Here is a 72,089-nt window from a genome sequence, read left to right as displayed (position 1 = left end):
ATAACAATTACTGTATTTGAAATAAAACCGGTGTGGTGGGAACACAAATGGGTCTGGGTATTTGGTAAATATGTTGAATGATATGTATAGGACATGTGGCGCTTTCAGCTCCGGTGAAATGAATAAATCTGTAATTACATAAGCTCCTGTTAATAGAACTTACAATGACTTATTCTGACTTTATATAGATGACGTATCCCTATTAACAAAGCCTTTCAGTAGCCAGGCTGAAGGGACACTACACTTGATGCTGCCGTGCTGTAATATTCTTAAGTGCATTAATCATTTAGCAAGCAATGAATACCAGTACCCCCTTTACGGACTTTCTTCTATAGAAAGCCGAGTAACTCAAGTGTATCAGGAACAAGATGCTGTCTTCATGTCAAAAGCAAGAGGGAAAGTGATGTTATTGTGAAAAGTAACGTGTGATATGTCTGAGCCATAAGTGAAGCATGTAAACTGGGAAGAGGATGAACTTAAAAAATGAAATTGAATAAGTCCTTAAAATGAACATAAAACAAAGTTACTCAGTTTTTAAGAAATGATAGAAAACTTTAAAAACTTGAATAATGAAGACACATGGTTCATACATGGTTCACTTCCACCCAATGAATGGAAGAGGCCTTTTAGCTTATGCTTGACCTTTCACCTTAACTGTGCGTAATAATTAAATACCCCATAAGAGAACGTTAAAAGTAGCAGTCAACTGAGCAAGGCTGGATTTTGGGTTAGGCGAGTACAGCAGGTGGAAAGTAAGCGAATATTGTCAAATTTGGCCAGTATTGGTGGGCAAATATGGTTTAAGGTTCCCAGGGAACTGTTAGAATTAGTTAGTCTCATCCTCACTGTTTTTTGTTCTTTATGAGACCACCCAATGGGTCTTTAGCTAACAGTTTATAGAATTATTTCTTGCCTGAATCTTAACACACAAAACGCAAGTTCTTAATTACTTTAATGGAGCAGCCACATAAACATACGGGTAATGTAAGTTCAATATAAAATCATTTTACAGTAAATGTTTGGTCCCTAGTTTCTTCCACTTCCACCTAATATCTTTAATTAAGCAATCTCTCGGTGGGTATTGCCTTTTCATAAATAGTTGTCAGTTCTGGGCTTCAGTACCTAGAAATATTATGGACCCGGATGACACAAAAGCCAGCTTATTTGCTCATATTACATCCGTAAAGCTATTTTGTTTAACTCTGTCATTGTAGTGGGAGACAGACTAAAGGAACACTAAGGGGGAATTCAATTAGCCGTGAAGTGTCTACGGAATGTCCGTGAGACACTTCACGGCAGAGATTTGATAGAAATCCCCACTCAATTTTCTTCTTTTTCCCCATAGAGGTGCGAGGAAAAATGAGTGGAGGTTTTTATTGTAATTTCCTGCAATGTTCGTGGCGTGATGTCCGCGCACCACATTGACGGCAATTGAATTCTTCCCCTAAGAGGTATATTTAGCAACACTCTCTTCTCACTCTAACTCTTCAAGAAAATATTTCCTGGTCAACTGAGCGATACTGGAGGGGAAGAGTAAGGGTTAAATAACCACTTTGCCAGGCGATTAGCCAGCTCGCACATGTGCAGTGGAACGTAAAGCCCATATCCAGGGTCGGACTGGCCTGCCGGGGGACCGGTCTATCCACCGGTAGGCCCCGACCCTGATCGCTCCCCTCTTCGTTGGTGGGGGGAGCGAGTAACTGAAGGAAAATAAAAAACAAAAGCCTCGCGTGACTGCAGCGCCGGCTCTGTTTGCACTGAATGCCGGGCGTGATGTCTTCTGTCTGCGGGAGCTCCTCAGGAGCGCCGCAGACAGAAGACAGAAGAGAAGAAAGTAGCAGATAGAAAAGGTAAGTGAGGGAATGGAAGAAAGAAGGGAGCATGATGGCAGAGTGAATGGGGACATGAAGGCAGAGTTAAGGGGGAGCATGATGGCAGAGTGAAGGGGGAGCATGATGGCAGACTGAAGGGGGAGCATGAAGGCAGACTGAAGGGGGAGCATGAAGGCAGACTGAAGGGGGAGCATGAAGGCAGACTGAAGGGGGGAGCATGAAGGCAGACTGAAGGGGGAGCATGAAGGCAGACTGAAGGGGGAGCATGAAGGCAGACTGAAGGGGGAGCATGAAGGCAGACTGAAGGGGGAGCATGAAGGCAGACTGAAGGGGGAGCATGAAGGCAGACTGAAGGGGGACATGAAGGCAGAGTGAAGGGGGAGCATGATGGCAGAGTGAGGGGCTAAGCATGATGGCAGAGTGAAGGGCTAAGCATGATGGCAGAGAGAAGGGGGGCCAGGAGAAGGGGGGAACAAAAGCAGCATGGCACAGGGTGATGAAGGGGGGCAAAAGCAGCATGGAGGATGCAGTGTGATCATAAGGAGACCCAATATGGTGATTAAAAGGCACAGTAATGTGTGTGTGTGTGTGTGTGTGTGTGATGGCACAGCGGGCTTGTGGCAATGTAATGTGTGTGTGGTAGGTGGTGGCTAAATAATGGGTGCTATTTTCTTTGTAGGGTGAAGGTGGGACAATTTAATTTAAGATGGGGTGGTTTGGGGGCTATTGAATGTGGGGCTGAGTTTGAGGAGCATGAGGTCTATTTATTAAATGTGAATATGAATTATTTAATGGCAGTAACGGTTGCGGGAAATAGTTATATTTATTATACGTATTATACATAAATGTGATTAATTTACTGTAGGGGATGTCTGGAGGGAGGGAAATAGGTTTATTAAATGGGATACTATAACTTTAATGTTGATGCTGGAGGAAGGCCTAAGTATTAATTGTTGGTCCTATTGATTTAATGACAGGGCTGGTTGGAATCTTCTAAATGTACTCATAATAGGGCCCAAATAGGGCCCTCAACATTCCAGGATCCAGACAAGCCGCAACTAAAGAAACCTGCAGCTACAGGTGGTAAAAGTGACAACAGGTAGGACAGTCTGTCAAATATTCTGAGTCTAGTGCAGGCTTAGCTAACCTGTGGCACTCCAGGTGTTGTGAAACTACAAGTCTGAGCACACCCTTCCAGCAAAAATATGCTATATATTGGCAAAGCATGCTGGGGCTTGTAGTTTCACAACACCTGGAGTGCCACAGGTTAGCCAAGCCTGGTCTAGTGGGACAATCCCGATTTATGGTGACTGTTCTGCCCAATCTAATGGGCAGGTCAGACTGTGTACTCTTTATACACAAACTGCATTCTTTATATACTACACTATGATGCTAGCTGTCCTTCGTGGGCTGACCACTCCCCCTCTAGCGTCTAGTCTCGCCTCTATGATGGCTGGCCACATCCCCTCTGGTGGGCCCCTAGCGTTGCAGTCCCCCGGTGTGCCCTTCATGCCCCAGTCCGACACTGCCCATATCTGAGATTTCAGTTTCACTAACAAATAAATTCATTGTAAAAATAGTAAAAAATCGATGGAAAACAAAAGTAACTATTTAAAAGCCACTACAGACTGAAAAAATGCTTTGTTCAGTAATAAAGTATTTTTTTCATTAATTTTTCTCTATAACCGCCACCCTGAAATGATGATGCCTTGGAGGGTAGTCACCAGTATTGACCGGTACCCCTCACCTCAGGGTTTTGTCCCAGCGGTCGGAATGTTGGGGCGTATGTCCTGTTCATCGCTGCTCTACAGACAGGTTGGACAGACATACATTCAGTTGCACGCAGGACAAGTTGATCTGAATATCCCTTTCACTGCTGGAAAATTAGAACCTACGTCCCAGCACTAAAAGGGATTTTGAGAGATGGGTAAGCGGGTTATTTGAGTGTCCATAGAGGAAGGGGTTTGGAAATCATCTCCTCTAAACAAAAAGTACAGATCCACCCCTGCACTCATTACACATATACTTCTAAAGTGTTGTGAAGTATTCTGGTGCTATATTTGTAAATGTTAATAATAATAATAGTAATAATAATAATAATACTTATAATACAACTAGTAATAATAATGATCATATTATATTTCCCTCCTGTTTATCACAAAAATGTCAATTAAGATCTGTACTACCTAAAACATTACACAGCGGCATAGAGCTTAAGCAACCCATGGCTCGTCAGTCTGCTGGGATTTGTAGTTTCACAATAGCTACCGACCTACAGGACGCTTGCTGTAACCTTGGCTAGGATAATCATCGTGGTGTCACTTTGATGATTGGTGAATCCACGTCAGAGGGTCATGATGGGAGGGAGACGGGGAAGCCCAATATGTCTGGGTGTGTTTCCATCACGTCCCTCAGTATGGATACGTTGCTTTAGGTCATTTGGGGCGTGTTCCATTTCAGCCCTCTCCCACGTGGTTGGGACAGTGTCATAATGGGATCTGCTACTGTGACTTCATTGGCCCCGCCCATTTGTATGAATCAAACATTCCACAAAGTGTATAAAAGTAAGAGGAGCCTATATTTGAAAGTTTTCAGATATTCGCATGGTGGAAACAGTAAAATGGTCACTGCAAAATCCAACTTTCTTCCTCTTCAGGGTCACTCTCTTCATTAAATTAAACTTTTTGCAACTTTTATCTTACAATGCTGCTCAATTTACCCTAATTTGTGTCTTAAATTAATCGGTGTAGTGAGTGGATATCTGAAATATCATTATTACGTTTGTTGTGTTTGCGTGGTTGAAGGTTAGGATGACAAAGATAGATGTGCACCTAGAAATTAGTTTTTCCACAAAGTGCACAATGTGTCCCATTAAAAGTAGATGAGGTTTTACAAGGGATGCGTTTGGGTTTCCACCACCTCTGTCTGGAAATTCAAGTCCTTGTCCGGAGAGGAAAATGCTCTTCACCCCTAAAATGTGGATCATCTCGATAGGGAGATCCACTCCATCCCAACTAGCTCATCAAAATGAAAATTTTGCTCTACTTTAGTGCAAAATAGGTTCAAGGAATCCAACCCATCTCATAGCCAGCTGATGGTGCAAATATATTGCAACTGCGCAGACTCCATCATCTGCGCCTATTTCTGGGAAAAGTAGGAGCATAATGTCACAAAGCAGACTTTGCACAATGCCTTTCTACTTTCACATAAGTGAACCTTATTGTTTAATTTGCACTAGCCAAGAAAACAACTAATTGATGATTGTTTGCTATGGTTCAGTGCAATGTTTGCATCTAAATACAATGTTACTAAATAATCCATCCTGTGTTCATAAACAGTGACCTAAAAGCCAAGCAATATGTAAACTGTGAATAAACAAAATATGTTCTTTAATTAATTTTAACAAATGTTTCTAGTTTCTTATTCTAGTATTGGAAGAGGCAGGAAAAGCTATTTTTCCATAACTCAGAGTTTGGCCTGCTATAGCATTTCTTAAAATCAGGTCATTAGGGTATGTATGACATTACCGAAAACCGCGTGTTTAGTTTTTTTGTGTTTATTTTTATTTCATTACCAATGGCTTAAGTCCATGCTTATTATACATAAGGTAAACGTACTCTGCTTTTGGACATAACGCTCTGCAATATTGGCCAACTACAATTTTCTCAGCGCATCGTATGGGAATATTATTTCATTTGTTTGATTTCATATTAACAGAGGACAGTGGATAAACACTAATATTTTGCCAGTTTAAAAAGAGTTTAAAGCCCTAACTCATAACTGTTCCAATTTTGACAGGACAGACCCAAATCGCGGATGTCGAATGGTGAAAGGGGAGGAGCTTGTGCAGAGAAGATTGGAGCTTCATCCAAAAGTGGCTTCTCGAGGGGCCAATCGGGGCAGGACTTGGGCAGATTGGGGCGGGGCTAATTTTGACCTGATTCTACATTTATAAGTGTTTAAAGGTATGGTTTAAAGGGTAACAACTCAAAAACTATTTTTTTATTAAGATTGTTTCTAAAGTGACCCAGTCATTACTCAATATATCATTGTATAAAAAGAGTCTGAGCTGCCAGCTCAGCGGGTCCCAATATTTGTGCTGCCACCTGGAAGTCTTTTGTTATTTTAATTAGCTTGCCCAGGAAAGCAACCAATCAGGAATCCACCGGTGTCACTTTGCATCTCCCTAATTGGTTTCTTCCTTCGCCAGGAACCCCGTGCTGTAGGAGAACATGTGTCTGCACAGTTGTATACCCATCAAGCAGCTGCTGCAAAAACATACTGACATGATATTTTTGCAGGCCACAGGCACACATGACCTGCCCAGAGTGAGTGAAATTAAAGCCTACGTCTACATGGATTGATATATTTATATGTGCAGCATATATATTATTTCTGACTATAATACCTTAATATCATAGTTGCCTACTTTCCTGAATGTCTGGGAGACTCACAAAATTTTGGGAGCTCTCCTGAGACTCCCAGGAAAGCAGGGCAACATCATGAATCCTCCCCGCTTAGTTGGCAAAGTGGATGGGTGCGGAGCTAAGCTTGTCATCCTGGCCCCTCCCCCTATTATAATATGCCAATATTGGTATTGTATAGCAGGGGGTGGGCCCAGGGTGACGTGATTAGCATGGCCACGCCCCCAAAACACGGACAACTTTGAAGATCTCCTGGAGGGGTGGTCTCCAAAATTGGCTAATATGCTTGATATACTCTCTCAATTTAATCAAATTTGTTTTTTTTATTAAAAAAAATATAGCCTTTAGCCGTATTATAAAACTAAATGTTGTCCGTATCTTTATATTTTTAATAAAAATTCCCTTTTGATTAAATTAATATAATATATTAAGGAAAAAAATGTAATATTTATATTATATTAGGCTTATAAGCACAATAATATCAACATATTGATTGTTATCAAAATTATGATCAGTATATAATAAATATACTAAAAGCATAGGCAATAGACTGATTATAAAACACATTAGATATGCACTACATATTAGCAAAACATTTATCGTTATAGTCCATATTGAATAAATGTTAGCAAACTGCAAATAAATGCTGGTGGGATATTGTGAGGAAGTGGTGGGGGGGGGGGGTGTAGTGTTAACTTGAGCACCCCCAATAATTTTGAAAAGTTAGCTTCTATGAAATGTGAAGCCACATATTTGCATACAATGTTACTATGTGAACTGAAGATGATAAATGATGTACAATCTTGAAAAAAGAAGGACTAGAGATTGCACGTTTTCTGTCCTGTCGATTTTTTAACCAATGATCAGACTGACGATTGTCTAGACCAGGGGTAGGCAACCTGCGGCTCTCCAGGTGTTGTGAAACTACGAATCCCAGCATGCCTTGCCACCTATCTGCTGGTTATCTACTGGCAAAGCATGCTGGGACTTGTGGTTTCACAACACCTGGAGAGCCGCAGGTAGGCGATAGAAAATCACCTATCGTTTATTAATACAATCTTGCTGAGGCAGCTATGCAATTGTACATGCATGCAAAGTAAAGCTGGAGGCCTAGGCATTGCAGTTTAAGCATTTTTGCAAAGTAACCATTTATTGCAGGAAATGTTGGACTTACAATATCACACCATGAAAAAAATTCAAGCTGGCTAATGTTCAGACATCCATTATTAGGGGTGGGGACCAAATACCCAAATCTGCATTTTAAATATGCCAACAATACATGTTCTTTTGCTCCCAAATATAAGTAACAATTATTTATTGGCCTGAGAACAGTAAAATGCCCAACTTACAAATCCAGTTTACTATATATTTATCTGGCGCTGTAACAGTTGTAGCCTGGAGCCACGTAGGTGTTAATGTCAGTGAAACAGGCTGACATGAATAAGGATAGGCGGGTGATCAACATGAATCAACTTAAGCATTTCTGATTAATCTTTAGCTTCCTGCTTTGTTGCTACAAGTTGTTCTTTATCCTCAGTAAACACATCACAATGCGTATTCAGTAAACATTTCCCAGTTACTATGGAAGCACAGTCACCAGCTTACTGCAAGTTACTACCAGTGTCCCTTTCATTTGGGGCACTGCAATATTTTTTTTTACCATTTACAGTTCACTTGTTATAGGATTAGATAATGATGTCTGGTTAATGGAAAACTCTGTCTCGGGTAGTGTTCCAAAATATCCCAGAATGCCTGATTGGGTTGAGATCTTGACATCTGGGCATGACCTATAGATAACACCACTGTAGTTCTCATAACAACATTGGACAACACATATTCTCTGTGGATGAGGCAGTGTCATCCTGGAACACCCCTCCTACAACTTGGGGTACATATGATCGCTCATATCATTAAGTAGCGATGAGCATTGACTGGTTGCATTGAAAATGAATGCATAAGATCCTGGAGTTTGCACTTATGCCCACTATTGTCCTTTGCTAATGTTGTCTTTCCCTCTGAGTTTCATGGTGAGATCACTTTAGAATACATTAGCAAGATGAGCTGTTTGCTATACCACACCCTTGTTAGTTATTTCATGAGCTCAATACTAAATGGCTTCAATGCCAATACAGTGATACAGTGTGCGGCGTACCTCTAGTGTCATGCTTGTATGCAGTGTTCCTCCAGTGAACCTCTAGTGTTATAACTGTATGCAGTGTTTTTCCAGAGTCACTGGGCCTGAGACATTAAGGAGAGCAAAACATAAAAAAGGAGTAACTCTGCACATGGGCAAAAGCATGTTGCATTGGAGGGGGAGGTACATTTGAAATGTGGGGACAGATTTATATGTGGGGTTGGGCATGTCCTAGAAAAACTTTACATTTCAGTGTAACAAATAAAGCTATCAAGTATTTGTGTGCTACATAAAAAAACAGCCAGTATTTCTGCTTATGTGCAGAATAATAAACTCATTTGCACCCAGGGCCGGTGCTAGGGTCCTCGGCGCCCTAGGCACAATTTCAACCCCCCCCCCCCCTGAGTCTCAATGCGCCCCCTATTCCCCCCTGGGTCTAAATGTTCCCCTCCCCTCCTTTTCCTTACCTTAAAGGTGCTCCTCGCTGCTGAGTTCCGTCCCACACTGACACTGTCGGGCCGTGATGATGATGTCACGCACGACAGTCAGTGAGGGGAGGGAGGAGAGGAGGAGAGGAATTGGAGGGAAGGTCCGCCCCATCAGCTGTTGGAGGGGAGGAAGGTGGTCGCGATCCATGGCCCCTCGCCCCTCCCTGTGGATTCATCGGAAGCTGTGCTGCGGCCGCGGAAGGTATGCTCAGCGGTCGCCGCACAGTATTAAAGTACAACGGTAATTAAATACCCTACTTCTGTGGCGCCCTCCAGAGCCCGGCAACTGCCTAACCTTGCCTGGCGCCGGGCCTGTTTGCATCCCTTGCATTGTTTATCCAGAAGAAGTTTTACTCCTTTTTTGCCTTGCTCTCCTTAATGACTCAGGAACACTGTGCGGTGTACCTCTAGTGTCATGCCTGTATGCCTCTGTTCCTCCAGAGTCACTGTGCGTTGTACCTCTAGTGTCATGCCTGTATGCCTCTGTTCCTCCAGAGTCACTGTGCGTTGTACCTCTAGTGTCATACCTGTATGCCTCTGTTCCTCCAGAGTCACTGTGCGTTGTACCTCTAGTGTCATGCCTGTATGCCTCTGTTCCTCCAGAGTCACTGTGCGTTGTACCTCTAGTGTCATACCTGTATGCCTCTGTTCCTCCAGAGTCACTGTGCGGTGTACCTCTAGTGTCGTACCTGTATGCCTCTGTTCCTCCAGAGTCACTGTGCGGTGTACCTCTAGTGTCGTACCTGTATGCCTCTGTTCCTCCAGAGTCACTGTGCGGTGTACCTCTAGTGTCATACCTGTATGCCTCTGTTCCTCCAGAGTCACTGTGCGGTGTACCTCTAGTGTCATACCTGTATGCAGTGTTCCTCCATAGTCACTGTGCGGTGTACCTCTAGTGTCATACCTGTATGCAGTGTTCCTCCAGTGTCACTGTGCGGTGTACCTCTAGTGTCATACCTGTATGCAGTGTTCCTCCATAGTCACTGTGCGGTGTACCACTAGTATCATACCTATATGCAGTGTTCCTCCAGAGTCACTGTGCGGTGTACCTCTAGTGTCATACCTGTATGCAGTGTTCTTCCAGTGTCACTGTGCGGTGTACAACTAGTGTCATACCTGTATGCAGTGTTCCTCCATAGTCACTGTGCAGTGTACCACTAGTATCATACCTGTATGCAGTGTTACTCCAGAGTCACTGTGCGGTGTACCTCTAGTGTCATACCTGTATGCAGTGTTGCTCCATAGTCACTGTGCAGTGTACCACTAGTATCATACCTGTATGCAGTGTTCCTCCAGAGTCACTGTGCGCCATACCTCTAGTGTCATTCCTGTATGCAGTGTTCCTCCAGTGTCACTGTGCGGTGTACCTCTAGTGTCATACCTGTATGCAGTGTTCCTCCATAGTCACTGTGCAGTGTACCACTAGTATCATACCTGTATGCAGTGTTCCTCCAGAGTCACTGTGCGCCATACCTCTAGTGTCATTCCTGTATGCAGTGTTCCTCCAGAGTCACTGTGCGGCGCACCTCTAGTGTCATACCTGTATGCAGTGTTCCTCCATAGTCACTGTGCAGTGTACCTCTAGTGTCATACCTGTATGCAGTGTTCCTCCAGTGTCACTGTGCGGTGTACCTCTAGTGTCATACCTGTATGCAGTGTTCCTCCATAGTCACTGTGCAGTGTACCACTAGTATCATACCTGTATGCAGTGTTCCTCCAGTGTCACTGTGCGGTGTACCACTAGTATCATACCTGTATGCAGTGTTCCTCCAGAGTCACTGTGCGGTGTACCTCTAGTGTCATACCTGTATGCAGTGTTCCTCCAGTGTCACTGTGCGGTGTACCTCTAGTGTCATACCTGTATGCAGTGTTCCTCCAGAGTCACTGTGCAGGGTACCACTAGTATCATACCTGTATGCAGTGTTCCTCCAGAGTCACTGTGCGGTGTACCTCTAGTGTCATACCTGTATGCAGTGTTCCTCCATAGTCACTGTGCAGTGTACCACTAGTATCATACCTGTATGCAGTGTTCCTCCAGAGTCACTGTGCGCCATACCTCTAGTGTCATTCCTGTATGCAGTGTTCCTCCAGTGTCACTGTGCGGTGTACCTCTAGTGTCATACCTGTATGCAGTGTTCCTCCATAGTCACTGTGCAGTGTACCACTAGTATCATACCTGTATGCAGTGTTCCTCCAGAGTCACTGTGCGCCATACCTCTAGTGTCATTCCTGTATGCAGTGTTCCTCCAGAGTCACTGTGCGGCGCACCTCTAGTGTCATACCTGTATGCAGTGTTCCTCTATAGTCACTGTGCAGTGTACCACTAGTATCATACCTGTATGCAGTGTTCCTCCAGAGTCACTGTGCGCCATACCTCTAGTGTCATTCCTGTATGCAGTGTTCCTCCAGAGTCACTGTGCGGCGCACCTCTAGTGTCATACCTGTATGCAGTGTTCCTCCAGAGTCACTGTGCGGTGTACCACTAGTATCATACCTGTATGCAGTGTTCCTCCAGAGTCACTGTGCGGTGTACCTCTAGTATCATACCTGTATGCAGTGTTCCTCCAGTGTCACTGTGCGGTGTACCTCTAGTGTCATACCTGTATGCAGTGTTCCTCCAGAGTCACTGTGCAGGGTAGCACTAGTATCATACCTGTATGCAGTGTTCCTCCAGAGTCACTGTGCGGTGTACCTCTAGTATCATACCTGTATGCAGTGTTGCTCCATAGTCACTGTGCAGTGTACCACTAGTATCATACCTGTATGCAGTGTTCCTCCAGTGTCACTGTGCGGCATACCTCTAGTGTCATTCCTGTATGCAGTGTTCCTCCAGTGTCACTGTGCGGCGCACCTCTAGTGTCATACCTGTATGCAGTGTTCCTCCAGTGTCACTGTGCGGTGTACCTCTAGTGTCATACCTGTATGCAGTGTTCCTCCAAAGTCTCTGTGCGGCGCACCTCTAGTGTCATACCTGTATGCAGTGTTCCTCCAGAGTCACTGTGCGGCATACCTCTAGTGTCATACCTGTATGCAGTGTTCCTCCAGAGTCACTGTGCGGTGTACCTCTAGTGTCATACCTGTATGCAGTGTTCCTCCAGTGTCACTGTGCGGTGTACCTCTAGTGTCATACCTGTATGGCATGTTCCTCCATAGTCACTGTGCAGTGTGCCACCAGTATCATACCTGTATGCAGAGTTCCTTCAGTGTCACTGTGCGGTGTACCACTAGTATCATACCTGTATGCAGTGTTCCTCCAGTGTCACTGTGCGGTGTACCTCTAGTGTCATACCTGTATGCAGTGTTCCTCCAGTGTCACTGTGCGGTGTACCACTAGTGTCATACCTGTATGGCATGTTCCTCCATAGTCACTGTGCAGTGTGCCACCAGTATCATACCTGTATGCAGAGTTCCTCCAGTGTCACTGTGCGGTGTACCACTAGTGTCATACCTGTATGCAGTGTTCCTCCAGTGTCACTGTGCGGTGTACCTCTAGTGTCATACCTGTATGCAGTGTTCCTCCAGTGTCACTGTGCGGTGTACCTCTAGTGTCATACCTGTATGCAGTGTTCCTCCAGAGTCACTGTGCAGGGTACCACTAGTATCATACCTGTATGCAGTGTTCCTCCAGAGTCACTGTGCGGTGTACCTCTAGTGTCATACCTGTATGCAGTGTTCCTCCATAGTCACTGTGCAGTGTACCACTAGTATCATACCTGTATGCAGTGTTCCTCCAGAGTCACTGTGCGCCATACCTCTAGTGTCATTCCTGTATGCAGTGTTCCTCCAGTGTCACTGTGCGGTGTACCTCTAGTGTCATACCTGTATGCAGTGTTCCTCCATAGTCACTGTGCAGTGTACCACTAGTATCATACCTGTATGCAGTGTTCCTCCAGAGTCACTGTGCGCCATACCTCTAGTGTCATTCCTGTATGCAGTGTTCCTCCAGAGTCACTGTGCGGCGCACCTCTAGTGTCATACCTGTATGCAGTGTTCCTCCATAGTCACTGTGCAGTGTACCACTAGTGTCATACCTCTATGCAGTGTTCCTCCAGAGTCACTGTGCAGTGTACCACTAGTGTCATACCTGTATGCAGTGTTCCTCCAGAGTCACTGTGCAGTGTACAACTAGTGTCATACCTGTATGCAGTGTTGCTGCAGAGTCACCAATATGCAAATTGCTTTTTGTGACTATATAAAGTCTACACTGGCAGATCTACCATGGGTGCAGCACGAGGGCCTTGGAGATACAGAACTCAATGAGTACTGACAAGCATAGGCTGTGGCACGTCCTACAGGCAGACATTGGGTTGTGCAGGGAAATTACAGACTGTGGGAAGAAGGAGTTAAGTACAACTGAGCAGTGATTGCTCAGTAATTGTAGTGAAGAGAAAATGGAAATGGAAGCAACTAAGGTGAGATGTGGGGCAGCACGGTGGCTTAGTGGTTAGCACTTCTGCCTCACCGCACTGGGATCATGAGTTCAATTCCCAACCATGGCCTTATCTGTGTGGAGTTTGTATGTTCTCCCCGTGTTTGCGTGGGTTTCCTCTGGGTGCTCCGGTTTCCTCCCACACTCTAAAAACATACTGGTCGGTTAATTGGCCGCTAACAAATTGACACTAGTCTGTGTATCTGTCTGTGTGTGTGTTAGGGAATTTAGACTGTAAGCCCAATGGGGCAAGGACTGATGTGAGTTCTCTGTGGAATCAGTGGCGATATATAAATAAATGGTGATGATGATGATGATGATGATGCTGTGGAGACCCAGATTCATTACAAAATATGTTTTTACCTGAAAAAGAGACTTATTTGCACTTCTTTGCCATAGTTTCGCACCTCTGCAACATGGCCTGTGCTGCTGTTAAACTCGAGTTTGTGTGACATTTAGCCCCAACTTTGCTGATCTCTAACTGAAAATTACACCTTGATTGTACAATACCATTGTCAGACCCAGTGTAAGACACATTGAGCAGACCACATTGCAGTCTTTTTCATTTTATTTTTAATTTTTATTAATTCTGTCTTCGATTCCTCCTCTCTTGTGTGTCTGAAGGTTAAATTGCTCCTTATAATACGCATGTTCCAATTTGAATCTTACATTTACAGCTAAGGAAGCAAAAATTTTACAAAAACTTTTTTTTTTTTTACAAAATAGGATACTAATATGTTTTAATTTTTTCTGCTAAATACTTAAATACTGCATATACAGATTCACACTGGTCAATTGAGGTGAGACTCTGATAGTAGACTCTGTTTTAGCTGATATTTAGTCAGCCTGTGAAGAGTTTTTTGGGTATACTGTAGAAAACAACCTTTTTGTCGTATGTGGATATAAACGTTATTTTATTTCTTGAAATCTGGTCTATACTATATGCGTCATGAAAGACCATTGGACAAACAGCCAATAGGACACAGACAATGGTTGAGTGGAACAATGTCACTTATTCAGTATATTTAATGTGCCCGAGGTGCCCCCACCAGGGGCAAAAACGCAGGATTTGTAGAGGGGGGTTTCCACACCATGCCACCAGTGGGAGTGACCAGCATGCATGGGGGCGTAGCTATAATTTTAGGCAGTGCTTGGTTGCTCTCCAACTCTTCCTATCCCTATAATATACATGGGCAATGCTGCATGCACTACTGTTAGGTGCACACAGCTCTCCCTTTTCAAGCAGAGCCATGTGAAGGGTCCAGCCACCTCAATTATACAGTGCTCCAGGCTTGGAGGGGGTTTCCAGGCACTAGGAACCCCCCCCCCTCAGTTTGCCTATGCCCACACCTGTGAATCTGTCGGCAGTGTGGTGCTGAGCTATGATGTCATTGTGCAACTCCACACTCCCAGTCTAGGGAACAGGAGATACCACCCTCCACTTCTCGTCTGCTAAGGTAAGAATAAGAGAGGGTGTGGGGGCACAACGCTCGAGGGGTGGCATCACTTCTGAGAAAGTGGACAAAATTTAGTGCACCCACAGAGCTTTCAGTGGTCCTGTTTGCAATGTATCAAAGATTCCCTAATATAAACTACTGAAAGCCAACAGAGATTTACAAACCTGTGTACAGAGGTGATCATTAAAGTCATTCCAGTTCAATTATTTTAATTACTTAACCTACTTTATATAGGTAATTAAATTGAAAATGCAAATGTCAGAGCAACAGAGATACATTGATATGAACTATACTAGTTAAATAATAATATAATGTAACAATAATTACGTTTATTGAGTAACAAGCACTCGTATAAAACACATTACTCATCAACTCATTATTCTTTTTTATGAGTAATGTGTTTTTATACAAGTCCTTGTTACTCAATATATTTAGTGATATATGTCTATTATTTGTTATATATACTTCATAATCATGGTCTTATATTTCTTATATTAACTTCATCGAATAAAAATGTTGGTTGTTTCTATAAATATACAAAACTGTGCAAAAGTTTTAGGCAGGTGTGGAAAACATGCTGCAAAGTAAGAATGCTTTCAAAATTAGAAGTGTTAATAGTTTATTTTCTTCAATTAACAAAATGCAGAGTGAATGAACAGAAGAGAAATCTAAATCGAATCAATATTTGGTGTGACCACCTGTTGCCTTCAGAACACCATCAATTCTTCTAGGTACACTTGCACACAGTTTTTGAAGGAACTCGGCAGGTAGATTGTTCCAAACATCTTGGAGAACTAACCACAGATCTTCTGTGGATGTAGGCTAGCTGGAATCCTTCTGTCTCTCCATGTAATCCCAGACAGACTGGATGATGATGAGATCAGGGCTCTGTGGGGGCAATATCATCACTTCCAGTACTCCTTGTTCTACTTTATGCTGAAGATAGTTGTTAATGATATTGGCTGTATGTTTGGTTGCTGTCCTGCTGCAGAATAAATTTGGAGCCAATCAGACGCCTCCCTGATGATATTTCATGATGGATAAGTATCTGACTTTAATTCTCAGTATTGAGGGCACCATTAATCCTGACCAAATCCCCAACTCCATTTGCTGAATTGCATTCCCAAACTTGCAAGGGACCTCCACCATGCTTCACTGTTGCCTGCAGACACTCATTATTATATCGCTCTTCAGTCCCCACAGAATGAATGGGCACAAATTTCAACATCTTGTGGAATGCCTTCCAAGAAGAGTGGAAGCTGTTATCACTGCAAAAAGGGACCAACTCCATATTAAAGTATATGTATTTGAACAGAAAGTCATTACAGTCCCTGTTGGTGTAATGGTCAAGCGTCCGAATACTTTTGTCCATATAGTGTGTATATAAATGTTTTGATCAAAATATGAACCAATAGCTCATGTTTTCAATTTGATAGACACATACAGATATGCAGTGTAAAGTATAAGCGCTGACAACCATCTTTTTGTTTTGTATACATATATGGGCATTTATATTGTCACACAGCTGGTACCATATACAATATGGAATATACCGAGCACGGGCTTGTTTTGTTCTCTGGTTTTGTGTATATATGTGTGTACTGTATATAGTCTATCACAACTGTATTATATATATGTGTGTGTACTGTATATATGTGTGTACTGTATATAGTCTATCACAACTGTATTAATAGTTGTGTCTTGCACACATTTTTTAGCAATTTCTCCATTTTGCCATATAATAATCTACATATTTATTGTCTTTTTACATCTACATATAGGGCAGCACGGTGGCTCAGTGGTTAGCGCTTCTGCCTTACAACAATGGGGTCATGAGTTCAATTCCTGACCATTCCCTCATCTGTGAGGAGTTTGTATGTTCTCCCCGTGTTTGCGTAGGTTTCCTCCCACACTCCAAAAACATACTGGTAGGTTAATTAGTGGAATTAGTGGCGCTATATAAATAAATGTTAATAATAATAATATTGTCAATTCTTACTTTTTATATATTTATAGGTATATCACTATTCACAGGAAGCGCCTTGTTACACCTTTATAGAATATCTATACATTTTTATGCATGTCCTAGAAAAGGCACACCTAGTGTGAGGTCTCCCTCGTAATAGTCCCATAATGCTTTGTGTCCAGCAGACGTGCCTGTAGATAACTACTAGAACCAACAATATAGATTATATTGAGTTTTGTGGGAGTTGTTGAGCCAGGCGAGGTGTTATGTTATATATAGCGGCATAGGCAAACCGAGGGGGGTTTCCTAGTGCCTAGAAATCCCCTCTAAGTCTGGGGCACTGTATAATTGAGGTGGCTGGACCCTGCTTGAAAAGGGAGAGCTGCGTGCACCTAACAGTAGTCCATGCAGCATTGCCCATGTATATTATGGGGATAGGAAGAGTTGGAGAGCAGCCAAGCACTGTCTAAAATTATAGCCACGCCCCCATGCATGCTGGTCACGCCCACTGGTGGCGTGGTGTGGAAACCCCCCTATACATATCCTGCGTTTGCCCCTGAGCGGAGGAGGGTGTGATATGGTATAATATCGGATGCTGGCAAAGATCTTGTGGATGGCAGAGTGAATAAATGAAAACTATTGTGTAATGTTGTTGAAGGTGAATGACGAGAGATATGTGTGTATAAATGTTGCTATCATTTGATCTATTACGAAGGAGTTTTGGTTTGTCGACCACACCAGTCAAGTATTACATCAAGCTAAATCAGCGCCCATTTGTACCCCTAAATCTTATATTCTTTTCATTTTATCATATTTATTTATCTTGGATGGGGGTGCTACCTCTAGTTAACCAACATCGTATGTCCTATGCAATTCCCACAGAGGAACAAGAAGTTACTTTATACAAGGTACATTTGTTATTATTAAATATTTCTAACTTGGTATACATTAAGACCATTAGTGACTCCAGATATAATGATGCATTAAAATAACGGAGAAATAACACAAAGATTAAGTGCAGAAAAGTAGTAAATAGAGTTATAAATCTCTTCCACAGATAAATCTACAGTTATCTTGTAGCTGTCTGTATGTAGAATATATCCTATCCCTTTATTCTCGCAAGTGTTTCCACCCTCTATTATCTTATGTAATACATTTTTAATGGGAATCATTTTTCAGATTTTCCCAATCAACATCTGAAAGACCCGATTGGTGCTCATACACACCGCAATTTGCTGCCAATTAGATTAATGTTAATTTTCACACTCTACCAACAAGTAAGAGCAATGCAGTTTCAAATATTTTAAATATTGTAGACATTTGGGTATATTATGCCCTGTGTCATTAGACGAACTTTAACTACAGGTTTATATTTCCTTTAAATAGTAAAAAAAAAATCATTTGCATTTCACATTTTGGTAATCATGTGAGGGCATTTCGGGATTCTTGTCTGTAGGAACTTTGTTTTCCCGGTCTGTAGTTTACATCACTGCCCTGATTCAGGTGTCACAACTGGAATCAGGCTTTGATCAGGAACATTCCTGACATTGGTTGCCTTGGGGTGACTTATTTCATGACATATTTATGATGCTGTGGCCACCCACAACATGAGAATCACACCTGCTTCGATGAGTCGCATGCTACCATTGTCTAGGAGCAATAAATAAGATTACAGGTTGCGCAAAAAAAACATTTGCAACATAAAAATTATAGCACCTAAAATAAACATGTCCATCAAGATAATTGTTTTTCGGAAACATGAACAAAACTCAATATGTTTAGTAACAAAGGAAAATATGCTATTGATAACATATATTTCCAGGTAAATATATAAGAGCTTGGATACAGTATTTTTAGGTGTGTTTTGAGGGTCGGGAAAAAGTAATTTACACATCGCGAATTATGGGGACAAGCAGCACATTTAATTTTGTACCAATTTGTCTGTTTGGAGCATAACAAGTAGCAACGCCCACAGTACGATTGTTGGAACTGGCTCTATAAAAAACCTCTATGCAACCTTTAATGGGTCCAGCTGAACATTTTTGAGATGGAAACGGTAGAAACATCACTTTCAAGTTCGGCCTACTACCAACTTGGGGGTATATTTACTAAACTGCGGGTTTGAAAAAGTGGAGATGTTGCCTATAGCAACCAATCAGATTCTAGCTGTCATTTTGTACAATGCACTAGCTAAATGATAGCTATAATCTGATTGGTTGCTTTAGGCAACATCTCCACTTTTCCATACCCGCAGTTTAGTAAATCTAGCCCTTGGACTCTTCATTAATTACACTTTTTCCTCTTGCATGGGTAGATTTATCGAACCTTCTAAAGGTAAAGTGGAGGTTTTGCCCATAGCAACCAATCAGATTCTAGCTATCATTTATTTAGTACATTAGTACATGCTCCCAAACCGCTAAATATATCCAAACTTCATGCACAGTGCATAAACCAGGGTGCATTGCAGCAAAACAGGTTAAAACGGCATTTGTGCTGCTGGTGTGCATAAAATTAAGTTTTTTTCCAGACATTTAACAATATTTCATTATGTTGGGTTTAACTGAGATGTGGACATTTTAAATGAGTCCCATGGGAGAGATGTATACATTAGGCACTGGCCACATAACTGATGAACTTGTTCTCAAAGAAAGAGGTGATGCTTGAGGAAGGATGATTGGGAAAATGTGTGACTTTGGATTGCCTGCTTATTAGGCATTTATTAAAATGAAACATCGTGACAATTAGTGCAACTTTTTATCTCCACTTATTACAGCAGTAAAATATCACTGTTGTCACAATTTTACAATATTGTATCACTTAGGAGCTGAGTTAGAGCAGTAAGAGTTTCTAAATCACCAGAAATCCATACGTCCCACGCATTCTGGGTAACTATTTCATACCTGTCATTTTAATTTTGTTGATTCAAATTATGCTGCCCCTACAGTTTGACAGCTTGGACAATGCCCAAGCATGGTTAGAGATTGTGAGCATGCCCCTGGGGGACGTGGGACGTCCCAAACATAATGTCACCACGCCTCCGGGCCTCGGGTTTGACGTGGTCAAACCTTAAGAGCCGACGCACACAGACCCGGATCACAAATACTAAATGCTGGGAGGTATGTTGATGGAATTAATTAATAAGCAGGGATTGGCCAGATTAATTGTAGGAAGAATATTGAACCAGAGTCTATAAAGGCTTCCTGGGGGTGGAAATGCGGCCTTTTCTCTAGAACCTATGTCAGTGGTGGGAAAATGGTGGCCCCTTCAAAGATCACCTGTGGCTCTATTACCTGGTAATTTACTCTTTTAAGTCTTCTACTTGGTACTTCTGAGGTCAACAGGAGTGCAGGGCAGACACACAATATATGGAGCAGGTTAGTCATCCATGTTTTGGATGATGACATCTTTCACTAACTTGACTATTCAGACATAGGTTAGTCTACTGTTGGCTATGTGAACACTTGTACTGGTGGTAAAGGTAATGTACAGCCCCCTTGTGGGACCAAGGACCAGAGGCTGGCTCGACTGGGGGGCATAGAGGGTTACCTTGGGCTGGGTCACTTGCATTTTTTTTTCTTTAAAATAGGCTGCTTAGTCGAGTCTTTCCACCGGTCTGAAAATTGCCAGCCCTCCCCTGCCAAGGACCACTTGTGAGACCCCTGTATAATACCATGTTGCCGCTCACTGACCTAGGTAATGTAATTCCTTTTGTCCTATTACTTTTGTTTTGCTCACATATAAAAGGACTTCTATATGTGGGCTTTCTATGAATGATTAAATTGCCCTTGTATATTTAACCAATTTTTTCACTCTAAACCTGGTAGGATCTTTTTTTTGTTGTGCTTGTAGTTGTGGAATATTTGAGTGTATTATGGTAATTGTTTCCTCTTTCTGTGCGTAGCTATTGCAATTAGATTTTCCCATATGACTGCTTTATGTGCTTTTCAGACAATTGTGTGTGGTGTTTCAGAGCTTAAATTAAGTGAAAAGTAGTCTAGTAATGCATGGCTGACTTCAACTAAAACATCTGGAATATTTATTCACCAGGTATAAGTAGTTTTAGCAATTGTAGCTTTTAGTAATGCCATAGTGACCGCAGAGTATTCAGGCAAGTTCTAGTTGTCTGGTTCTGTGACATCACAAAAAGTCCATGCCGCATAGAAAAAGTAATCTATTCAGGAAAAATCATTAACCAACAAATTCTGATTGAGTTACCTCCTGAGGTGCATACTAATAGCAAGTGCTTAGTTTCTAGCCCCACCAAGTGTTAATTACTGCTGGAGGTTTGACCCGTGCAGGGTTTATGGAAAAATTATAGTCACCTTCTATTATCACTTAACCTTGTTTGGCGTAATAGTTGGTACTGTGGTGCAAAGATGAAGATGTGGTCCTGATTCATCAATACTGAGCACAATGTGTTTTAGAAAACACAGAATTTGGGTATACGTTCGTCCAAGTTCAACAAGGAGCGGACTATCCCTGTAGCTGGAGCAGGATATATGGCAGAAAAATAAATACTTTTACAATGCCCAAAGCTTGAATCGGACATGGCTGCGTGTACTCAACTTTGGCACGCCCTTACTGTACATGGACTGTAGGCAATTGACCCTTCCCCGCCATGTTCCCTCCCAGAAATCATAACCTATAGCATAGTGTTTCCCAAACCCAATCCTCAGGGATCCCTCACGGTTCATGTTTACCATATCTCCTTGCTGGAGCACAGGTGTTCATTACTGACTGACACATTTTGAAAAATCCTCAGGTGGTATAATTATATCACCTGTGACCTGGAAAACCTGCACTGTTAGGGGTCCCTGAGGACTGGGTTTGGGAAACACTGCTGTAGTAAGTGCCCTTTGCGTACGAATATGAATTGAACGTTGCTGCGTTTAGTTGCGTATGGTCCACTTCTGAGTGATTTTGCAATGATACACACAAAATCGTCAGATACGTGCCTTTATGAATCAGGCTCAGTATACGTGCCTTGATGCATCAGGACCTGTTTGAAGAGGGGGTGTTCAGGGTGGAAAGGCTTAATTTTGTGGTGCATACCACCTTGGTTTGTTGGCTGTGGTTGGTGAGTTCAATGTAGACATGGGGTATTGAGGATGTTGGTTGTGGTCGGTTAATGAAAAGCTAAATTATCCTTGTAGTATGTACCTATTGTCCTAGATTATCTCATCATCTTAATGCCCTAGTTGTTTACCCTGTGAAGAGAAGGGGAAAAGAGTGGTAGGGAGGGTGAGAAAGAAGTGCAGCCTTTTATTGATAGCTTGGTGAGATGCAATAAACTAACAGATAAAGGAAGCAGGTAGAATGTTTATAGCTGGGTACTGGATAGGTTGAGGGGAGTAGGTAGAAGTAACATAGCAGCTCAGAGTAAGCCTAATAGTGAAGGGGGGAAATAGGGAGAAAAACGGAAAGGGGGAAAGATGCTTATGCTGTTGCGGAGTACCCCCTGATTCAATGCCCCAGCTGCTTGAATTAGGCACCGTGGTGAGCCAGTTGTGGCCTGATGCATACTAAGTCCTGTCCCTGCCCGTGGTCAGAAGAGACCGTTGCTGGAGGTGGAGAAGACAGAAGAGCGGCGCAGGAGCACAAAAATGAAGAAGACTGACACTGGAGGAAGAGAAAGAAGAACTCTATGAGAGCAACAGAAGGAGTCCGGTGCAGATTGAAGAAAACAGATCCTCTTCAATCAAGTGAAGCGTCAAACAGGAGAAGAGGTGCCATCAGCTGGAGTAACTGGAGAAGAGGTGTCATCAGCTGGAGGAACTGGAGAAGAGGTGTCATCAGCTGGAGGAACTGGAGAAGGAGGAAATGGCAGAAAGAAAATGTGGTTCCTGTGCAGAGTAGGTAAGTATGTCTTTCTTACTTTCCACTTAATTCCGGCACAAGTCCCGTGGGCATTCTGTTGAGCACTCGGTCCGTGGAGCAGGTAGTAGGGCATAAGGCCCGAAGCCCCTTAGGTCATCTATAGATCATTTCTATATATCATTATTTGGGGCACAGTTAACACAGGCTAAAACCATGCCCAGGCTTTAGTCTATGTCATATATATTTTAGGCATTAGTCCTGTGGGTACAAATCAGGCGCTAGGCCTGGCATCAGATTGGAGAGTAGCTCCTTATTCAGAGTGACCGCGTCTGGTCTGGTACCTCCATTCTGGTCCTCATGTGGCTTTAAAATCCCTGGATGCTATTTTGTGACGTGGTCATTTAGTCCTGTGTAATTCTTCTTGTGTTTTGTGTTTCTACCCCCTGTGGTCAAGCCCCCAAAAAAAGTATACCAATGGTCATCCCTATTGTAGATTGTGATTGTACTGTGTGAATTGATTGCATTGTCTTGTAATTACTGTTGTTCTTCCCTATCCACTCCATATAGCATTATAGTGAGTAGGATCTGGTCAGGGATAGTGCACTACACCTAGTCGACTGCAGTGTTACACATGTACCCAGTGCAGTTGTTAGAGCTTTGTTGTAACTAGACAAGAATGGGTAGATTAGGGCCAGTCGTAAATGTAGATTAGAGCAAGTCAACCATGTGCGGAGGGGTTTAGTCTGTTTCCCACCACAGCTGCTGAGAGAACGAGAGAGAGTAGATAGCAATCAAGAAAATGGACATTCTGTCGAGTGGTCCCTGGTGAGTCTTTGCTTTGTTCCCTGCAAGGCGTTGCAGATCTTGGTTATGGAAAAAAAAATTAGAATTCGGCAAAACATTCTAGGACAATTTATACACCACCACCTGGAGCCCTTTTATGGATGTCCCAGTGGTTGCATCATGATCAGGTAAGACTTGTGTGCATGTTGACGGTATCCAAAAGTGTTAGATTTTGGCGTAGTCGGCATGATTATGATGGCCAACATGGGGATCATTCAACAAGGGACCCAGCATTATTATAACGAAGGAAGAGGGGGAAGCATGCTTGAAGAAGAAGCCGAAGAAAAATGGACGTGCCTGCTGGCAGAAGACGGAAGATCTGTGTGTTGAAAGTGTCAGCAGTCATGGATGTGCTGGTAAGCAGCCCTGGGACTGAGCTGTCGGGAAGAATAAGTCAGTTGTGGGTGCTACAACGAAAAAAGAAGGGGGAAGTACTGTGGGGTGCCCCCAGAGTCGTGACAGCGAAACTGTACCGCTGTCAGCCAGTTAATGGCTGACAGCGGTTTGATTTAGGTGCCACTGTGCTCTAGGTACGTTATAGCTTGATATAGAACTATTTTGAGCCTGTGCAATGTTATAGCTGTATTTAATAGGGCAGCCCTGATTAGGGGGTTGCTTTAGCTTTTGTTAGAGCGACAATACTCAATAGATGTGTGTTTAGCTCATTGGAGAAGGACAGAGTGCTTATGCTTGTTAATGCTCTTAAAAGAGCAGTTTGTTTATTATGGATGGCACGCTGCAGCATACTGAGATTATGTTACTGTGTCCGGATCCAGGAGGGCCACAATGGAAGGCAGATCGGGTGCGAATGTTTTGGATCCTAACCATCTACATCTCCCCTACATCTCACATACATCTCCCCTACATCCAACACATAAACAGGACTTCCTTGCTGAAGAGACACCGCACGGATCCAAGCAGCATCAGAGCGTGCGTCCTACGGTACCTTATCAGTTTTCTGCGGGTGCCATCTTAGCTCTGCAATTCAGCTATTGATTTTTTTAAAACGTTATTAAAATATTTAACGTTTTTTATGAATGCTGCAAAGTCTGCTGTAATTATTGAGGAGTCCTATCTGTCTGCATCAGGGTTGGACTCTGGGTGTTCCATTTCACAATGCTGGGTTCTCAGCATGTTGGTCGGAGCATCGACATCTTCTTGGCTTGTTTCAAACACACCAAGCAAGAAGAAGATAGTGCAGCCTGGGACTTTTAAACACATTTTTTTTAACTCTTTGTACCTCAATGTATCTACGTTTAACTAGCACAGTTCTTGTCTTCACTACTGGAAATCTTTACGGCATATCTACACCCAAACCATAAATATCCTGGAAAAAGTAGAACATACAGGCACCCTGGTTATGAATAACGCTAATGGACTGGTTCATTAATTGCTCTTTTGTGCAATCACAATACCAGTACAGGCACAAATCTACATACCAGCCATAGGATGAGAAATGGAGAATTGTGACTATGGGCCTGATTCTTTAAGGATCTTAACTTGAGAAACTTCTTATTTCAGTCTCCTGGACAAAACCATGTTACAATGCAAGGGGTGCAAATTAGTATTCTGTTTTGCACATAAGTTAAATACTGCCTGTTTTTTCATGTAGCACACAAATATCAACTTTAAATTTCAGTGTACAAATAAACTATCAAGTATATGTGTGCTACATGAAAAAACAGTCAGTATTTAACTTATGTGCAAAACAGAATACTAATTTGCACCCTTTGCATTGTACCATGGTTTTGTCCAGGAGACTGAAATAAGAAGTTTCTCAAGTTGAGATCCTTAATGAATAAGGCCCTATATTTGATTTTTCAGTGATACCTTAAAAGCATAACTAACTTGCTAAAATTAAATACAATTGTTTTCGTTCCAAGGTGACTCATAGTACAATTGAATCTGCTATGAACTTTTCTCTGCCTGGCAAGGAATTAGCTTTAATTTGGGACAGATCTTTCATTTACTGAACTAAACTTTCCATATGCTATAAAAGCTCAAATTGGTGTTAATTGTTTTTCTTAGTAATAAATACTATGTTCAAGCCAGTCTTGTTCTGTTATGTCATAAACGACTGAAGGCAAAACCAGACAGTTTAAGTTGCTACTTAATAGTAGTTAGGACAAAGAGATGATAATTTCTAGGGCTTACTACCCATCTACATAGCTTTGTATAGCAAGTATACTAATACCTACCAAAAACCTAATAGCAAATTATATATTATGTATTTGTTAACAGTTTCTGAACTGGTTTTTAGATGGTGCCTGCATATTACACAGTGCTTTACAGTTGCTGAAGGAAGAAGACATTTTTTCCACTTTAATCAGCAGCACAATTTCTGCACAAACTTCGGCCATCAGGATGAGGTTGATAGAAAACTTTTAATTTATTCCGACTAGAGATGGGCGGGTCCGGTTCTCCGAGAACCGAACCCACCCGAACTTTGGGTATCCGAGTACCGAGCTGAGCAGCTCGGTACTCTCCCGCCAATTCCGAATCCAAATCGAGGCCGAACGTCATTGTGACGTCGTCGGATCTCGGGACTCGGTTCTCGCGATACTTGAACTTTATAAATACACGCCTCCACAGCAATCCATCGCCATTTGACAGAGGGAGAGAGCAGGGTGTAGTCATAGGCTAATTAGAGCAGGGACAGAGAAAGAATACAATATTGTTCTTGCAATTGCTCTAACCAAAATCGCTAGTGCAGAGAGGAGGATAGAGGTTTATTATTTTTTCTTCATATTTGGCACTCCCCAGCGCTTTTGGGTTGTCCCCCATAATTGTGCATTAATATTTCTGGCTGTCAAAAGTCATATCTGTCAGCAGTATCTACTCAATAAATGTTAGCACTCCTCAGTGTTTTTGGGGTGTCCTCTCTAATTGTGCATTAATATTTCTGGCTGTCAAAAGTCATATCTGTCAGCAGTATCTACTCAATAATTTTAAGCACTCCTCAGTGTTTTTGGGGTGTCCTCTCTAATTGTGCATTAATATTTCTGGCTGTCAAAAGTCATATCTGTCAGCAGTATCTACTCAATAAATGTTAGCACTCCTCAGTGTTTTTGGGGTGTCCTCTCTAATTGTGCATTAATATTTCTGGCTGTCAAAAGTCATATCTGTCAGCAGTATCTACGCAATGGATTCAAAGCAGTCCACATATGATCTAAATGAGCAACCAGGTTCTGTCACCAGTCCTGATGTTAGTGTTCCCAGTACGTCATCTGGCCAAGGCGATGTCAAACAACAGAGTGTTTTCAAATTAGTGCAAAAAACAAAAACCAAAAAAAAATTTACTGTATTGAAGCGAAAAAGAAGTGTAACTGAGCAAAAGTTAAGTGACGATAAAAAAAAAATTGCAAGCATGCCATTCTACACACGCAGTGGCAAAGAGAGAATGAGGCCTTCACCTTTGGCTATTAGTGGCAGATCCCAAAAAGTTACCCAGCCTACAATTGGTGCACAACTACTGTTACGCGTCAAAGCTGAGCTGCAAGATACCAGTGAGGCATTACAGGAGAATATTTGCTCTGATTCACAAATGACAACAATCCCTGTGGAGAGTCCATCCAACAGTGGGATGTCTAATCGTGAGCATTCTGCTGATGTGTGCCTTAATAGCCCGAGTGTAGCCGGTGATACCCAAATTGAGGATGCCACTTTGGAATTAGAAGAGGATGAGGGGGAGATTTGTGTAGGCGACGAGGGCGCTAATGATGATGTTGATGATTATGATGCAGACAGATACCAAATTGCCTTTCTCAATTTCTATTTATATTCTAGATTATATAACGGCTGAATAGTTTTCTATTTTACTCCTAGTGGAGAGAGGATCTGATGCAGACAGATACCAAACTGCCTTTGTCCATTTCAATTTATATTGTACAGTCTATAATGGCTGAATTTTTTGCTATTTTATACAAGTGGAGGGGGGCCTTGAGAGACAGAAAGCAAACTGGCTTTTTCCATTTCTTTACATATTTAACTATAAGTGTAGGGTGTAATATACATTCAAAGACGATGGCTGCATTGCCAATATGCATAGATGGAGAGGAAGACAATCTGTTTTGTGTGTAGAATAGGCCTACCAACGAAGAATTAAACTGTTTTTTTGGATGATTTATTACCTCAACAATTAGATTACTTGTCTCTAAAACAGTTGGAGCACTAAATTGGGTTAATTTAGGCCCAAAAACATGGATTTTCCCAAAAAATAGCAAAACAAAACCAAACAAAACCAAAACCAAAACCAAAACACGCAATGGCGGTTTTGCAAAACCAAAACCAAAACCAAAACACGACGGTAATCCAGATCCAAAACCGAATCCAAAACCAAAACACGGGGGTCAGTGACCATCTCTAATTCCGACGCACGTTTACAAATTGGTTGCAGGAGTCTTCAATCCTTGCTGGTGTGATTGGCGAGCCAGCGTTGTTCCGTGTTTTTTCCTATATGGACGTTAACGTTTATCATACTTATGGCAGAATTTCATGGCTTTAGACAAACAATTGTGTCATTTCAAGACAGTTCATCTGAGCCTTAGGTGGGACTACAAGGAGCTTGTGGATGGGGCTTGGTGTATATCTTTTTCCTCCAGGTCAGTCATTTCCAGGAGCTGTCGATTACACAGTGAAAATATTTTTTGCCAGCTTAACAAAAGCCAATGTCACATCACAAAGCCACAAAGGCTTCAGCTGTGTGTCAGCCCACCCTTATCTAGATGTTTATATCACCTCAAACCAGCTGCCGATGAATCTGTGGTAAAAAGAGCAAACCCAGTAAAAATCATTGCGGTTCTCCCCTAACAAATATAAAAACAAATCTGCAGATTGGTTACTAGAATTAGATTTCACAGGAGGTTTTACAACCCCCTTCAGGAATGAGGTACATTTTATTGGAGTTAAAAACTTAATGCTCAACGCTGAAATTCCCTGATGTAGTCTCCAAAAGATATAAAAGAGAATTACGTCAGGATTGTCGACGCTTTCAAAAAGCATCTGCTACAAAACCTGCGTTTGTCGCTTTTTGAGCATTGCCCCGCAAATAAAACAAAAATAGTCTCATTCATCATTTGCGCCGGTGGCATCCTTTACAGCTTTGGAATGTCCCAGCATAGTTTAGGCCCCGGTGTCCTTGCAATAAAGAGTTCCATCCTGTTTGCAGGGTCGGATTAAGGGAATGGAGGCCCCCTGGCTAAAGAGACTGTGAGCCGACCCCCAACTGTGAGCCCCCCCACTGTGAGCCCCCTCGTGAGGTTCCCCTGCTTACCTCCTATTCCTGATCCATCCTGTCTGCAGGCCCCAGGCATTATTCGGTCACCCCCTGTAGTCCTTCTGCGGCACGCAGTAATCTCCTTACTGAGGAGATTACTGCACACAGCAGAAGCACTACATTGACAGCAGGCAGCTAACAGCATAACATTTGCTGCTAGCTGCCTGCCCTCCTTGACCAGCTGACAGTCAGAGCTGGGGACAGGGACGCCCCTGGCCCGATGAATAATGCCACCAGCCGCGCTACAGCTGTAAAAAAAAAAAGTAGTTTCAAGGGCCCCCCAGATGCTCGAGGCCCCTGGGCTCTAGTCCAGTTAGACCTCGGGTTAATCCGGCCCTGCCTGTTTGGCATGACTGGACTGAGCTGGTAGGTATTGCTGGCGGTTGTTTTTCTGACAGTGAACGTCTTTTTGTAAGGATGACTGTTAGCAGGCGTCATCCCTTGACTTAAGTAGACCAATAAGTTTTGATTTATGGTTGTGTTTGCACTCTTTTTACTTGCTCAGTCTTCTTCTGAATGTTTGCTCTTTTGCTTGGCTTTTTTTGGTGCATTGAGCAATGGTGAGGTAGTCAGAAGCAGCAAGTTCGCCCAGCTGTTATGATGCCTTGTTGATGATGGGTGGTGAGTGCCTGATTTCTATTCGCAGACCAATAATTGATTGTATGGCTGGAGATATTTGATTAATTTTATTTAGTGTGGATGGTTGTTCATGTTGCCCCCTTTTGCGTCCCCGGAATATTTGCCAGGAAAGGTTCATTCATGCGGTTGTCAGTTCATTATCCAGGTTTAGATCACCCAGTTTTTTTAAAAGATGACTTGGCTGTTTAGATTAATAGACTCAGATTTTTGGTTCCAACTCATTTAGTATTGGGGCAGCTAATGAGCCCCTCTCCCCCTCGTGGGGTTTGGGCTTTGAATCTGTTTATTCTTTTCCTCATTTTGCTTAAAATGGTTTTGTTGATCAACTATAAACATCAGTCAGACCGAAGTTTATTTGTTCTGATGTGATTATTTGCTAGAATTCTGTTTTTACCCCCCAGGAGCGTCTTCTTCCAGAAGAGGCTCACTTTTCATGTTTGGATCAACCGCCTGAGTTAATGGTTTTGCACGTGGGTGGGAACGATGCGAGTATGGTCCTAATAAAAGGTTTTGATCAGGGACTAACAATTTTCCGGGCGTGTTAATAATCTAGACGGAAATAGTGCCAAGGCTCTATTGGCAAGTAAAAACTTTTTGCAGTATGAGGGAGGTTTCTGTTTTGAGGTGTCAAAACATTTCCCTTTGGTGGCTTGTGGCTGATCTCAATTTTTAATGTTATTTTTGTTATGGTTGAATAGTGAGATAGCCTTGGTCCCAACAGTAAGTTCTCATTTTAAGCTCTTGGTTCAGTGCTTACACCCGAATCTTGATAGACGTCCTCGGGATAGTAGACTATTGGTCTTCTACCTTGGGATGACTGGGGAAACCCCTGCACGACTCACTACATGTACTTGTATAGTAAAAGAGGAATATATCTAGGCTGAGAAAAAGCCATCTGGCACATTTATTAACAGCAGAAAACAGGGTAAAGTCCTTATAGTAGCTCTGGGAGAGGTGGAATGCAGACATTATAATTGTGTGGAGCAATTCTATGGCTGAAATCGCCCTACACATATCCAGAAAGTTGGCGCACACATATAGCCCCCATGCACATTTGTGTGATTAGGCCACTAACACCAGCCTGTGCCTGGATTGGCGGGACGGGGGCATTCTAACGTGGACCAAGTACAGTAAGTACTTGTGTGTGCGATTGTGAACAGATGCAGACCAGCATAAAGACTTATATAGGCATGAGAAAGCTGTATTATTACGGGTGGTCAGGAGCAGGTGTAAATAGCGGATGATAGTCTCCAGCACTAGTGAACAGCTTGTGATTGGCTGTTTGCAACAGCACAGCTGAAGCTGATTGGGGCTTTCATCACTGTTCGGGCATATATTATGCTTTGTGTGCATGTTTGACCAAAACATTTTTATTTGTTTTGTACACAAGACGGAGAGTTGTTTCTGCTGTATTCTAGAAGTTTATGTTTTATTGATCCTTAATAGCGAATGCATTTGTTGCGCATAAAAAAATGGATAAAGCATTTTGGCGGGATGTAAGTGTCTGTGATGTGTGTCTTCCGCAAATCTGGTGCATACGCTACTGGTGCCAACCTACATGGATCTTAAGGTGCACAAGTCTCAGCATATGGGCGTAAATATACAATATTTACATCCAGCTTTTTTTAACGTAAATTATGCCCTTATTGTCCCACTGTGGTTAGGCAGATAAATACGTTACTACAACGCATGTAACTTGCCTTTAAAATATAATACTCAAATGAAATATGTCCTGCTGGGGTTTCAAACACGTGAACCATTTAGCCATGAACAGGTATTACACACTATCCAACTAGCATGCATCATGCCCCCTGCACGCTTACTTACACTTGACAGTCACTCCTTCTTCTAACAAAGCAGACATGAATGACACATAAATATAACATAGATAAACAGTAGTCCACTTGGTCCCATTGGCGAGCTTGACAAGTTAGGTAAACAGGGCCAAGAATTGAGAGTCAGCAAGTCAGTTGCATGTTCCCTTGAACTATGCAATGCCGCTAATGAAATTGCTCCAATCAGACATTCAGGTAAAAAAGATACAGATGCAGGGGCTGCCACAGGCAGTGAAGAGGTGCTTATGGTCAGTATGGAAGCCTAGGACAAAAGTCATGCTAGTAGTAGCAGACTAGGGTAGCTCTAAGACATGGAAGGGTTCCTAGGTGCTGACTCCCAGGGCAGTTGGGAACCTGAAGACGTTTGCAATATATATTGTCCAAAGACATACATGGTAGGTTAATTAGACTGTAAGCTCCAATGGAGCAGAGGCTAAAAAACAAATATTTTCCGCACAACGCTGCGTAATATGGTGGCGCTATATAAATTAAAGATCATGAATAATAATAATTGATAGTCATTATTAAATTGAAATTTGATTTGCAGTATTCACAAACCTTCTTCAGTATCTGTGTCTTGTGGGAATATTTTTATCTGCATTGAACACAGTGATGTCACCAGTAGTTACCATATGTCCCAGTTTTCCCAGAAAAGTTCTGTCAGAAATGTAAACAAAAGTGTGCAATAGTGATGACTATAGTCTGAGCTATATATATTTTAATTTGTCATATTAAACAATGGGAAAACTATTTAAGATTTATTTTTTTTGCTATAATAAATCTATTATGTTTTACAGTTTTGTGAAATATCCTGTGAGGACTCCCCCGCAATACCAGCTATAGACCAGAGGTGGCAGTGCACAGTTAACACTGACAACTGCACATTCTTTGCAATTACTGCAATCTGCACTTTGCAAAAGGTCATGTTAATTAGAACCATTCTACCTTCTCCAACCCATCTATTTCATCTTCTTTGTCCCACACGACCCATCCTCTCAGAGCTAAGCAACTTCGCTGGTTGTCGTGTGTCTATGATAGCTACCCAAGCCGAATGGTACTCATCTGGGAACAACCAGCATCATGGCATACAGTATGCCCTCTGCACACGTTGCTATTTCCAATGTAATGATGTCCTTACAGTTTCAATTCACATGCTGAAATAATGTCATGTATAATGTAATCCAGGCAGCGGGTCCGCTCATTGCCTCCTTAAAACCCGCAATCTTACTGTGGCATTTGTAAGTGAAGTCATTTGCACTAAAGACATTTTATACAGTCGAAATTTAGATCTGCCGTTAATGAAGCGTGTGGGGAATGTTGTCTGTCTTTTTTATGATATGTCTATTTTCTCCTTGTCACCCTTATACTAAATTGGAATTTTTATGTAGGTGTAAGTAGTGTCTGTATTATTGTACCCGGAATAATGACTAACACTGCCACCCAAAATCTGTGGGATTTCTTAAGGTTCCAATAGTCTACTGATGCTAAGGTTCCAATGGTCTACTAATGCTAAGGTGCCAATGGTCTACTGACACTAAGGTTCCAATGGTCTACTGATGCTAAGGTTCCAATGGTCTACTGATGCTAAGGTTCCAATGGTCTACTGACACTAAGGTTTCAATGGTCTACTGATGCTAAGGTTCCAATGGTCTACTAATGCTAAGGTGCCAATGGTCTACTGACACTAAGGTTTCAATGGTCTACTGATGCTAAGGTTCCAATGGTCTACTAATGCTAAGGTGCCAATGGTCTACTGACACTAAGGTTCCAATGGTCTACTGATGCTAAGGTTCCAATGATCTACTGATGCTAAGGTTCCAATGGTCTACTGATGCTAAGGTTCCAATGGTCTACTGACACTAAGGTTTCAATGGTCTACTGATGCTAAGGTTCCAATGGTCTACTAATGCTAAGGTGCCAATGGTCTACTGACACTAAGGTTCCAATGGTCTACTGATGCTAAGGTTCCAATGGTCTACTGATGCTAAGGTTCCAATGGTCTACTGATGCTAAAGTTCCAATGGTCTACTGGAGCTAAGATTCTAATGGTCTACTAATGCTAAGGTTCCATTGGTCTAGTGCTGCTAAAGTTCCAATGGTCTATTGATGCTAAGGTTCCAATGGTCTACTGATGCTCTTTTTTACTTGAGAATGGAAAATTCATGAGGACAGAGACAACACCACTGTATGTTTGAAACAAGCCAGTCTTTTTAACAGATATAAGACAATTGCTGGATTGTTGGAGCCCTGCCTCAGGGCACTCAACAGAAGAGAGATACACCAGACCATGGGTAAGTGAAATTTTGCATTCTATAATAGTTTATTAAACTCCACCCAAAATCCAATGTTTTGAGCTTCACCCAAAACCTAACAATTAGTCTTGGGTAGAGATCAAGGTATTGTATTTTAGGTGGAATTCAATAAATTATGATAGACCATAATAACTTTCTAGTGACGTGTGGTTACTTTTCCATTATCCTTGATGGATTTAACACGTCACTATTACAACACATCTACCTTATTTCTGCAACCTGCAACTGTTTTAAGTAAATTTGCACAGTGTGAACGCCCTCATTTACACAATAAAATATGAGGAAAGGGATAATAATTTTGTTCTGGTAAACTAAGTAAATAAAACACTGCCTTTGAGTAGAATAAATTAGTCACTTTATCCTTTATAGATGTCACATTCCTGTGTGTATACTTTCACATTTTAAAGGGTTTATGTCACATTTCAAGCACTCATTTTATACTACACATTCCTATTTTGCCCTAGAGGGTGAGGCGCCTTTCTCATGGAAACTACTGTATTTTTTCTTTCTGATTACTTATCGATATGATGGGAACCTGTAAAATACTTTTTATAACAGAAAAAAAGCACTAATTTGATATTACTGCCGAATTAGCTTTGAGAAATCCGTCAATGCAGTTCGCTATGTACTATAACATAGCATGAATATTTTATTTTTTTAAACTTTTAGGTCAAAATGAGAGCACACAGTAACAATATCTATGACAGTTTACATAAGATGGAAATAATAACTTTTCTAAGAGGGTTACAATAACGTAATCATAGAAAGTGAAAGAGAGGGCTACACAAGAGATTGCAAAATATAACACATTTGTAAATACTCATATAACTTGGGTCAAGGGATCTTAGAATGTCTCAGACAAGGAGGAAAGTCCCATCAATTAAATTATAACCAGGCTTAGGGCCTTGGGGTAATCTCTTCCAAGAATGAAAATGCAACAAGGAAAGCCAGGGGGGAAATTCCAGGGGGAATTTCCAATTAAGGCAGGGGGTTAATTGGCTGCTGACAAAAGTGTGTGAGGGTTCTGCACATTAGAGTGTACACTCTACAAAGAGACATCTACACTCATCATCATCATTTATTTATATAGCACCGATAATTCCGCAGCACTGAACTCACTCATATCAGTCCCTGCCCCATTGGAGCTTACAGTCTAAATTCCCAAACATTCACACAGACAGAGAGACTAAGGTCAATTTGAAAGCAGTCAATTAACCTATTAGTATGTTTTTGGAGTGTGGGAGGAAACCGGAGCACCTGGAGGAAACCCACACAAACATGAGGAGAACTTACAGACTCCACACAGATAAGGCCATGGTTGGGAATCGAACTCATGACCCCAGTGGTATGAGGCAGAAGTGCTAACCACTCAGCCACCGTGCTGCCACGTGAACTAGTCTGTACACAGGTTAATACAGAAGGTATGGACAGAGAATAATAGTAGATCATTCTAAGAGGTTCCATTCCCCCTTAGGCCGTGTGTGGAAGAGTGCCCCGCTGCTGTGCCCAGGAAGAGGACGAAGATGTGCCCCGCAAAAGTGCCCGTGAAGAGGGTGAAAAAGGAACAGATAAAAATGTACTCACCGTTCCTGTGTTCCAGCGCCGGTGAGTACTCCTCCTCTTCTTCTTCCGCAGGTCCGGGCAGCAATGGGCAAGTGAGCCAATCAGGGCTCACTTTCCCCTGCTGGCCAATTGGCGGCCGGATGGGTGAGCCAATTCTGGCTTACCTCTTGCCCTTTGAATTATTGGCGATGCGACGAGATAATCAGCGCTCGCGTCAGCGCCATGTGACGCCAGCGTTTAGTTTGTTGGCGGAGCAGTGAGGAGAGGACGACGTGGGACGTCCGGTGTAAAGAAGAAAGAACACTCTGGCGGACGAGGCATGGTGCCCTTGTAAGGGCAAGGAGCTACCCTGACACAAGAAGACAGCGCCAGAGACGTCAGCGGGGAGCCCTTGTAGGTGCTAGGAGCGCCCCCCACCCCAGAAGACAGCCGCGCCGAACAGGAGAAGAGGTGCCGCCAGCTGGAGGGTCAGGAAAACCCAGAGAAGAAGGCGTAGGGGACAAGTTGAGAATCCTGCGTGAAGCAGGTAAATATACTTTGTGCAGTTAGGTCGGGCACAAGGCCCTTGGGTACTGTCGGGCACTAGGCCCGTGGCTACAGTTTGTGGGCACAATGCCCTGGCACAAATAGGTATAGGTAGGGAAATATAAGGGCACAAGGCCCTAGTTAGTCGGGCTCAGAACTCATAGTCAGAAGGGGCACAAGGCCCTAGTTAGTCGGGCTCAGAACTCATAGTCAGAAGGGGCACAAGGCCCTAGTTAGCTGGGATTAGAGCCCATAGTTAGAGAGAGCACAAGGCCCTGTCTTTAAAGAGGGACACCAGGCACCAGTAGAGACACAGGGCACCACGCCCTTGGAGTCAGAGTGGGCGTGAGAGCCCTGAGTTATAATAAGGCGCAAGTCCCAGTGGTGTTGCGTGGCACGAGAGAGAGTCTCAGGTGATATTCCTGAGGTAACAGTTGAGCAGAAGGCTCCTGTTGTTGTTGTTGTTCATAACTGGTTGGTTAGGTAGAGGCAAGTGCCTTCCGTTGTCAGCCTTCCATAATGAGAAACAACTTGTTATTGCTCCTGTGTGGTGAAATACAGTATTGTGTATTGTTTGGTTGTACTGTGTATGTTTCCTTCCAGGTGCAAGACGTCAGGCCCCATTAAAGGTAGGTTCTTGTTTCCTGACTGTAATCCTGTGATACTCTGTGTCTGTGGGAATAAGGGGTAGTTAGAGCACATATGCAGTGATGGTTAGGACACACAGTAGTCTTCCCTTCCCTTAGGTCCCTGGGGTTACAAGGAATTCCTGAGGCAGTGATTGAGCACCTGACTGGCAGTGCAGCACAGCCCTTTTGAGTTCCAGGGGTGCATCCCGTGGTTTCAAGAGGGTCTGTATCGCTCTCAATTCCTACTTCTGGTTAGGCACTCACCGAGGGGTGAGCTGAGTATTTGGGGCGGGACTGTTCCTGGTCCCAAGTACTCGTAGTCCCGCGCCCTTGGCAAGAGCAAAACAAGGTGTTGGCTGACAGGGTTGAGTGAAGGTCTTTTCTCCTTGCCGTAGCCTCGGACAGTCCTTTTCTGGTAGGCACGGGTTGTAATTTCTGTTTCTCCCCCATAGAGAAGGGGAGTGATCTGATGGAGGTTCAGTTGCTGGTCTGTCAGAAAGGGAAAGAGACGATGCAGAGGCGGAGAGTGGCTGGGGTGAATCCGAAGCGGACAGAAGGTGGTCATCGTTCGGAAGGTAGGATATCTGTGTGCGTCTGTCCTGTTCCCCCGCAGGCGTTACACGTGACTAACAGACAGTTCATACTCTCTTGTGTGCCCTATATCTGAGAATGCAATATCCCAGCTTTGGCCCAACACTGTGCTGACAAATAGGGAGTGACCACATTTCACAAGAAAGAGCTGACAAAGACAGTGATTTCACACAAAATAATTACAGAAGAGGAATTTGGAATATAGAGCCTGGGATCATGTATTCACCAATAAGATGAATGTCATAGCTTAGTCACCCACTTTCTTCATCGCTTTTGGCACACATTTGCCATCACTCTATTTCACTGCAATCAGCATATTTGACACCATAGGGTATGTTAATGTTGATGGTAACATCCATTGTCATCCTGAAGGATGATTAGATCACCCATATACATATAGAGCAGCCTTTAGTTCAGCATTTGACTCACAATGCTTCCCATGAAAATCAAATTAGATTACTTAGTACCTCATTTTCTAGCATAATTGGCAACTTTACTCCTCTGGCTACCGGGAGATCCCAGAGTACAGGAGGTGGGGAGGCACCACCCTTCGCATCATGCCCAGATCAGGTCATGGTCGCTCCTTTAAAATGTTCCTAATATGCTGCTGAGTTGAGTTTTGCCCCTCCGGGCTAAAATTTGCCAGCCAGTCCCTGCTTCTATTGAACTATAATAATCATAGTCTGAGACATTTTGGGACATATATTAGAAAATAAGATAACTGTAGACCAGATATATTGCTTAATGCTGCATGGTTTACTATTAAACTTGAATGGTATGGTTACCCAGCTACTTCTGTCATTGAAGTACAATTCCCAGCATGCTTTGTGATCCAAGCCTACATTTTTATAACACAGATGCAAATATCTTATCACATTCCCACAGGCTGTGTTAGCGGGCCACATGTACATACAAATCTTGAAAATTGCTCAATGTTCCACATATTCAGCAACACCCACCAGGTCTGCATGATAACTCATATTAAAGTCATCACACATTGATGTTCTAGGAGAACAGAATACAAATTTCTTAATGTCTTCCAGAATCTATTACTTGCAGCTTCAAACAGATTCCTCCCATGTTTGTGGCATAATACTTAGATGAAAGCGCTATTGCAGGAAATGATTTCTATCTGAAAAGATGGAAGCCAGAGCCAGACTAGTATGTACAGGGCCCATCAGTACATTCAGCAACAAGAGCCCACACTAGAAAAAAATTAAACATTTCATGACGCAGGCATATTTTACTCAGTTAATGGTTTTGTTATATTATTGTGCGGTAAAGTTACTCTCCCCATAGGAACTAGTGATATTCTTGAGGCATGAGGCAGTGAATTAGTAAACTGTATAATGGTTCGGTCCACAAAATGGCCGCCTAGTCTTTGTGTAGTCAATGGGTAGGCAACCTGCGGCTCTCCAGGTGTTGTGAAACTACAAATCCCAGCATGCCTTGCCATCTATCTGCTGGTTATCTATTGGCAAAGCATGCTGGGAATTGTAGTTTCACAACACCTGGAGAGTCGCAGGTTGCCTACCCCTGGTGTAGTCAATGGGTACACTTTGAGGGAGCAAAAAAAAAAATACTATACAATTTTAGCTGATATTAGCCTGCTAATTTTGCCTATTCTTTGATAGAGACATGAACCCAATTAAGTGCACTGATTATTTATTTAAATTTACTTCTGTAAACATTTTCGAATCATCTTGGAAAGAAACGTTTTTTGTTATGAATTCAAAGCACATGAAACTGCAGCCCTCAGAAAGTTAATATTATACGGAGGTACATTTAAGTGCTGAAATAATTCCTTCTGGGTGACATGCATTAGATGGAAAAATATGCTTTGAAGTAACAATAAAATACATGTTATAAAAAGAAAAATATAATACTGCAGCTGTGTCAAAAGTACACCCAGACTGTAATTACTGGCAATTCTCCTCACAGCATTTAGTCATTTTACAGAAAAAAAAAAAAACATCTCCTCAGTTTTTACTAATGACTTTATTTCCTTCCTGGAACTCTGGGAAAATCTTTGAAGCTGATTTATAAGGTTTAAGATGGAAAATATGCTGCATCCATTCTAGGGAAATCCGTTCGCTCCCCAAACCCATTGACAAGCCCTCCCGGCTAGGCTGAGATCCTAATGTCAGACCAAGCATACATATTTATCATTAGGTCAAATAAAGGCAGCATTATTCTGAACTTAACATGCATTTTAGTCCTTAGAGTATTTTGTAGCAGTGAGTAAACTGCACTCTCTCACCTATTATCTGTTGACAGAAGAGCTGTTGCGAGTTGTTACCAAGTGCTTGCCATATTTCTGAGAAAGTCCATCTCACATTCCAAGTCACTGACTTGCACTGCATACTGTCCTGCTAACAGCAATGTATTCTGCAGCAGATATATTTGTTTTATTTATGTAATCTCATGCCTAGCAGATGTTTTATATTTGCTGTTTTATGCAGGCATACCTTTAGGATATAAAGGCTGTAATAAATCATGTCCAAAATGAATAGCATCAAATGAACAATCCCCTCTACCCCAGCCCTTATGTGCAGACACTTGTGATGTCAAGAAACTATGGATTAAGCTCTATGTCACATGATTATCTGAAGATTCTGTTTCATAATGACAGCCTGCTGTGACCAATGGACCCATTCTCCTCCATCTATGGTATATTATATTAAGAAAATATGAACGGATGAAGCATCATTCCAAACCCAACGATGGACAAAATACTCCTTGACAAAAATGTAAAGCAATAATTTCCCAAGGGAAGGGGAACCCTGGCACAATATACATATATCGACCGCGTGTTATGCGTAGCGTATCTTCCGTGAAATCACTCTGCGCATGCCCAGAAATATAATGCAAGCAGCATATGGTCCTATGCAGATTGTGTGTCTCTGGAACCTTCACCCTCTTGAACCTGGAGAGGCGGAATGGTCCAGGGAAGAGGTGTCTTCACGTAGGCTGGGTACAGTAAGGGTGTGTTCGCGAAAATTATGCAGAGCAGGACACAGTTGTTTATACGCCTGTCCAAGCCATATTATTTGTGGGTGGTTAAGGGTAGGGGCAAATAGCAGATGATGATAATGGTTACAAGCAGTGGTGGGATTCAAATAAACAACCGGTTCTCTGCCCTAATGACCGTTTAAAGTAAACAAAAATATATCAATATCAAGAGGTAGTTATCTAGTCAAACCCAGGTGTGCATGTGTGTGTAAAATATTTCTTATTTTATGCTGCTAACATCGAGATAATACTAGCAATGAGTCATGTTATGCCACACAGTAGTGCCCCCATTTCAAATTATGCCACAGTAATGCCCCTCTTCATCACTCTGCCATGCTGCTTTTGCTCCCCCTTCACTCTCAGCCATGCTGCCTTTGCTCCCCCTTGCTTCCAATCCTTCACTTTCCCTTTCTCTCGTCTTCTTTCTTCTCTTGTCTTCTGTCTTCTTGCTTGCTGCTGACTCCTCTCTGAGCCGCTCCTCAATGAACACAGACGAAGCAGGGAGGAAGACTGCCGATGCGGCGGACAGGTGATTTTTAATTATTTTTTTTTTAAAGGGCCTGCTCCCCCCACCAACAAAGAGGGTGGACTCAGCCTGTAGTCACCGGTCCGCCGAACCGAGCCTAAAATTAGGTATCGGTTCTGGTGAACCGGTGAGAACCGGCTAAATCCCACCACTGGTTACCAGCAATATGAACCACTTGTGATTGCCCCAATGATGCGGATTGGTGCTTTATATGTTGCACATGCTTATATTACGCCTTTCTATGCATGTTTAGTCAATGTTTTCATGTACGCAAGACGAGGAGTTGATTCTCCTGTGTTAGAGAGGTTGTTGATTGTTATTGATGCCTAATAGCGAGCGCTTATTTGCAAACAAAACAAATGTTATAAACATGGGCATAAGTCTGTAAGTAGCCGTTTCTGTCTCTGATTGGATGCTTGAGATTCATCTTGCTGATAGTACTTCATATATTAGTGTGGCTGCTATATTACATGAAGCCAGCACTTCTGCCTCACAGCTCTGGGGTCATAAGTTCGATTCCTGAACCAGGTCTTATCTGTGTGGCGTTTGTATTTTCTCCCTGTGTTTTCGGTTTCATCCAGCTTCTCCGATTTCCTCCCACACTCCAAAAACATACTAGTTAGGTTAATTGGCTGATATTAAATTGACCCTAGTCTCTGTATGTTAGGGAATTTAGACTGTAAGCTCCAATGGAGCAGGGACTGATGCACTTTCTCTGTACAGTGTTACGAAATTCAGTGGCGGAACTGCCATTGGTGCAGCAGGTGCTGTGCACCAGGGCCATTGGAGGTATTGGGGCCCGCTGCATGGCAGATGCAGAGGGTCAGGGGCCCCGGTTCCCACCACCCTGCACCGGGGCCCAGAGCTCATTAGTTCCGCCTCTGGGGCTATTCGCATCACTTAATTGATATTTCCATTTGGACTGTGGAAGGAAAGGATTTTTAAAAGGGAACATAACAGATGATAATATTTAATTTGATTTCACCTAATTTAATTGAATTGGATTTGCATTTTGTGTTTGTATTTGCTTATATTTTTTATGGTCTGTTGTGTATATGATACTTGATTACATTATTATATTGTGTAGAAATAGTGTAATGGACTTGCGCATTTACTACTAGCGCTGTCAGGCCACATCTAAATGCTACACTTGTTGCTCCCGACATAAATCTGGCACATATGCCAGTGTTGCATAAATGGATGCATAGTGAGACCCCTTCGACTGTACATATGCATGCAAACACACTTTTTCATGGCTGCATCTTTTCCAGCTAACGTTTGGGATGCAAATATGTCCAACTCTACATGAACCTTTATGCCTTTAAGGTCATCACAATCTAACAATATACTCAAAAGATTCCAAAATGCAAATGACATATGTTCAGTTAAGACTGTAGCGACATCTAGTGGATTGTGGTAGAATTGTATTCAGCTAACACTGTAACGACATCTAGTGGACGATGGTAGATTTATGTTCCATTTCTCTAAACTGTTTGCTATGACCCCATTGCTCCTAATATGTCAAACAGTCCAAGAGGTCACTGGAGCAAACTGTCAACCTGTGAAAATAAATTTTACTAGTAATTTAACTTTTACAGACTTTTAGCATTTTGTACTGGTGCATTATAATGCTATTTTAAGATTTGTTGGAATTGTAAGGTGAAGCAGCATGAGCAACATAAGTGAAATTACCGATGAAAAGTAAGTGATTCACAGCTTGTTACTATCTCAAAATCATTGGAGTAACACGTGTGTATATTATTGGAGTGGGACACTTTGTACTGACACTGACTTTTACTTACTGACTAATGAATCATGTCATGAAATAAGCTGTTCATTAAAAAAAAACACATTAATATTAACCTCCATTAAATAAATCAATCTTGACCATTTTACCAAAATAATATAATGTAATGTCTTGTGAAGCAATACAACAAAATGAATACTAATCCTTACTTCAAATCTTAAGTAAAAAAAAAAAATTAGTGCAATTAGTGTTAGTCACTCAGTCACTACATCACATCAGTCAGAATATCACAAATAACTTGCTTTTACTGCATTTCCTTTTCCTTACTCTCACAGAAACATTGTAGCCGAAGCACAAGAAGCACTAGAGCCAAAAGTAAGAACAATCCCAGTGGCCATTTTGTTGAAGCCAAAGCTATTTACAACATTGGCAGTTAGCCAGAACAATGGGCCTTAGACTGCAAACAAAGTGTTATAATTTATAATGCAGACAGAACGAGGAGGTTCCTAGAGGCTGCTTCCTCTTGCTCAACTATATAACTCATGTAATTCAAGTGTAAGGGGGTTTTTGGGCAACTGGAAGCCCCCCACCCTCCCCCCAAGGATTCTCTTGCTATTATATTGCACTTATTCTTCATTGTTCATGTTCTCTGTATCTGTTCCAGGAGTACGACTTTACTTGCGTTACAGAGGATTATCTGCAGCTATGGACAAAATGTAATGTCAGGAACAGACTGAGCAGAGAATGCAGAAACAAGTCAAGTGCTTTGTTTGTTTATGTTATGACTTCCTATGTTGCCCATTGGTTTCCACATATAGGCTCTATGTGCGTAGTTGAGGCAAAGTTTCTGAGGACTGGTATTTTCTTAATTAGTGAATCTGAGCAATGATTATATAATTTAATGTACTGAATTCATGCAGTCTGATGTGGGCATATAGCTCAACCTGTAGTCTATCAGAATATTAAATCATTTGCAGGGCTAGGCTGACTTAGAGAGCATTAGCGCATTAGAATATTCCCAGGGCTAACCCAACCTGTAACCAAGCAGAGAATTAGAAGGTCTATAGGGCTAGATTAACCTGCAGCCAATCAAAGCATTAGAACATCCCCAGGGCTTCCCCAACCTGTAGCCAATCAGAGCATTACAACATTCCCTGGGATAGACCAGCCTGCAGCCAATTAGAGCACTAGAAAGTTCCCGGGGATAAACTGACCTGTAGCCAATCACGACATTAGAAAAATTCCAAGGTTAGCCCAACCTGTTGATAAATAGAGCAATAGCCTGTTCCCAGGGCTGGCCTGACCTGTAGCCAATCAGGGCATTAGTACGTTCCCAGGGCTAAAATTACCTCTAGCTATTGGATGCATTATTCACAAAGAGGAGCGGGGACCTCACGGTAGAGGTGACCCGTCATTACCAGGCTGGCCCCCACACATCTCTGACCCCCTAACCGCTGCACCCCCTTTAGTTCTGGCCCTGCAAAAATGACTACTCAAGTGTTACAAAAATACACTAAATTCACTTTCTCTACTTAAACCTTCAATTAGAGAAGATCCTCAGTTCTTAAATTTAATGCAAGTCTCGGCTAAGCAATCTATTTATCTTCTCTGATAGGAAATAGAACATTATCTATACCTATGATCAGAGTGCTGTACCATTACTATTTAGCATTCAGCAAAATGTACACTAACTCATATTTTACTCTTATACACAATTGATGTTTAAGAATTCTTTCTAAGTGGCTGGGAAGTACATAGTACAGACCACATAGACGAAGGAACAAGTACATATAGGCAAATACACCACATATGATGAAGAACAAATACAATTATTAATTTTTAATTTGCTACTTTTAACTGGGATGATAAATATGTTTCACATTGTTAGGAACCCCTCCAGCCGGCACAACACAACCCGGAGTCTACTCTGCCAGTCAGGTGTTCACTGGAGCCCCTGATGGTGGGGACAGACTGGGCTGCAGACTGACAGAGGGTCGTGAAGTGTGTACCGGCTGGGGAGAACCCAGGCAAGAAGAGTCAGGTCCACGCAGAGGTCAAAGGCCGGCAGCAGGTAACAGTAATGATGAACAAGCTGAGGTCAGAGGTCACAGGCAAAGTAGCAGAACGGGTAAACAAGCCAAGGATCAGGGTCACAGGAAACACAAGCGAAGTCCAATACGAAGCCAAGAGTCATACACGGGAAGTCAAACGTAGATACAGGATACAGGAACTGGAACAAGCAGGTCAGCAGACTGGAGCACAGAAGCTATAACCGGCAATGAGGCAGCAGACCTCATTGCCTTAAATACAACCCACAACCAATCAGAACCTGCCCCTAGACAAGGCCACACTTGTAGGCTAATTGCCAGCACCTAGCAAGACCAATCAGGGCTTAGCCCTGAAATCCACACCTGCAGGCTAATGCCTGCTAATTCAGCCACAGGCTAAATCTGCCTGATTGTCCCTAGAGCACATGCGTGCCTGGCTGCCAGGACACGGCGCTGAGGAAGCGTCCGACCGTTGCCTTGGCAACGGTCGGGAGTTGGAAGGAAATGACGTCCCGGTCGTCATGGTGACGGCCGGGACGTTGGGACCGACAGGAAGCGAGCCGCGGCGGCTGTGAGTACCGCCGCGGCTCGTGACAGTACCCCCCCCTTGAGGAGGGGTTAAGGAACCCCGACATCCCGGTTTCCTTGGAAATTTTTTAAAGAACTCCTTCAACTGTTTAGGAGCATCGAATTGTCTCCGTGGGATCCAAGACCGTTCTTCTAACCCACGATTCCTCCACTGCACTAGGAAGTGCACCTGACCTTGCACTTTTTTGGAATCCAAGATCTTCTGAACAACGTATCTTGGTGATCTGTTTGATTTTCTCTCAGGCAAATTTGAAGACTGGATTTGAGTAGGATATAATACCGGCTTCAACAGAGAACAGTGAAATGTGTTGGGAATTCTCAACGAGCCCGGAATTCTTAACCTAAATGCAACAGAATTAACCTGCTTGATGATAAGGAACGGGCCGATGAACTTGGGACCCAACTTTTTGCAAGGCTGTCTGAGTTTAATGTTTTTTGTAGACAGCCACACTCTCTGGCCTACCTTGAAGGAGCAGATGGTACGGTGGCGATCCGAATTTTTTTTTGCGACAACTGAAGCCTGTTTCAGAGATGCCTGTACTTTCCTCCAGATAACTCTGAGATCTCTTGCAGTGGAACGGATCTCCTGGACACCAACTGGGTTAAGCGAATACAGGGAGTTAGATCTGGGGTGAAAACCATAATTGCAGAAAAACGGAGAAGTTTTAGTAGATGAATGACAGGAATTGTTACAGGCAAATTCCGCCCAGGGTAACAAGGAAGACCAATTATCATGGAACTCTGACGTGTAGCATCGCAAAAACTTTTCCAAGGACTGGTTAACTCTTTCGGTCTGCCCATTAGACTAAGGGTGATATGCGGATGATAAACTAACCTTGATTCCGAGAAGGGTACAGAAAGATCTCCAGAATTGCGCTATGAACTGAGAACCCCGATCGGAAACTATGTCAGTAGGGAGTCCATGGAGCTGGAAAATATGTTGAATGAATAAGACGGCCAAATCCCGAGCTGTAGGCAGTCTGGGTAAGGGAACTAAATGGGACATCTTGCTGAACCGGTCTACCACGACCCAAATGGTATTGTGTCCTGCAGAAGGTGGTAGATCCACTATAAAGTCCATGGACAAGTGGGTCCATGGTTTTGCAGGTGGTGCCAAAGGAACTAACTGGCCTATTGGGCGGATCCTAGGAACCCTACTGTTATGCGCCTCTGCAATAACCGCCTTCCTTAGATGGACTGGAACAAAGAGACGTCGCTCCGGAGTAGTATCAGGGACTAATTTCTGGAATCTCTGAAGTGTGATACTCAGATCTTGGGTCAACCCGGCATGGATTACAGAAGGAGGAATAATCGGCTCTGGGATAGTGACTGGAATGTGGTGTGCCGAGAAACTTCTGGAAAGGGCATCTGCCCGGACATTTTTGGAGCCTGGTCGGTAGGTGATCAGGAAGTTAAACCGGGTAAAGAATAACGCCCACCGGGCCTGTCTGGGATTTAAACGTTTGGCTGACTGTATATATTGTAAATTCTTGAGATCGGTAATGACAGAGATCTGATGTGAAGCACCCTCCAACCAATGCCGCCACTCCTCGAAGGCCCATTTGATTGCCAATAGTTCTCTATTACCGACATCATAGTTGGCCTCCGCTGAAGAGAACTGACGGGAGAAATAAGCACATGGGTGCAGACGATTAGTATGAGGATCCTTCTGCGATAGGATGGCACCGGCACCGATGTCAGAGGCGTCGACCTCAAGAATAAATGTCCTAGCTGGATCCGGATGTCTAAGGACCTGAGCGGAGACAAAGGCCTTTTTCAGGCTTTCGAATGAGGCTGCTGCTTGGGACGACCAATTAGTTGGATCCATTCCTTTACGGGTCAGAGCGACAATGGGAGCCACAATGTCGGCAAAGTTGTGAATGAATCTCCTATAATAATTGGAGAAGCCCAGGAACCTCTGCACCGCCTTAAGATTGTTGGGTTGCACCCAATCCAAAAAAGCCTGGACCTTAGCTGGATCCATGGAGAATCCCTCAGAAGAGATTACATAGCCTAAAAAGGATACCCTCTGTACCTCGAACTCACACTTTTCCAGCTTAGCGTACAGGTGGTTCTCTCGTAATTTCTGTAGAACTTGTTTGACGTGAGTCTGATGGGCGGGCCAAGATCTGGAATAGATGAGGATATCATCTAAATAGACGACCACGAAACAACCAAGGAATTCCCGAAGAACTTCATTGATCAAGTCCTGGAACACTGCAGGTGCATTGCTAAGGCCAAACGGCATGACCAGATACTCGTAGTGGCCAGAGTGCGAATTGAATGCCGTCTTCCACTCATCTCCTTCTTTGATACGGATGAGATTATATGCTCCGCGAAGGTCGATTTTAGTGAAGACAGTAGCCCCTCTTAGCTGATCAAACAATACCGAGATGAGCGGAAGGGGATAGGTGTTCTTTACTGTGATATGATTCAATCCCCGGTAGTCAATACAAGGTCTTAACCCTCCGTCTTTTTTTGATACAAAGAAGCATCCTGCTCCTACGGGAGACTTAGATGGCCTGATGAAGCCTCTCTCCAGGTTTTCGTCGATATACTCCTGCATGGATTTTGTTTCTGGAGCAGAAAGGGAATACAAACGCCCCTTAGGTAACTTGGAACCAGGAATAAGTTCGATGGCACAGTCAAAGTCACGATGTGGCGGTAAGGTATCAGCAGCCTTCTTGGAGAACACGTCCCAGAATTCATGATACTGTGAGGGAAGCCGCTCCGGAATAGGCTGAATCATACGCAGAGACAGTGACAAACAAGACTGTGTACAATAAGTACTCCACTTGACAATCTCTCCTTTTACCCAGTCTATGACAGGGTTATGACAGGAAAGCCATGGGTGGCCCAAGATCATAGGAACCGACGAACAATCGATCAGGAAGAAGGTGATTGACTCAGAATGGAGAGCTCCGATCTTCAACTGTAGTGGCGGGGTCTCCCAGGAAATCTTGCCACCAGGCAACGGACCTCCGTCTAAGCCACAGACAGTAATGGCAGAGTTGAGTTTTACCATCGGAATTCCGGCAGAGCGGGCAAACCCAATATCAAGGAAGTTGCCTGCAGCTCCGCTATCAATGAAGGCCGACAGGTCCACAGAGCGAGCCCGGAAGGTGAGCTGTGCAGGGATTAATACAGCATTTTTCGGGGAGATAATTTGCAGACCTAGGTGAACTTTCCCCTCATTCCCTAGGCATGGTCTTTTCCCGACTTATTTGGGCAAGAACGGGAGAAGTGGCCTTTTATGCCACAGTATAGACATAGACCTTGCGAACGTCTCCTGTCTCTCTCTTCAGAAGAGAGACGATATGCTCCTAATTGCATAGGCTCCTCACCATCCTGGGAAACAGGAACGAAGGCGGATGGAGGTGATGATGTTTCCTTTTCAGTTTTCCGCTCCTTATATCTCCTGTCAATTTTAATGGAGAGGTGCATCAGATCCTCCAGAGAACTAGGAGACGGGTATTGCACCAAAGAATCTTTAATCTGTTCAGATAGGCTGAGACGGAACTGACTTCGTAAGGCAGGGTCGTTCCATCCACTATCAGGTGACCATCTACGGAATTCAGCGCAGTATTCTTCTGCCGACCGTCGGCCTTGTTTCAAGGACCGTAGATGAGCTTCCGCGGAGGCCACTCGATCCGGGTCATCATACAGTAGACCCAGTGCCTCAAAGAAGGAGTCTACGGACTGCATGGCCGGACTGGTCTGCGGCAAAGAAAACGCCCAGGACTGGGGGTCACCCTGTAGAAGGGAAATAATAATCCCAACTCTTTGCTGCTCTGAACCGGAGGAGCGGGGTCTCATCCGAAAATAGAGCTTGCAGCTCTCCCTGAAGTTCCGAAACAGGGTTCTATTTCCGGAGAACTGATCTGGTAAGTTCATTTTGGGTTCACAGATGGGACCTGGAGTCGGTTGTGAAGCTTTTGTGGTTTCTTCTTGAACAGACATACGCTCAGCCAATCCCTGCATCATCTGATACAAGGACTCAACGTGGCCTGCTAGGGTTTGTGCCGGAGACGGTGTGGATCCACTTGTATCCATTCTAACCTTGTCTCTGTGAGTGGGCCGGTTATAATGTTAGGAACCCCTCCAGCCGGCACAACACAACCCGGAGTCTACTCTGCCAGTCAGGTGTTCACTGGAGCCCCTGATGGTGGGGACAGACTGGGCTGCAGACTGACAGAGGGTCGTGAAGTGTGTACCGGCTGGGGAGAACCCAGGCAAGAAGAGTCAGGTCCACGCAGAGGTCAAAGGCCGGCAGCAGGTAACAGTAATGATGAACAAGCTGAGGTCAGAGGTCACAGGCAAAGTAGCAGAACGGGTAAACAAGCCAAGGATCAGGGTCACAGGAAACACAAGCGAAGTCCAATACGAAGCCAATAGTCATACACGGGAAGTCAAACGTAGATACAGGATACAGGAACTGGAACAAGCAGGTCAGCAGACTGGAGCACAGAAGCTATAACCGGCAATGAGGCAGCAGACCTCATTGCCTTAAATACAACCCACAACCAATCAGAACCTGCCCCTAGACAAGGCCACACTTGTAGGCTAATTGCCAGCACCTAGCAAGACCAATCAGGGCTTAGCCCTGAAATCCACACCTGCAGGCTAATGCCTGCTAATTCAGCCACAGGCTAAATCTGCCTGATTGTCCCTAGAGCGCATGCGCGCCTGGCTGCCAGGACACGGCGCTGAGGAAGCGTCCGACCGTTGCCTTGGCAACGGTCGGGAGTTGGAAGGAAATGACGTCCCGGTCGTCATGGTGACGGCCGGGACGTTGGGACCGACAGGAAGCGAGACGCGGCGGCTGTGAGTACCGCCGCGGCTCGTGACACACATTAGCTATGACATTGGTTACACAGCCTGGATTAATTCTTATTCTAATCTTTTATTTATAAAGCTCCAATTTATTACATAGCACTGCACTTGGGAATATTATATTTCAAATGTGTAGGATGGAAAGATTCAAAATGCACCTTCTACATATAGGTGGCGATACAAATATTCAATGTAGTATTGATATGTTAAAGTGAATGTTAAACCACCAACACCATATTCATGAAACTCTGCTGCAAAGAGGTGGTAAGTGTGGTAGTTGGGCGGCGGCAGAGCGGAGGGACCTGGAAGGGGTGTGAGCAGAGATGAGATTGGAGAAGTGGGAGGTCGCATGGTTGAGAGCTTTGTAGGTGAGGGGGAGTAATTTAAATTTAATTCTGCAGGTCGTGGGGAGCCAATGTAGTGACTGGCAGGACAGAAAAATAAAACGGGCAGTAGCACTGAGGATAGACTGAAGTGGTGCAAGGCGAGAGTTTATAGGACAGAGATAATGAGGTTACCGTAATCAAGGGAGTGTATAAGAGTTTTGGTGGCTTCTATGGTGAGAATGAGCTGGTTTTAGAAATATTGAGTTTAAGAAAGTGGTGGAACCTCCAAGATGAGATTGCTGAGAGATAGCCGGAGACAGGACACATATGGGTATGAATGAATATACTTAAATAAGGATGTGCCTTCTTTTTGATTTTCTCTCCGATAATACTGCCAATTATCACAAGAGTCTGCAACACATTAACAAGCATCTCAAGGACTTGATTTCTAGCCCATAATTCTCCTTTACTATCATTTCCACAACCCGATCTTTAAAAGTGGGCCAAATGCAAGCCTAACTGCAATACATATGCCTCCCTGTGACTCTTCCCGGGACTGGCCCCTTCAACCCTGACCCAGGTTCTGCTTCAATAATCTGCATACTACATGGCGCCACTAAAGCTGCTCCTGACCACGCAACTGTAGCTGAGCTCCCTGAACATGCAGAGGCTGAGATTGCCCTTACGCTATTTTATCACTGTACACCATGTATTCCTGTTTGTATGTTATAGTCATCTACTGTAATGTTTATGTAAGCAATGCTCATAAAGCATTTTTAATGTGTCTGTGCTGCTACCTGATGTGAGCTGCCGAATTTCCCCAGTGCCGCCAGTTGCTACAGTTGAAGGGACTCTCAGCCAGCTATCATTCGAGGTTGCCGATTTCCCTTCTCCACAACCACCATCTACCAGCACGCGCCCTTCACTCCCAGTAGGTACATTAGCCACCTTATCGCTGGAGACATCTCCACCTGAGAAGAGAAAATACAGCCAAGAGCAACATGCACATACAGACATTGGATCATTTTGCTTTTCTAACTTGCCTTATGTACACCCGCACTTACTGCCTCTTCTTTGGAATTAAAGCCATCCTGTTGGGCTTTACAACCTTTAGGGCTCCACCATTTTGGCAGCCTAGCTGTCCTCGTCTGCTGGTTCCTTAATCCACTTCTATGCCCCCGCCCAGAGATTGTAACCTCCTGTGTCGTAATCTGTATTACAAGCCTAGTTAGCAGGGGGGCAGTTATGTGCCTCCTGTCTTCTTCTGGTGTCAGAGTCTCTGTGTAGCCCACTTACACTAATAACCTTCTCTATGACAAACCAGGACTGACTCACCGGCATTCCAAACAAAGTGGGAGACTCCGCCCTTTTTCTTCTAGTACCACCACCTGTTGTCACCCTTTCCTACTTATCCAGCCCTTTCAGGGTCCGGCTGCTTCGGCTGACCCTGCCATTGCTTATGACTCTGCTCTTCACAGCTATGACAACAGACACTCCAGACCGTTTTCTGCAAAACATACCTCAATGATTTCATAGTCCTCCACCTCAGCCATCTTTCTTTCCACTTCACCGCTACAAGACTATGCCACTACAAGCACTAAACAGCAGTACCAGAGCATCATTGTTAATTCCTGAAAAAGGGTGGGAAGAGAGGCCGACAATTGCTTTTAACTATCTGTCTGCCCCTGCGGGCATGTGCTGCTCACATCATCCCCTCCTGCTTCTCACTTGGGCTAACCCACCTTCTGACTCCCAGAATCCTAATATTTCCTCTACCTGATCTGCCACTTAGCCCTTACGAATCCACAACTGCGCTTTACACCCCTCTCCCCCCCCCCACACACACACACACCCTAACACAGTGAGACCTGCAACAAGCTCCCTCCTACAGTCATGGCCCTTCTAGCTGACTCCTCAGGGGAGTTTTCAGATTCTGATATCATGACACTGCCCTTGTCATATACAGCTCTGTCTCACTTACACAACACACAGCAACAGGGCTGCAGTCAGACTCTGGGGCCCTGTACTAAATAATCTGGCAGGGCCCCCCATACATGCCTCCTCCCTCTTCGCCATACATCCGCCCCCCTTCATAATCACAGTAAGTGTCCCCCTCTCCTATCCCCCCTCCAATCACAGTAAATGTCCCCCTCTCCTATCCCTCCTCCAATCACAGTAGGTGTTCCCCTCTCCTATCCCCTCCTCCAATCACAGTAAGTGTCCCCCTCTCCTATCCCTCCCTCCAATCACAGTAAGTGTCTCCCTCTCCCATCCCCTCCTCCAATCACAGTGTATTTAGCTTATGAGTCACCTTACCTTTGCAGTCTGGCTGGGCCAAGATGCAAAATGTATACTTAACCTCATGTGTCAATCTCCCATTGTCCCATAGATTGTAAGCTTGCGAGCAGGGCCTTCTCACCTCTTTGTCTGTTTTACCCAGTTTGTTTATTAGTTTATTACGTTTGTCCCCAATTGTAAAGCGCTACGGAATATGTTGGCGCTATATAAATAAATGATGATGATGATGATGAAGTGTCCCCCTCTCCTATCCCTCCCTCCAATCACAGTAAGTGTCCCCCTCTCCTATCCACCCCTCCAATCACAGTAAGTGTCCCCCTCTCTTATACCCCTCCAATCACAGTAAGCATCCCCCTCTCCTATCCCCCCTCCAATCACAGTAAGTGTCCCCCTCTACTATCCCTCCCTCCAATCACAGTAAGTGTCCCCCTCCCCTATCCCTCCCTCCAATCACAGTAAGTGTCCCCCTCTTCTATCCCTCTCTCCAATCACAGTAAGTGCCCCCCTCTCCTATCCCCCCTCCAATCACAGTAAGTGTCCCACCTCTCCTATCCCTCCCTCCAATCACAGTAAGTGTCTCCCTCTCCTATCCCCCCTCCAATCACAGTAAGTGTCCCCCTCTCCTATCCCCCCCTCCAATCACAGTAAGTGTCCCCCTCTCCTATCCCCCCCTCCAATCACAGTAAGTGTCCCACCTCTCCTACCCCCCTCTCCAATCACAGTATGTGTTTCCCTCTCATATCCCCCCTCCAATCACAGTAGGTGTCTCCCTCTCCTATCCCCCCCTCCAATCACAGTAAGTGTCCCCCTCTCCTATCCCCCCCTCAAATCACAATAAGTGTCCCCCTCTCCTATCCCCCCTCCAACCACAGTAAGTGTTCCCCTCTCTTAATCCCCCTCTAATCACAGTAAATGTCCCCCTCTCCTATCCCCCCCTCCAATCACAGTAAGGGCCCCTTTCTCCTATCCACCCCTACAATCACAGTAAGTGTCCCCCTCTCCTATCCCCCCCTCCAATCACAGTAAATGTCCCCCTCTCCTATCTCCCCTTGAATCACAGTAAGTGTCCCCCTCTCCTATCCCTCCCTCCAATCACAGTAAGTGTCCCCCTCTCCTATCTCCCCCTCCCCTATCAAATTAATGCTCATTTAACTTACCTTCTCCTCCGCGCTGCTGCTCCCGGTCACTGATAGGTTGGGAGCGCGTTGCGCAGTGATGATGTCACTGTGCCACGCGCTCACAGCCTATCAGCGCCTGGGAGCAGCAGCGCGGAGGAGAAGGGGTCCAGTCAGTCACACTAAGGGACCCGGACAGTCTAGGGGGCCCGAACAGAAGGTCTGTCCGGGCCCCTAGTCTGTCCGGGCCCCTCACAGCTGTGCTGGCCGTACCCCCAGATGGCGTCCCGGCACAGCGGGACAGGTCACTGCCTCCCACTTGACCAGCATATTCCTCTCCAGCTGCTATGAGCATTCTTATGATTAGCTACGGTTGGTCTATGCTCATCCATTTCCAAACATCGGTGAGCAGGAGTTGATAACATGATAACAAAAAGGTGTAATATTCGGATAACTGATAACAAAATAACAAGACTGAGATTTGATTAAAAAAAATAAACTGTGGACATCCACAGATGTATACACAATGGTGGTACTCCCAGTGTAAGGAGAACTAATCTTTTGTTCAATGAGTAGAGATAGATATAAAAAAAAATTAAATATCAAACTGAATTCAACCTCGCCTAACAAATAGGAAAGTACTCAATCTGTAATCTGTCTCCTTATTTTTTTTTTAAATAGATTGCTGTGAATGGTGTTATTTATGAGAGGTCAACATAATTTGCAGTTTCCCTCAATGAATAAAAAAGGGACAATATACAGTAATATACTGCCAATCTCACTCTTTTTCAGTGTCATTGTACTTCCTGCTTTTCCTGCTTATTTTCTGATTGCAAGAATCTAGGCTAAATTTGCTAAGGTGTAAGAAAAGCCTGGTGCTGATGATGATTTTCAGAGGGATCCTGCAGGATTAGTACCTATGCAGCAGTTTAAAAAAAAATAACCATTGAAAGTATTGGTAATAATTTATTAAGAGACCTAGTTTAATTTCACATCAAAAATACACCCACCCCTGCGCTGTGTTCCTCTGCAGTATATGTTTCACAAACCTCTATTTATTAAACCACACTGAATCAAAGCTGGCATTGTATGACTCTCCAGAAGTTGTAGAACTAAACCTCCCAGCAAGTCCATTAAAGATGGGGAAGCAAAGCCTGACATACAAAAAACGAGCTTGGTACCAGAAAGTAACACGCACATTTCAAAATATATGTAAATTACGTTTCCTAAATGTATTTGGGTAGTTGATCACTCAGAACATTATCATGAACGAGTTAACCTTAAATTATTTAAATTAATACTAGAATTCTTGAAATACACATGAAAGTAAAAATAGTGTGAATAAATTATTGTTTTAAAACATATATATATAAAAACTATTTTAACAATTAGTAAAAGGACCAGATGGCGCCCGCGGGACTCGAACTCCCGAAGGGATTAATTCATTGAAATTGAATGTTCAAGAAGGAACCGCTGAGCTATGGCTGATCCGGAAGAACAGGTTCAATTTACTTCTTACCAATTGTAAGTGTAAACGCGTCACTCATTTGCATATATAGAGCATGTGAACAGGTGACTGATTACACGTTAGTTATAGGTCAACAACATCAACAGCACAATCAGACGTATAGAAGTTACATCCAGATTTAGTTACCTTTACAGACATTAGCTGCTCACTTCCAGTCACAGTCACTGGCTGCGTTCTGTTGTCAGCTTCTGTCAGAAAACAGACGTAGTAAATCACAAAAGAATGTGATCGCCGCAGTCCTGCTGCCCCCATCAGGCCAATTTGTGAACTTCTCCCTAATAATAGGTGTCTATTATATGGAAAATAAAGCTGTGGTTTTCTGACATATTGCCCATAATGCAATAACACAAATAGCAAGAGAATTGCTGATTCCCAGGCTGCTTGTGAGTATCTGCACCGGTTTACATATGCTACATAAATGTACATAGTACACACCTACATGGAACAGATATCAACCTCTATGGTTTTATATATATATATATATATATATATATATATATATATATATATATATACAAGTTAACCTGTGCATGATACTCATGCATTTTTTTGTCAAATAATGTCAGTATACCAAGTTTCAGGTCATTCGGATGAGCCCTTTCTGAGAAAATAGTTTTTTCCACAGACACACACACACTAACACACGCCGCTACACATGCAGAGGAGGGTCTAGAAAATGTTTGTTCCCCCGGGGGATGTCAGGGCGGGGCGATTTAGGCCCCGCCCTTTCCGACTTCTGAGGCTGCCGGGGGCTGCACAGTATGTGCATTTCCGCTCGGCAGTGACAGTGTGCTGCCCGGCTGCTCTGATTGTGTTTAAAACACAATCAGAGCAGCAGCAGCCGGGCAGCACACTGTCACTGCCAAACAGACCTGCACATACTGTGCAGCCGTCGGCAGCAAACCCCTGCTAAGGGGGGCGATTGCCCCGATCGCACCCCCCTGGATCCGCCACTGTACACATGTGTGTTCATGAGGTAAAATTACCTCACGAAAATGAGTTTGACCCCTCAACTCGTCAATAATGTCAGTATACCAAATTTCAGCCCTTTTTGAGGGTTTTTTTCCACACACACTAAGAATTTAGTAGGTCAGTTAACCCGTGCATGATACTCATGCATTCTAGTCACATCAAGCTACTTAAGGTGTTAAAAACTCCCCACTGTCACCCCCGGCAACCACCAACCACTCCCAACTGTCACTTCTCCTTCAAGAAATATATAGGTCAGTGTATAACTCTGCCCAGCAGGTGGCGCTGCAGCTTGGGTTTTTTTTCGCACACACAGACAGTCTAACACACGCCACTAGACATTTATATATATATATATATATATATATATATATATATATATATATATATATATATATACACATATATAGAGGTTTTTTTTAATGTAATCTAAAGTCTTTACGTTGTGTGTTTGTTATTATTATGTAGTGGGAGGGGGGGGTTACCACTGCCCACTTTAATTGGCCCGACTGATACACCAATCCAATATATCCTACTTTCTGCTTTAATTCTCTCTAGAGAGTCCCTAGCCATACATTTCCCACATCATTGTTTTTTTTTAGCTAGTTTTGAAAAAATTATAATAATTTGTTGTTTTGTCTTTGATATAAACCTACTCTTTAAAAATATTTGCATTTTACCCAATTAAAGTATTTGCTTTTCATAGTGTACATTGGACTGTTGCAAACAAATATACTAGTTTGTCTAAGCGATGAGCAGGGAACTATTTTATTTGACGCAGAACTATAAAGTCTGCACCTGTGCGTCATGTAAAAATAAATACATATCATTGTACCCATCAATCCGTCTCATACACCCACTCAGTCCCCATTACTGGACTAAAGGGATGTTCATATCTGGATATTACTGGCACTAAGTACCACTGACTTCCTGTTAATCTAGTGACTAGATGATCGCAGAGAAGTGTATGGAATATCCATGATCCAGGGCAGGCCTGGCCAACCTGTGGCTCTTCAGGTGTTTATGAAACTACAAGTCCCAGAATGCCATGACATTCTTCAGCTGGCTATCCACTGGGAAAGCATGCTGGGGCTTGTAGTTTCACAACACCTGGAGAGCCACAGACTTTCCGGGATTGATCCAGGGGATACATCCAAAGAGGATACCCTTTAATACAAATGATTAAAAATAAAGGTCACATCGCTGCAGTCACTAATCAGACATGCTGGGAACTGTAATCTGTCTCGTTTTTATTATTTTTTAAAATAGATTGCAGTGAACAGTGTTATTTATGAGAGGTCAACATAATTTGCAGTTTCCAGCAATGAATACAAAAGGGACAATATACAGTACTCATAACTGCCATCCTGACCCCTTTTCATTGTTATTGTACTTCCTGCTTTTTCTACTTATTTTCTGATTGCAAGAATCTAGGCTAAATTAGTTAAAGTGTAAGAAAAGCCTGGTGCAAGGTTGGTCTTCAGAGGGATCCTGTGGGATTAGTACCTATGCAGCAGTTTAAAAAAAAATGACCATTGAAAGTATTGGTAATAATTTATAAAGTGATCCAGTTTAATTTCACATGAGAAATACACCCACCCCTGTCTGTGTTCCTCTGCGGTATATGTTTCACAAACCTCTATTTATTAAACCACACTGAATCACAGCTGGTATTCTTTGACTCTCCAGAAGTTGTAGAACTAGAACTCCCAGCAAGTCCATTAAAGATGGAGAAGCAAAGCCTGACATACAAAAAACGAGCTTGGTACCAGAAAGTAACACGCAAATTTCAAAATATACGTGTAAATCACGTTTCCTAAATGTATCTGGGTAGTTGATCACTCAGAACAATATCATGAACGGGTTATGCTTAAATTATTTAAATCGATACTAGTATTCTTGAAATACACATGAAAATAAAAATAGTATGAATAAATGATTTTGTTAATACATGTATATAAAAACTATTTTAATAATTAGCAAAAGGACCAGATGGCGCCCGCGGGACTCGAACCCTCGCAGGGATTATTTCATCCAAATGAAGATTTAAGAAGGAACCGCTGAGCTATGGCTGATCCAGAAGAACAGGTTCAATTTGTTTCTTACCAATTGTAAAAGTAAACGCGTCACTCATTTGCATATATAGAGCATGTGAACAGGTGACTGATTTCACATTAGTTTAGGTCAAAAACATCAACAGCACAATCAGACGTATAGAATTTACATCCAGATTTAGTTACCTTTACAGACTTTAGCTGCTCACTACCAGTCTTATTCACTGGCTGCGTTCTGTTGTCAGCTTCTGTCAGAAAACAGACGTAGTAAATCACAAAGAATGCGATTGCAGCAGTCCTGCTGCCCCCATCAGGCCAATTTGTGAACTTCTCCCTAATAAGTGGTGTTTATGGTTTCCTACATAACTGTTTTTTTAGCTAGTTTAAAATATATTTTTAAATTTGCAGTTTTGTCTTTGATACAAACCTACTCTTTTAAAAATGTTTGCATTTTACCCAATTTCAGATTGGATGAAGGTAACTATGAGGAGAAGTGGGTTTGTCTTAAGGTAATAGGGAAGGGGGCATTTGTCTTTATGTAATTATGGAAGAGGGGCTGTCTTAATATAGTGAGGGTGAGAGGTTGGCTATTAATGTAATGGTGGACAATGGGTGGGGACTAATTATTTAATGGTGGGTACTATTAATTCATTTGTAGGGTGATGATGTGGTATTTAATTTAATAGTGGGACCTATTCATTTTAAGGTGGGGTGATGGGACCAGTAATTTAATGCTGGGGTGGTTTGGGGGCTATTAATTAAATGTGTGGCTGAGTTTGTAGAAAAGGAGGGTTATTTATGAAATATCAATGTGAATTATTTAATGTCGGGGTTGGTTTGTGGGAAATAGGTATATTTATTAAATGTAAATGCTATTAATTTATTGCCAGGACTGTTTCATTTATTGCAAGGGCTGTTTAAAATACTTAATATTGGGGCTGGCTGGGGGGGGGGGGTGGATATGGCTATTTATTAAATGTGTTTGCTATTAATTTAATGTCAGGGCTGGTTGCAGGAAAACTAGTCTATTTATTAAATGTAAATACTATTAGTTTTATTTCATTTAGTATTTGGGGTTTGTTGCAGGGAGGGAGGCCTAATTATTAAACATGTGTGCTATTGATTTAACGCTGGGGCTGGTTGGGGCTTTCTAAATTGTATTTACTTGTATCTTTTTCCAAATAGGGCACCAACATTTCAGGATCAAGACAAGCAGAAGCTGAACTTAAGACACCATCAGCCGCAGGTAGTGAAACTGCAAAAACAAATAGGAGAGTGTAGGACAGCCAGCCAAGAAGAGGTAAGAGTTATTATTTTAATTTTACCAAAGTCAAGAGTATGTTGGGCTGTGTAGCGTATATAAAGTTAATAGGGGCTGCAGACTGAAACTAAGGCGCAGAGAAATTTTGCACCGGCCCTGCTCAAATGAATAGCTTACAAGCAGTCCTTAAGTCCTTTTTGTGCCACCAAACAGCTATTTTAACGAAATATGCCTTAGAAAAATTGGAGAGCAACTACTCTATTTAAAACAAGGGGGGGAGGGGGGATAGTCAACTGCGCTCCCTATCTAGATGGTAGGTATGGAGCTGCCAAAAGGAAAATTGGGTAACCCCTGTCCCTAAATACATACAAACAATAGAAAGAAATTTCTTGGCGCTTTAGCAAATAAGTGTGGAACTAGAGAAATGTGTGTGAAGGCTGACAAGCCCTTTTTAAGACAAATGTTTGTTCAAAATAATATGTGTCCTTTTCTAAGGAGAGGTTCAATAAACATATAGTTCTGGCCAGAGCGAATCAAGTAAAAACATGTAATGTACACATACAATACAGATATGCAAAGCGCCAAGGAATTTCTTACTATTACTCTACTTAAAGGTCTACGCTCTGAAAGGTGGTTCTATTCCACAAGTAAAGAAGTACATTCATTCCTTTGATTAGTGGGCTAGTATAGGAGGCTTATACATAAGTTTTCCATTTTAGCAGTCCCTTTAACATATTTGTTGAAAAATGGTACCCGAAGTCATGTCCGTTTGGCACCTGTCGGGGGCAATTTTGATAAATTAAAATGATTCTCTGTGAGGTCCATGTAACTAGGTCCCATGACTTTGTCTGCTAGATTGTCCTACAGACTGATGGGAGTTAGTACTGATGAGATAGAGCATCCACTCTTGTATGTAAGCGGGAATCTTTATCCTCAGGAAGTATTCCGCAGAAGAGCAGTGAACCACAGTGAATTGAGCAGTTGAGGGTCTCCAGTACTACGTCGGAGGAAAGCATCTTGTGGTTGTCACTGGCCATGCACCTCTCAGGTGGATACATACCATACTGACTGACCAGATGTAATTGGCTCTCCACCCTTTATCTTACAAAGTCCATCATTAGCTGTCAGGCTTCCATCTTAATGCAGAATGCTGGACTCTGGTCTCAGTTGGCCCAAAACCAACCTGTATCAGAGAGGCGTGGGGCAAGGTGGAGATCTGCTAAATCATTGGTCAGGGAACAGGGGTAAATTACCCCAAATGGATTAGAAATGAAATTCCTGGGGGTAATGCTGCTGATTCACATGCTGTCAGTTGGATTGTAGAGCCCTTTAAATGTGAAATTGCTGTTGTACCAGAAGAGCCATGAGGGTTGACAGAGGCACTTCTTGAGCCTCGATCCAATAATGAAGCACGTATTGCATTTGAAAACAAAGCAGATCTGTCATATTTCTGGATGTCAACAGCTGCAAAGGCATTCAAAATTGCACATGAGGAGGCAGTCAAGAAGTTGCTGCCTTTTGCAACAACCTACCTTTGCGAACAAGAATTTTTCACTCTAACGAACATAAAATAAAGCAGAAAAATCGATTGGACGCTGAAGACTGTATCCAAGTTGCTCTGACATCAAAATACCCCAATATTGATGCTCTTGTATCAAAAATTAAGCAACATCATTTCTCCAAAACCTGAAGCTTTGAAGTTGAAGCTTTCAAAGAAATTTTGAATAGATTCAATAAAATTTTGAATTTCAATAATTAATATGTGATTTCCTTCCTTTCAAATCAAGGGGGTAACGTTGGCGTATCTAAATTTATTTATTTCTCTCTGGTTGAGATTAGAATGGCCTTGTGTTTTATCGAGTCTCTGCTTTCAATAAGGTGAATAGTAACTAACTATGTTCCAAATAGGAGCCCAACATTCCAGGATCAGGCCAAGCAGCAACTGACCTGAAGACACCATGAGTAGCACCAGGTAGTCAAAGCTACAGAACAGGTAGGAGAGCACAGAATGGGGGGTGGGCTGCTGGTTTCATCTGTACGGGGCCCCACAATTACTGATGGCAGTCCAGAGAGTACAACTCTCTTAGATAGATATTGTCACGGTTCTCAAACAGAAGTACAGCTAGGAGTCATGAATTCGGTGAAAATACTCTGTGTTTATTTGCAGAGAGGTAATAACAACAGGTAATAAGGAGCAGTGATAAATACCAGGTTCCAGCTGATGCAGCAAGTAGCATGAATGTCCAGAAACAATCAGGTAAGGACAACAGGAAATGACATCAGGATTAGGACAACAGGAAAGGACATCACAGGATGGGACAACAATAACCAGCAATGACTGCTGGGAGGAACAGGTATATATAAGGGGAATGAGACACACCCAGGTGCATGAGATAATTAGTGAACATACAGGTTAACTCCTTAAGCACAAGAATAATGCACAATAGCAGCACCTCTGGTGAAAAGAGGTACTGCTGGAACACAAAATAGAAATACAAATAATAGAGTCCAAAAGTCCAGGAGGCAGGTTGTTACAGTACCCCCTCCCTAAAGGGCGGATTCCAGACGCCCATATCACCAAAAATGTTTGAAAGTGTCCGAGTCATAGTCCACTATCGGGCATGTGGTGGAGAAATCCTCATCCATGGACAGAGAAGGTATGGAAACCATGTCCAAGGAATGCGGGAATCCCGAAGTCTCACCTCTCTTCTTTTTACATTTCTTTTTCTTTGCTTTCTTTTTAGGGACACAGGATTGCTCAAACTGAATAGAACATGCAGGTAGCCTCAAAGGTTGGGCAACTGGAGACAACGAAGTTGGCACAACAGACATGCAAGGAGTAAAACTGACAAGTGCTGGAACAAATTCTTTGAACACTGCCTCACAAAAAAGTTGTAAATCGGAAAGGATGGGATCTCTGGTCTCAACAAAGGGGCTGGCCCATTCCAGAGCTTTCCCTGTAAAATTGGACAACAGGTAATATACTTGCTTCCATTGGCTATCTAGGAGGTCAGGTACTGATGGTAAATAGGATATAAAAAATTTAATCAGAGCATTAAATTGCTGTATATCCCCATTGAAGGTAGGTGGTAGTTCAGACTTGGTGGCAGGCCCGGACTGGGCGGCAGACTTGGGAGCAGGCCCGGACTGGGCGGCAGGCTTGATAGCACTTTGAGAAGCCTGAGGGCAGACAGCACTTTGAGAAGCCTGAGGGCAGACAGCACTTTGAGAAGCCTGAGGGCAGACAGCACCAAGTGGTAACTCGGGCTGAACCGCATGGACTGGCAACTCGGGCTGGACCGCATGGACTGGCAACTCGGGCTGGACCGCATGGACTGGCAACTCGGGCTGGACCGCATGGACTGGCAACTCGGGCTGGACCGCATGGACTGGCAACTCGGGCTGGACCGCATGGACTGGCAACTCGGGCTGGACCGCATGGACTGGCAACTCGGGCTGGACCGCATGGACTGGCAACTCGGGCTGGACCGCATGGACTGGCAACTCTTCTGGAGCAGACTGGAGGGACAGGACCCCCTCTGGAGCAGACTGGAGGGACAGGACCCCCTCTGGAGAAGTCTTTAAAGGGCAGCGCCCCCTCTGGAGAAGTCGGGAAGGGCAGCGCCCCCTCTGGAGCAGACGGGAAGGGCAGCGCCCCCTCTGGAGCAGACGGGAAGGGCAGCGCCCCCTCTGGAGCAGACGGGAAGGGCAGCGCCCCCTCTGGAGCAGACTGGAAGGGCAGCGCCCCCTCTGGAGCAGACTGGAAGGGCAGCGCCCCCTCTGGAGCAGACTGGAAGGGCAGCGCCCCCTCTGGAGAAGACTCGGAACTGGACACAGTGGCAGGAGACTCGGAACTGGACACAGTGGCAGGAGACTCGGAACTGGACACAGTGGCAGGAGACTCGGAACTGGACACAGTGGCAGGAGACTCGGAACTGGACACAGTGGCAGGAGACTCGGAACTGGACACAGTGGCAGGAGACTCGGAACTGGACACAGTGGCAGGAGACTCGGAACTGGACACAGTGGCAGGAGACTCGGAACTGGACACAGTGGCAGGAGACTCCAAGCTGGAGGCAGATGATGTGACCTCAGAGCTGGAGGCAGATGATGTGACCTCAGAGCTGGAGGCAGATGATGTGACCTCAGAGCTGGAGGCAGATGATGTGACCTCAGAGCTGGAGGCAGATGATGTGACCTCAGAGCTGGAGGCAGGCACCTCGGCACAGGAGACAGAGGCAGGCACCTCGGCACAGGAGACAGAGGCAGGCACCTCGGCACAGGAGACAGAGGCAGGCACCTCGGCACAGGAGACAGAGGCAGGCACCTCGGCACAGGAGACAGAGGCAGGCACCTCGGCACAGGAGACAGAGGCAGGCACCTCGGCACAGGAGACAGAGGCAGGCACCTCGGCACAGGAGACAGAGGCAGGCACCTCGGCACAGGAGACAGAGGCAGGCACCTCGGCACAGGAGACAGAGGCAGGCACCTCGGCACAGGAGACAGAGGCAGGCACCTCGGCACAGGAGACAGAGGCAGGCACCTCGGCACAGGAGACAGAGGCAGGCACCTCGGCACAGGAGACAGAGGCAGGCACCTCGGCACAGGAGACAGAGGCAGGCACCTCGGCACAGGAGACAGAGGCAGGCACCTCGGCACAGGAGACAGAGGCAGGCACCTCGGCACAGGAGACAGAGGCAGGCACATCGGCACAGGAGACAGAGGCAGGCACCTCGGCACAGGAGACAGAGGCAGGCACCTCGGCACAGGAGACAGAGGCAGGGACCTCGGCACAGGAGACAGAGGCAGGGACCTCGGCACAGGAGACAGAGGCAGGGACCTCGGCACAGGAGACAGAGGCAGGCACCTCGACACAGGAGACAGAGGCAGGCACCTCGGCACAGGAGACAGAGGCAGGCACCTCGGCACAGGAGACAGAGGCAGGCACCTCGGCACAGGAGACAGAGGCAGGCACCTCGGCACAGGAGACAGAGGCTGGCACATCGGCACAGGAGACAGAGGCTGGCACCTCGGCACAGGAGACAGAGGCTGGCACCTCGGCACAGGAGACAGAGGCTGGCACCTCGGCACAGGAGACAGAGGGAGTGGGTGCCTCAGGACAGGCGGCTGGAGCTGGCAGATTGGGTCTCTTTGCAGAGAACAGGAATGCTGGAGCATAAACAGATTTGGAGTGCCGAGAGGAAACAACAGGAGATGGTTCAGTAAGCTAACGTGGTCTACGGACAGGACAGTCCTGCAAGAAATGTGCACTGCTGGCACAGTAGAGACACAGTTTGTTGGTTATTCTGCGCTGTCGCTCCACTTCGGTCAGATGGGGGCGTGGTCCACTTGTGAACCGGGCATTAGTTAAACTGCAGTTGTTAGTTAAATGCAAATTTGACATGGTATTATTGCAAGGTGTTGGCGGCACGGATTCAGCAGCAGACAGAGTTGGCTGGGTCAAATCAACAGTATTAGATTTCAGTGAAACAGTCTCTGATAGTCTCCTGAGTGGGTCCAAACGCAAAGTGGAAAATTTAGCCAGCTGGGAGCGTAGCAATATAATGTCCATTTGTAAGGTTTGTAGCAGTGGCAATTCCATGATTGGTAAAACAGACATGTTGCAAAAGACAAATGAAAACTTGATTGCAGCAAAAAAAGTCCCAGAATAAAACAAAACTTTCACCTGACTCCAAAGCTGTTTTTTGGGCTGGTTATACTGTCACGGTTCTCAAACAGAAGTACAGCTAGGAGTCATGAATTCGGTGAAAACACTCTGCGTTTATTTGCAGAGAGGTAATAACATCAGGTAATAAGGAGCAGTGATAAATACCAGGTTCCAGCTGATGCAGCAAGTAGCATGAATGTCCAGAAACAATCAGGTAAGGACAACAGGAAATGACATCAGGATTAGGACAACAGGAAAGGACATCACAGGATGGGACAACAATAACCAGCAATGACTGCTGGGAGGAACAGGTATATATAAGGGGAATGAGACACACCCAGGTGCATGAGATAATTAGTGAACATACAGGTTAACTCCTTAAGCACAAGAATAATGCACAATAGCAGCACCTCTGGTGAAAAGAGGTACTGCTGGAACACAAAATAGAAATACAAATAATAGAGTCCAAAAGTCCAGGAGGCAGGTTGTTACAGATATCAGCACCTGGGGGTAAATGTTTCAAGCTCCAATTTTGAAAATCCAGGGATTTTCTCGCGTTTGTTTCATCTCGCAGATGTATTAAAGTGAGATTTGATGTAAAATCGCCAGAGATGTGTTTCTATCAAAATCCCCATTTCCAAAATCGATAGAGACCAAAGTCCCAACTGTTTGCCACTCTAGCTATGCAAGTCTCAAATGTATGAAGCTGCAATTAAGCAAACTTTCCTGAGTAAGCTTTAAAAATTGCTAAATACAACACGCTGCATCCTAGCTGCGAGATTAGTAAACACATCACTGTTACACTGCCCTGCCTATAGAGCCGCAGCTCCCGGCGGCTGTCAAAAGTTTAAAGATAGATAAATAAAAAATGCGTGGGGTCCCCCGTCCGAGCACTATTAACCCTAGTGCTGCAGAAATTGTAATAATAGGGCTGTCAGTGTTCTTCAATGTCTCCAGTGACGTTGTATTGTGCCATAGCTCATACAGAAACAGGAGAGGTGACATTGTTGTTGTCACTCTCCAGTCTCAGTCATGATGATACTAATCCCTCTACCTCATGTGCTAAAGCCTATGTTCAAATGCATAGTGGTTTTAAGTAAAGGAAACAAAAATGTAAATAAAAAGCTTGTACCTTTTTAAACAAAAAAAAACCTCTCTACAAATAGCTGAAAGTTTACTGTAGAAAAACATAAAATTGCCAAGATACCATTGTACCCAAAATATTACCAAGCATACCAGCATCAGGTAGCTCCTTTCTCTTAGCTAGATTTCAGCACCTGCAATCTACACTGTCATCATATTTACCCTCATCATTGTGTACATCTTCCTCAAACAATATGAATTCATCCCCGCTGGAATCCACCATCACAGAAGTCTGTGTACTTTGATGTAAGTGCCGATAATGTCCTTCCTCATGGAATTTGTAGCTCATTTTATGGCAGATTTGTCACGATTTTTGGGCAATTCTTTTACAGCAGAGCAAATGTCAAAATGTTGTGCTGACTTATCTGCATCTCCACTGGGTGTCTTGAGAAAGCTAAGTTTTTTCCGAGAAGCAGTTGCCAGAGAAACTGAAGGAGGAGACGTCATTACAAGATGTTGATCCTGGCAAAGCGAATTAAGTCCTAGATCGACAAAATTCAATATAGTTAGCGGATTTGCTTAGTTTTATTTCATCCTTCAATTTCTCTAGCTGCTACTCAAAAAGTATAATTAAGGCAATCACTTGACTCAAGCTAACTGTGTCTGCACTCTCTTCACAGGTGACTACTTCGCTGGACTAAAGTACATTCCCCTCAAATGCAAGTCTTCTTGCAGCTGCTGCATTCTCCTACATGCTGTTGCAGAATCCTGAAAATTACCCTAAATTTTTCGGGACACAAACAGCATCTCCTTCATGTCATTGTCATTTTTTAAAAGTTCTGTAACACCAAGTTGATTGTGTGAGCAAAACAGGAAATGTTATGGAATTTCCCCCCGTTGTAATGCTCTAACAATATTGGTGTCGTTATCAGAAATCACATATCCTCAGGAGAGTCCAAGCAGGATAAGCCATGTTGCAATGACATCCCTTACTTTTTGTAACAGATTGTCAGCTATATGCCTTTTAGTGAAGCTGCCAATACAGAGTAGCCTACTTCTGAAAAATGTGACGTACTTGGGTACATGCTGCTGCTGTCCCTGCTGGTGAAGGCGAATCACCAACCCAGTGGGCTGTCACAGTCATATAATCTTTACTTTGCCCATTTCCGCTTGTCCACATATCTGTGGTTAAGTGTACAGTGGGTAGAATGGCATTTTGTAGCCCAATAATGACCACTTTCTGGTAGAGGTGAGGAATAGCTTATCTAGTAAAATGGTGTCGTGATGGAATTTGGTAATAGAGACAGTAGAGATCCTCAAGTAACTGTGTAAAACCAGATGCATTAAAAGGACATGGGACGCAGATCTAATACTAGCATAGTCCCCATGGCGTCTGTGATCCGCTTGCGACTGGGTGACAGCTTTCTTACTTTCTTCCTCTAGCAAAGGATTGTATAACAGTCAATTGTTGTAAACTACTAGTAGTATTCTTCTGGGTTGAAGATCCAACCCCAGCAGCAGCGGGACTAACGCTCAATAATTCTTCTGAGGAGTCCTGGATAGGGGAGGAGTCATCTAGCCATAGCACCTTGGATGCAGGACTAACTCCCATCACTTGTGGGGGATATTGATGAGGACAGTGTTGTGGGTGTAGATTGCAGGTGCTGGGATCTAGCTGAGAGAAGGGAGGTAGCTGATGCTGGACTGCTTGTTGTTATTTTTTTAACATAAGTTTCTGATTTTCTCAACAGCTTTCCATGAACTCGCTTCAAATGCCGTAACATGGATGAGGATCCCAGATGGTTAAGGTCCCTACCTCTACTGAGTGTGGCTTTAAAAACGCTACAATTGGCTAGACAACTGTTGTCAGGATTTGTGTAAAAATAATTCCACACATAAGAGGTGGATTTTTGGTCTTATGCCCAGGCATGACAATGGCCTTCTTCTTATCACTGGCAAGAACTGCTGCAATCTTTGTTTGAAAGTGTATGAAAATAATATTGTGACCTGTGAGGTGGTCAAAATTTAGTGAAAATGACTTGAAATTAGTGTTAGTGAGGTTAATATTAATGTAGACTCACAAAAAGAGAAAATTATGTGATTTTAGCATATTTTAGCAATATTTCTTAAAAAATACAGATCCAAAACCAAAACCAAAACACACAAGGTTGGTTTTGCCAAAACCAAAACATGAAGCTAATCCAGATCCAAAACCAAAACCACTTCATGGGGGTAAGTGATCATCTCTAATTATAATGCACCAGTACAAAATACTAAAGTTAGTAAAAGTTAAATTACTAGTAAAAATTATTTTTACAGGCTGACAATTCTGCTCCAGTGACCTCTTGGACTGTTTAAAATATTAGGAGCAATGGGTTATAGCACATAGTTTAGAGAAATGGAAATTTTTACCATCAACCACTAGATGCCACTCCAGTCACTGCTGAACATAATTCTACCATCATCCACTAGATGTCGCTACAGTCTTAGCTGAACATATGCAATTTACATTTTGGTGTCTTTTGACTATATTGTTAGGTTGTGATGACCTTAAAGGCATAAAGGTTCATGTAGAGTTGGACACATTTTATTATTATTATTATTATTACCATTGATATACATAACGCCACTGATTCCGCAGCACTGTACAGAGAACTCACATCAGTCCCTGCACCATTGGGGCTTACAGTCTAAATTCCCTAACACACACACACACACACACACACACACAGAGACAGTCAGACAGAGATAAAGAGACACATACAGACATACAGACTAGGCTCAATTTGTTAGTAGCCAATTAACCTACCAGTATGTTTTTGGAGTGTGGGAGGAAACCGGAGCACCTGGAGGAAACCCACGCAAACACGGGGAGAAAACACAAACTCCACACAGATAAGGCCATGGTCGGGAATTGAACTCATGACAAAGTGCTGTAAGGCAGAAGTGCTAACTACTTAGCCACCGTGCTGCCCCGTTAGCTGGAAAAGGTGCAGCCATGAAAAAGCGTGTTTGCGTACATATGCACAGTCAGATGGCTCTCACAATGCATCCATCTATACAACACTAGCATATATACCAGGTTTATGTTGGGAGCGACAAGTGTAGCATTGAGTTGTGGCTTGACAGCGCTAGTAGCAAATGCGCAAGTCCATTACACTATTTCTACACAATATAATAATGTAATCAAGTATCATATACACAACAGACAATAGCGTCTGCACAATGACTAAATGCAAAAGTCGTATTTATCATGAAAAATATAACTAAATACAAACACAAAATACAAATTCAATTCAATTAAATTAAGTGAAATTAAATTAAATACTAACATTTGTTATGTTCCCTTTTAAAAATCAAAAAGAAAAAGAGTAAATAGAGGCACTCCGGTCCCCAAGGAAATAATATCAATTAAAACTAAATTTTATTGAATTCTTATTAAAACATCAAATAAAGCGGCGAAATATGGATAAAAGTGTAAGTTGTATATGTAGTGTATTTAAAATACAAACACCCAGCAGTGGCAGGTATTGGATATCACAAAGGCCAGTTGAGTTGCATTGAACACATCTAGGAACGTATCACACTTCAATTAAAGGTTCCGCAATCAATTCTTAACATCACGATAGTATCCAAAACCATATGGGTCTACCTATGGCCTATTGAAAATTTATAACCTATGCAGTCCAGCTATGAGAAGGGGAATGAAATCCTCCCCCTAAATATGTGTGAAGATTTGTGTATGACCATATAGTTCAAAAGTGGGAATATAAAGGAATTGGAGAGAAAATTGTGTCACCATAATGTATAAATTATCATGGGTAACACTTATTGAGCATTGTCTATAGACGTTTATATAAAACGTTTATTGTGTTGATTCTTTCCTTGCTATATTGTCCTAATATTCTGAAATGTGGTGTATCAAGGCTAAACAGCAAGAGACACACGTTATTTGCAGCCACTCGGGAGGTAGATAGGTTGTGCGCTTGCACATATATACCATGAAGAGATACTATAAGGTAACCTTATCACCTATTGTGTGTATCCCCACTCTAACACCTAACAGAATGGTGCAATAGCGTCGTTCCCATTATGACCCACTTAATTCACACATATTATCATAGCTATAGTATTAATCACTGCATCCAGATTATGCGCATATTATTATGAGGGTAAGTGAAATACCTCTAGCGCTTATTTCTGTATATACGGGACTGCTAGCCTCGGCATGCAACGCCGGGACCAGACACCACTGTCGGGTGCTCGTGACGTCACAAATGACGTCACTAAGCCTCGACGTACGTTTCGCACTTTGCTTTCTCACAGAGGTAACCCGAGAAACAGTCTCGGGAAGCTAATATGTAAAAACCGTCCAATCCCCTAGCGAGAAAATGATTGACGGAAAGAATAGCAAATCATATCATAGATCATGCTAGCATCCAGTGAGACAATAAGTGTCAACATTTGCAGTATTAATCACGGAGATATGTTCGGAACAGTGAAATCCACATTATCAATGTATGTAATTCACACTTATTATTTTAATAATAAAAGATATTTATCGTACAGTAACTATCCAGACTCTGATGCTCCATAAGAGATGCATTGTTAGGCCTATTGTTAGAAGGGTAATCATTCAAAAGAACTTACATTGAAGGATACATCATTATTATTATTATTGAAACCTAATCTCGACCCCACTTCTCTCTCGAACTATCGACCCATATCTCTTCTCCCTTTTGCCTCCAAAATTCTTGAGAGGCTCGTCTGCAGCCGTCTCACCTCCTACCTTTCTGAATAATCCCTCCTTGATCCTCTCCAGTCTGGTTTCCGCCCCCTCCACTCCACTGAAACTGCCCTGGCTAAAGTCACCAATGACCTCCTCTCTGCTAAAGCCAGGGGCCACTATTCCCTTCTCATCCTCCTTGACCTCTTTGCAGCCTTTGACACCGTTGACCACCCCCTCCTCCTTCACACCCTCCAGTCTTTCGGCCTCTCCGGCCCAGTCCTGTCCTCGTTCACCTCTTACCTTACTCACCGATCCTTCTCTGTCACCACCTCTGGGTCTCTCTCCCCCCCATCCACCCTTCCAGTCGGGGTCCCTCAGGGCTCTGTTCTGGGACCCTTACTCTTCTCTCTATACACCTCCTCCCTGGGTGAACTCATCAGCTCCTTCGGCTTCAGCTACCACCTTTACGCTGACGACACTCAACTATACCTCTCCTCTCCTGATCTCTCTCCCTCCCTCCTCTCTAGGGTGTCCGCCTGCCTCTCTGCCATCTCCTCCTGGATGCCCTCTCGATTCCTCAAACTTCACCTTGCCAAAACTGAGCTCATAGTTTTTCCTCCCTCTCATACCCCATCCCCTTCTGACCTCTCCATCACTGTCGACAACACCTCTATCTCCCCTGTCCCCCAACTTCGCTGCCTTGGTGTCATCCTCGACTCCTCTCTCTCCTTTGGCCCCCACATCCTCTCTTTTGCTAAATCCTGCCGCTTCCAGCTGCGCAACATCGCTCGCATCCGGCCCTTCCTCTCCCAAGATGCCACCAAATGCCTTATCCACTCTCTGATCATCTCCCGCCTGGACTACTGCAACATCCTCCTCACTGGCCTCCCCCACTCTCATCTCGATCCCCTTCGATCCGTCCTTAACGCTGCAGCTAGGCTTATTTTCCTCTCTCGCCGCCTCTCTTTTGTCTCCCCCCTCTACCTAGCCCTTCACTGGCTCCCATTCCCCTTCAGAATCCTCTTTAAGCTCCTCACACTCACCTACAAGGCCCTCGCCAACTCCACTGCGCCCTACATCTCCACCCTCCTCTCTATTCATGCTCCATCCCGCCCTCTCCATTCTGCCTCTGACCATCGCCTCTCTTCCCCCCTTATAACCTCCTCCCACGCGCGTATCCAAGACTTCGCCCGCGCTGCCCCCCTCCACTGGAACAAGCTCCCTCCCTCCATCAGAACTTCCCCTAATCTGTCCAGTTTCAAACGGACCCTAAAAACCCACCTTTTTCTTAAAGCCTTTCTGTCTCCCACTTAACTTCCTACCTTATCTTCTGCCTCTGTCCCCCTACTCTCCCTCTCTCCCCTGCATCTCTCTGTCTGTCCACCCCTCCCCTTAGATTGTACGCTCCTCTGAGCAGGGCCATCTCTCCTCCTGTTTCCACCACTTCTAACTCTGCTCTCCAGCTACTTAGCCCTCCTCCTCGAGGGTCCCTCCTCCACCCCACATCCACTCTCGCTCCCTCCTCCCCCCTGGGGGTCTCCCTGT

The 72,089-nt window shown here is 43.6% G+C and overlaps 1 long non-coding RNA gene across 1 annotated transcript; it reads right to left on the bottom strand.

Moving 5' to 3' along the window:
- Nucleotides 1-15,946: 15,946 nt before the first annotated feature.
- Nucleotides 15,947-54,968, bottom strand: LOC142150182 (uncharacterized). The gene is made up of 3 exons (XR_012691062.1): nt 54,907-54,968; nt 50,637-50,810; nt 15,947-16,004 (listed from the first exon to the last, which is right to left on the bottom strand). It is a non-coding gene; the product is annotated as an uncharacterized LOC142150182 (long non-coding RNA).
- Between the last annotated feature and the right edge of the window lie 17,121 nt (nt 54,969-72,089).

This window comes from Mixophyes fleayi, chromosome 4, assembly GCF_038048845.1.
Source record: "Mixophyes fleayi isolate aMixFle1 chromosome 4, aMixFle1.hap1, whole genome shotgun sequence".
NCBI lineage: Eukaryota > Metazoa > Chordata > Amphibia > Anura > Limnodynastidae > Mixophyes > Mixophyes fleayi.
The sequence above is the reverse complement of the archived record's forward strand: the minus strand, read 5'-3'. Positions and strand labels throughout refer to the sequence as shown.